This window comes from Thamnophis sirtalis, unplaced genomic scaffold (genome assembly GCF_051295495.1).
Source record: "Thamnophis sirtalis isolate CommonGarterSnake01/CBP01778 unplaced genomic scaffold, rThaSir2_p1.2 scaffold_3, whole genome shotgun sequence".
Taxonomy (NCBI): Eukaryota; Metazoa; Chordata; class Lepidosauria; order Squamata; family Natricidae; genus Thamnophis; species Thamnophis sirtalis.
The window spans coordinates 32,484,487-32,555,680 of NW_028261383.1; the positions used below are offsets into that span (position 1 = coordinate 32,484,487).

The 71,194-nt window shown below is 44.7% G+C and overlaps 3 protein-coding genes across 4 annotated transcripts in view; all 3 read right to left on the minus strand.

Moving 5' to 3' along the window:
- Positions 1-1,776: 1,776 nt before the first annotated feature.
- Positions 1,777-9,177, minus strand: LOC148047862 (C-type lectin domain family 2 member B-like). The gene is made up of 5 exons (XM_087708176.1): positions 9,117-9,177; positions 6,444-6,554; positions 4,409-4,596; positions 4,141-4,238; positions 1,777-1,987 (listed from the first exon to the last, which is right to left on the minus strand). The coding sequence occupies exons 1-5, from the start codon at positions 9,175-9,177 to the stop codon at positions 1,864-1,866; spliced, it is 582 nt and encodes a 193-aa protein (XP_087564302.1). The 3' UTR covers positions 1,777-1,863.
- A 14,990-nt stretch (positions 9,178-24,167) lies between these two features.
- On the minus strand, positions 24,168-37,030 carry LOC148047863 (uncharacterized). 2 transcript variants are annotated; one of them, XM_087708548.1, is made up of 7 exons: positions 36,913-37,030; positions 34,616-34,729; positions 32,027-32,107; positions 30,831-30,953; positions 29,446-29,633; positions 26,008-26,105; positions 24,168-24,586 (listed from the first exon to the last, which is right to left on the minus strand). In XM_087708548.1, exons 2-7 carry the CDS (start codon positions 34,707-34,709, stop codon positions 24,334-24,336), a joined length of 837 nt encoding a protein of 278 aa, XP_087564674.1. In that variant the 5' UTR covers positions 34,710-34,729; positions 36,913-37,030; the 3' UTR covers positions 24,168-24,333. The 2 variants fall into 2 exon arrangements, with proteins under 2 accessions (XP_087564674.1, XP_087564675.1); XM_087708549.1 differs by lacking the exon at positions 36,913-37,030 and having other exon boundaries at positions 34,616-35,255.
- A 26,638-nt stretch (positions 37,031-63,668) lies between these two features.
- The window catches only part of LOC148047864 (C-type lectin domain family 2 member L-like), a 10,060-nt gene continuing 2,534 nt past the window's right edge, over positions 63,669-71,194 (minus strand). The window contains exons 3-7 of the mRNA XM_087708177.1: positions 69,982-70,072; positions 67,104-67,208; positions 66,352-66,524; positions 65,097-65,194; positions 63,669-64,190 (exon numbers count right to left, since the gene is read on the minus strand). Coding sequence (XP_087564303.1) covers positions 64,082-64,190; positions 65,097-65,194; positions 66,352-66,524; positions 67,104-67,208; positions 69,982-70,072 — 576 coding nt within the window. The 3' untranslated portion in view covers positions 63,669-64,081. The remainder of the gene's footprint in view (positions 64,191-65,096; positions 65,195-66,351; positions 66,525-67,103; positions 67,209-69,981; positions 70,073-71,194) is intronic.

Consider the following 71,194-nt stretch of genomic DNA (forward strand, 5'->3'; position numbering starts at 1 on the left):
TGTCAACAATACCCAAAAAAATACAAACCCAAAATACCTCTTCCCCTCTCCATACACCTCTTTCTTCCACCCCTCTCCAACTTTCTATCTTCCCTTCATCATCCTCCTCTACCCTACTTCCCCTCCCCCTCTACCACTCCTCTCTCCCGATCCACTCCCTCCCTTCCTTCTCACCCTCCCTCCCACCCTCTCTCCCGTCCCTCTCTACCCGTCTTTCTTCTATCCCACTCCTCCTCCCCTTGGTGTATTTCCACTATATGTCAGTGTACTTAACTTATCCTACTTTTACAGAGAAATTATAGAAAAACAGTATACATGTGAAGTCATATTACATTGAAACCTAACCTAGTATACGGGATCCAGAACCCACCACGGATTACTACCATAAGCAGAAGAGCCTCTAACTTTAATTTTCTTTCTTCTAGACCAATGGTTTCCAACCTTTTTTTGGCCATGCCCCACCTAAGCCTCTTTAAAATTCTGATACCCCTCCGGTGACATATAATTCTTACTTTACTCAAAACGTGAACGCTACTCATGCGGAGGAAGCCTAAAAAAGCCATTAACTTGGTTTCAACAAGATTCAAATTGCCCCAGTGGTGGGTTGCATCCGGTACGCCCTGGTACGGGCATACCGGATCCTGCCCGGAGCACTGGGTACCGTTCCGGTAGGGTGCTCCGGAGGGCTCACCTGCTTGCCCGAGCTCCTTACCTTAGCCAAGGTGGCACAGTGGTTAGGGTGCAGTACTGCGGGCCACTTCAGCTGACTGTTATCTGCAGTTCAGCGGTTCTAATCTCACTGGCTCAAGGTTGACTCAGCCTTCCATCCTTCCAAGGTGGGTGAAATGAGGACCCAGACTGTGGGGGCAATATGCTGACTCTGTAAAGCGCTTAGAGAGGGCTGAAAGCCCTATGAAGTGGTATATAAGTCTAACTGCTGTTGCTATTGCTATTACCTGTGCTTTAAGCTTTTGGTGCTTCCGCGCATGTGCATGGCACATGCAGTGCCTGTGCGATGCTCCACCGAGCAGCTGGAGCATTGCGTAGGCTTGGAGAAGTGCCATTTGATGCTACAACGCATGCGTGCACCACACACACATGCGCACGTGCCACGCACATGCATGTGGGTGAGTCAGGGGCTGTTCCAACCGTACCGGTACCGTACCGGTTGGAACAGAATCCGGACCCCACCACTGAATTTCCCCTATTAAAAATCAAATTGCCCTCCTGTGGGGTGTGGGCCCCACATTGAGAACCACTCTTCTAGACACAGCCTCTTCTCTCCTCTCTCCCCTCCCTCTTTCTCTCTTCCAATGCCCCTGCAGCTTCCTGATGCAAAACAGGAAGTGAGATTGCTAGTAAAAAGTAAAGTGCAAAGCAACAGATTCGCATTAGCAGTAAAACAGTCTCTCTTCAAGTGAATTACTCTCTTCAAGTGAGTCAGTCACCTCAGCAATCATCAAGAGTAACAGCTAAGTAATCTGAGCTTCTGTGTAGAAGCTCCCCACAAGAAACACAGCTCCAAGGTTTTGACCACAACTTGGCACTGACTTCATGGCCCTGTTATGATCAGGAGACAGAAACACGTGATCTTCATTGAGTCTGGGAGGGAATAGAAAGCCTGGGACTTTCTCAGTTCTGAAGTTAACTGAAAATAGTTCCTGCCCCCCCCTCTCTCTCCCCCCCTCAAAAATGCCTCCCCCGGTCGACTGGCTGGCACGCACATGCGCACAACAGCTAGCATGCCAGCAAATATGGCTCCATATGTCACCTGTGGCACGCATGCCATAGATTCGCCATCAAAGGTCCTTAGAATATCAGTGAACTCGGGGAGCAGCAGCAGGGGGGAGATAGATTTCTCTTTCAGGATCCCTTAGGATCATTTTTTTTGCAAATGTAGCGGTGTTTAGTGCTGCATCTCCCAGAACTGGCTGTGGCATCGTCATTCAGAAACGCACAGTCTGCCCCTTTTCCCATGACTTTCAACCTGCAATACAGTAGAAGCAGAAATTAGGCAGTGCAGAGTATTTCCCACAGAGCAGCACCAAAGGAGTTCCAAGTTTACAGTTCATCTAGCTCAGAGTTCCCCAAACTTTCTGGGTTAGCGGCCCAGAGCGGGTTAAGGAGGATATTTTGTGGGACAGCCAGATGGAGGTATATGTGCGTGCATACGCACCCGTGACATTTGCAGCAAAACTCGCACAAGTGGGGCCACAAGCACCCACAAAGAGGCTCACACGAGTGGGGCTGTGACCACCCACGATGACGCTTATGCGAGGGACTGCAAGCACCCGCAACAACTCTCGGATGAGGGGGGCTGCAAGCACCCGCAACAAGGCTCACAAGCGCCCACAATGAAAGCCTCGTTGCAGGTACTTGTGGCCCCACTTGGGAGCCTTGTTGTTGCACAAGTGGGGCTGTGAGTGCCGACAATGCTCATATTAGTGTTCCGAGCACATACGTAGATGCGCATGCCCTGGCCACCCACTCACATGGCCTGGTGGCGATTAAGCCATGGGCCGGTAGAGGGCTGCGACCCACAGTTTGGGGACCACTGATCTAGCTGAGCCTTGCCTTCACAAATATGAGAATTCATGAATTCATCTATTGGGAAGAGTTCATTGTACAGTATATCTTAGATGATTAGGGGACTGGAGGCTAAAACATATAAAGAACAGTTGTGGGAATTGGGTATGTCTAGTTTAATGAAAAGAAGGACTAGGGGAAACATGACAGAAGTCTTCCAATATCTCAGGGGTTGCCACAAAGAAGAGGGAGTCAAGCTATTCTCCAAAGCACCAGAAGGCAAGACAACTATTCAAGACAACTGGAACTATTAATCAGTGGAACAACTTGCCTCCAGAAGTTGTAAATGCTGCAACACTGGAAGTTTTTAAGAAAAGATTGGATAACCATTTGTCTCAAATATTATAGGGTCTCCTGTTTGAGCAGGGGATTGGACTAGAAGACCTTCAAGGTCCCTTCCAACTCTGTTACTCTATTATTCCAGTGAGCTCAGCATTCTGGACTCTAAGTGGAATTCTGAACATGGTATTTACACAGGTAGTCCTCAACTTACAACCACAATTGGGACTAGAATTTCCATTGCTAAGCAAGGCAATTGTTAAGCGCATTGATCCTGATTTTATGACCTTTGTTGCCACAAGCGGATCACTGCAGTTGTTAAGCGAATCATATGGTGGAATCGGCTTCCCTCATCTATTTGGCTTGTTGGAAACCCATCAGGAAGGTCCCAAATGGTAATCACGGGACCCCAGGATGCTGCAACATCTGTTAACTGGTTCGCCAGGAGACCCAGGGACCCCACAGCGATATGGAGCTTATCCACTGGTTCGTTTGATTGCTGTCTCTTTGGGTTGGGGATTTATTGAGTTTTGTATTTGCATTGGGGTTTTATTTCTGTAAGCAGCCCAGTGTCAGTATGAGTTGGGCAGCCATATAAATTTTTCCAAATAAATAGATTGGTAAATAAATAAAAATTATGAATAAATAGATGGTAGTTGCCAATTGACCAAAGTTTGATCATGGAGATACCATGATGGCTGTATTTGCAAGGGCCACTCATACAATCAATTATTTCAGTTCCGTTGCAAGCTTAAATGGCAGTGGTGGGATTCACATTTTTTTTACTACCAGTTCTGTTGGTGTGTCGTGGGTTGGTGAGCATGGCAGGGCAAGGATACCACAAAATCCCCATTCCCTCCCCACCCCACTAACCTGTTTTCCAGCTCGGTTCTCTTGTGCAGGGCAATAGAAGAAGACCCAGCCAATCAGCTGGGACTCGGGAGGCAGTGAATAGATGGGGGTGGAGTCAGCCAGAGGTGGTATTTGCCAGTTCTCCTAACTACTCAAAATTTCTGCTACTGGTTCTCCAGAACTGGTCAGAACTGGCTGAATACCACGTCTGTTGAACGGTCACTAAATGAATGGCCATAAGTTGAGAACTATCCATATTGCATTTTGAGTTATATTAGTAGGGCCAAAACATTTTAGAGGGCAACTCCTGAATGCTGGCAGCCAGGAGGCTCTTTCTAGGCTCGGTCCTGAGCTGCACACAGCCTCAGTGGAGGCATTTTACTTTTAGCCCCTGCCAACTGAAAGGGAAAGAGGAAGTCTCACGTTGCATTTTCTCCATCTAGCCACTTCCAAGGCTGATCTGGTTCTCTCCTGAGGCCGATCCAAAAGACATGGTCTCTTATGAGCATCGTCACAAAATCCTTTAAAAACAAAGGTTATACATATTGGAACCTTGGATATCTTTTGAACAGTAATCTAACCGTAATAAAACATAGCTAGATGCTCCTGTAGATAATGGCAAAATGAGAGACCTGCATCTTGTTAACCGCCTCCCCTTTTATTTATGGTAGCCAAAACCATCATTACTCACCATTTCATTGTCTGTAATTTTGGCCAGGGAAGCATTGTGCAAAATACAGACATTCCTGCTCTCCATCCAGTTCTTTTCCTCCCTTGAAAGATTGTAGCAGTGTCCCTGATGTGCAATCCAATCAGGTGGACATGTAACAGGTAAACATTTTATCACATCCTTTTGGTGATTTGATGGCACTGATCTTCCTAGAACAGAGAAAAAAATGGAAAGAATAGACATTCATTTATCCAATTCCATTGCTGTAGGTGGGATAGACCCACCCTGATGAATTATAACCTCCTAGTGAGTTCTAAAGAAAACCCAGTCTGGATAAGAAGCCCCATGTTCTAGCACAGCAGTCTCAAACTTTCTGGCTTTGTGGACTGGGAGGGAGGGGGGAATGCCTCCACGCAAGTGGTGGGCAAATCTGTGCAGCTTCATTTTCACAAGTGGCAGGCACATGCACACACTTCTCACACAAATGTAGCTGCACATGCTTGCTTGCCTGCTCCTTGCACAAGTGGAGCCGTGCGCATACGCCCAACCACTGCTTCTGCGGCCCAGTTTTGAATGCGCCACAGCCCAGGGGTTGGGAACCCCTGCTCTAGCAGTTGTAATTGTTGTGGCCCAACAGCGACCAGCGGAGCTAGAAGCAGATTCGGACAGTGAGGAGGTTGGGGAAGAACGTGGGTCAATCCTGGAGTCTGGGGAAGGCTTTGATGAGGCCAGAGCCATATGCAAATTATCAGCTGCCTCCAGAGTTAGACATCAGTGAGGCAGACAAACAGCTGGTGTACGCATTCAGAGGATTCCCAGATGAAGGGAACAGCTGAAGAACAAGGGTCGACTTGGGAGTAAGGCTACTGGTGGACAATGAATGGCCCCTCCCAGGGGAAATAAAAGAGGAGACAAAAGGGGGGGTGGAGTTTGCAGGAGATAAGAGCCAAGGTGGCGCAGTGGTTAAATGCAGCACTGCAGGCTGACTGCTAGATCAGCAGTTCAGCGGTTCAAATCTCACCGGCTCAGGGTTGACTCAGCCTTCCATCCTTCCGAGGTGGGTAAAATGAGGACCCGGATTGTTGTTGGGGGCAATATGCTGACTCTGTAAACCGCTTAGAGAGGGCTGAAAGCCCTATGAAGCGGTATATAAGTCTACTGTTATTGCTATTGCTATAATTACTTTATTTTTCAGAGTATAAGATGCACCTTTTCCCCCCAAAAAAGAGGCTGAAAATATGGGTGTGTCTTATACACTGAATACAGCATTTTTTACCACCTGAAATCCCACCCCTTCACCAAAACGACCATACATAGCTGTAGGAGGCTTTCAGAGAGCTCCTGGGAGCTAGGGAGGGCAGAAATGAGCAAAAAATGGGCCAGGTTTGCACAGTGTAAAAACTTTTTCTAAAATTTGTGTCTTCAAAACCTTGTTGTGTCTTATATTCCTGTGCGTCTTATACTCTGAAAAACACGGTAGTTCGCTTAATTGGTTTGTGACTCTCTGAGACTCCTTGCCAGGTTTTGCAGAAATCAGCCTGTCATCTCTCCAAGCCAGATGAGATCTGTGACTGTAAATCCTCCCTTGAAAGATTTTGCTGGATGTGAATGAGCAGAATTCACAGTAAATTAATAAAAGGGTTTTTTTTGTTGGGACCAGGAGTTTGCTTCATTCTCTCGGGAAGCCTAGATCAGAACAGTAATGGCCTTTGTCCTGTAATCCTCAGATTATTAATCTGGACCTGAGTAGTTATTTGCATGCTGGATTTGCATCCAAGAAACCAGATGCAAATCCATTTATTCAGCCATGAATCTTTTTGTGGGATTTTCCACCAATTTGGTCAAGTTACAAAACTCATTGATACTTTCAAGCAAACACAGATATTTTTTCCCCAAACAAAGGAATTGAAGTTTCCTTACTAGAGAAAGTGCAGTGTCTAAAACTCAGTACAAGGCCAACTCTATGTTCCTGACCTAACTGCAGAGGTCATTCGGCTTCATGAAGTCACGCAAAGAAACTTTTCATGAGGGCAATATTAAGATCTGGATTCCTTACCCTGAAAATAAACCAGACAGATAATGAAGATGAAGATGATGTGGGAAATGACAGATACAATTATTACATTTCTGTGTTGATCGCAAGCCGATTGGAATGTCTCGAATCTCACTATATGACAAAAAGAAGAGAAACAAGATATATCAGCATTCATATGCTACACCAAAAGGAAGCTAGAAAGGAAATCTGGAAATTCTTAGTTTTCCTTGAGCTGAAATCTCCAAATAAATATTATACACTTTTCTAAATTGCTATGGTTTTCTTGCTTTTTGTTTTGCTTTTTTTAAAAAAAAATCCACACCTAATACCCGTATTTTTCAGAGTATAAGTCACTTCCGGTTTGCTCGTAGGGTCATTTTTCGTCCTCCGAAGCCTTCGGAAGGCCCCTGAAGGTTCCGGAGGGGTTAAACTGCCTCTACGAGCAAACCAGAAGTCCGTTCCTGAACTTCCGGTTTGCCCATAGGGCCGGTTTTTTTGCGCTCCGGAGGCTTCAGGGAAGCTCCTGAAGCCTCTGGAGAGCCCCCGGGGGGGGGAAGAGGCTGTTTTCACCCTCCCCAGGCTCCTATAAAACTTCTGGAGCCTGGGGAGGGCGAAAAAACCATGCAAACAATGGGGGTCGTGCCTGTCATGTGTGCGTGCACACTGGGGGGTTGCATATTGCATTATGGGTGCCGCACGCCCACGTACATCCCCCCTGCTCTCCCCGCGCTTATGGCACACGAGTCAAAAAAAGTTCGCCATTGCTGTCCTAAAGGCTATGTACAGCCATTTTGGTGAAGGGGTGGGGCTTCTGGGGCCAAAAAAATGCTGTATCAAGTGTATAAGACACACCCAGATTTTCTGCCTCTTTTTTTGAGGGGGAAAAAGGTGTGTCTTGTACTCTGAAAATTAGGGTAGTTCTCCTCTTGAGTCAACCAAAATGTCACTCTCATCACTCAAGTCTGATTAAAATAAATTGAGGTACAGTCCAATGTTTTCATTGAGGGGGGAAAAAAAAGGCTTAGGAGTTCCTGACCTCAATCTTTTCCTAAAGAACTGGAACCGATTATCTCCTCCTCCTGTCTTTGGAGGGATTCCCACATGGGCTGATAACTTCAGTTGAGGGGTGAATATCTCTTGCAGGATCCAATCTGGGTCAGTCACTGGGACCAGAGGTTTTGTCTTCCAAGCTTTCGGACTTATGCTGGAGCCCATCCTCAGGGAACTTTAGCCTTTTCTGCTAGAGACACATTCCCTGTGGTTGGGCTTCAGAACAAATCCAAAAGTTCGGAAGATAAAACCTCTGGTCCTGGGTATCCTGGGACACAAATATTCCTCCTTCATGGTGGATACCTCTACCATTTATAGACCATGTTGTGGGCACTGTCTCAAAATGGCTGAAAAGGCACCTCCCCTTTCCTAAAGGCCTGCCATGATGATGTGGCCAATCACAAAACAGAAGTATGAGGTTCCTCTCTCCACCTCCTCAGTCTATTCTTTCACACCATCTTGACTTCATTTTTTGTGGGAAATTGGGCTTGAAAATTTTTTAGGTGTAGACACCCTACTACCGTCCGTCCGTCCTTCCTTCCTTCCTTCCTTCCTTCCTTCCTTCCTTCCTTCCTTCCTTCCTTCCCTCCCTCCCTCCCTCCCATGCTTTTCCTTCCTTTCTTCCTATCTACCTGCCTACCTACCTACCTACAGTACCTACCCACCTACGGTCCCTGGAACAAATCCATTTTCCCTCTTCTCCTTTCTGCAGCATCCTGGACAAGGAACATGCCCAGACAGATCCACGCTGAAATCTATATTGCTGACTTACCTCTCTCTCATTCTGAAACTTAATGTACATTTGATGTAAACCACTTGTTAAAACTTACTAGAATTTTTATTCCCACTCTCTGTGATCACATTTGCTCCCTGGTTCCCTGCCTCATGAAACAAAATTCAACTGGCAAGGGCCAGGAAGAGGGCTTTGTCCCCACCCAATTGCAAGGTGGCCCCTATCCTCCGGCCCAAATGTTGGGATATAATAAAATAACTCCTCTCACCTCCGAAACGATGCGCTAAGGGCGAGAGACAGTGGCGCTGCTGGCTTCATGTCTCGGGTCTTAACCACTACAACCAAAGTGGCTGCCTTGTTCTTAATAATGCGGGATACAGTACATATAATCGATTAAAAGCACACAACCACAAAGCGTTCTTACTTTTCCGTAGTAACGGAGCAGGTGGGTTCTCCGTTGCACTGGAAAGCTCTTCAATGGAAACGCAGGAAGAGCCGGGACTGCTTTCCCTGGTCCAGTCCGAATGCTTTGAAAGAAAATGCATAATACCGGCTCCGTCTACCGCTCGCTCAATCCGCAAAGTGACGCGCTTCTTCGTTTTACTACGAAGCTCTCCTCCTCCTCCTCCTCTTGCTGATTGGCTGGAAAGGTAAGAACACTGATATCCCCGAGCGAGTGCCAGTGAGTCATGGTCCTCTTTGGTCTAAGAAATGTAGAGAAGGTGCACTGGTTCTGTAAATTAAGCCCTCTTGCTTGACTGAGAGGAGGGGAATACACTTAAGCCCTGGTTAGTTAAATCTTCATTCTAGGATTTCCTAAGTTACAGCGAAACAGCATCATGAGTCACACTGAGCTGTCGCGGATAATATTCCACAATTTATCCCCATTTAGGATTACATTTCTGATTTACCAAAGAAATAACCGTCCTTAGCTAAAGAGTCGCTGAAGACTTCTTGTTGTACTCTCTCCATAGGGGTTTGCTTTGCATATACAGTAAATATTATTTTGGCTTAAATTGTTTTGGATATAGTTGTTGGGATAAAGAGATCTGGCGAGGGATGAGGTAGTAAAGAAATGATTCATTAAAATTATAAGTTCCTGCCTGGGTCTTCGCTATAGTTCTTTTTTTTCCTGCTGAATGTATGACTCAGGGATGGGATATGAACCTAATTTCTAGACAGTAATTCAGGTGTTGTGTTTCTCCTGTGAGTGTGAGGGTTGGTGTTTGTGGGTGTTGTTACATGGAAAGTTGTTTCAATTAACCTAGCCTTCAGATTCTCTGATAGGCTCTCCTCCTTCTTAGCTTTTGAAGATTGAAGGATCAGATGATGGAATGTATGTACAGATGAGGCCCTGTCTGTATCAGAGGAAGGGTCATATGTGGAGATAAGACCCAGTTGTGGATGGAATGGACAGGAGGGTGCGGAATATGAATTCTGATAAAACATTTTCTCTTGTCTTCATTTCTTTGCCTTGGCAACTAAGAGCTTTACTCCTTTCCTGTCTCTCTCATTGAGGAAGGAGAGTGGGGCTGCTGGAGGGAGGGGGCTGCCTCAGATTAAACTGTTTGTTCTTTTATTCTGTTTGCAACAGGAAGGGGGAGCTGCACATTAACAGCGAGACAGAAGTTAGCATCTTAAAACCACTGAACAGGATATTAGGAACAAGGATAGCTCATTTCTAAGAAAAAACCCCAAACCCACATAGCAGGCACATTTACAAGATACCATGGCCTGGGATGAAAAAAAAGTGGTGTGACAGTTAGTTATTTAACATAACAAGCGTAAGGATTTGGGGGGGGGGGGCTGAAATCCAAATAACCAATCAATATTATCTGTTATGCATGCATTATTAGGGGAAGGGCAAAGGGTTTAATGTGACCATCCCTTGACTATAAAAACTGCTGTAAGATCCTAATCTTGGCCCTTGGTTAGCTTTTCAAACCAGGGTCCTTATATCTTGGTACCAAAATAAAAGTATAATTCTGTATCACACCTTGTGTCCGGTGACTTATCGGCTTCAACACCAAGCAAGAGCCTAGTTTTGGGGACAAGAAGATCAATTCGGATTCTGAATTGAATCCAACTCTTTTGACATAAAGTGGATAAGGGAATGTCCTCGACTTCTAGCCATTCATTTAGTGACCTTTCAAAATTCCAACGGTACTGAAAATAGTGAGTTATGACCGCTTTTCACACTTACCACCATTGCATGGTCGTAAAAGTGTGATTAAAATTTGGATGGTTGGCAAGTGATTAATATTTACAACAGTTGCTTTACTAAACTCCGTTACGTGGCAATAGGGATTCGAACTGCCGAACTACTGAGCTTTCTGAAACCCATAACCAAATCTTTTGTATTTTGAACAGGAAAGACAATCATTGCTCTGATTAAGATCTGAACATGGTCACTTTGATATAAATCTGATCAGCAACCATTTAAGGTTACAAAGTTCTCAGGATGTTACTTACGACCATTGTACTATTGGAAGAAATGTCCTTCTGGGTTTAGTTCCAAGTGGGGAAAAAGACACTGGAAACATGGAGGCTGCTTGGAAAGATGGTTTTAATAGTGGACAGGACCAGATGGCTTGAGCTCCTGAATAGAAAAGGGGGATCACATGCTTCCAGATGTTGGGTGAAGGAGAAAAGAGAGAGTGAGATGTTGAAAGTTCCTGGCTTTATGCCCTCTCTGGCCTTTGACCTTGATTTTGTATTCTGATTGGTTGTCAGACTCCTATGGGTCCATGCGGGGGGCAACTCTGTAGGCTGTCTTGAGTCCAAGTTTGAGCATTGCTTCATCCCAGGTGTCCTGTGGTGAGATGGGTAAAGGGCTAATACTATCATACCTTAATCCCATCGCCCTGGAGCTGAAGGGGGAGATCTTTGTTATGTAGAATAGACTGGCTCAGGAATTTTAATGGCCCATTGACAAAGGTGGGGGCTATTAAGAGTGAGTCTGTTTCCTGCCTAAAAACATGTTTCTCCATTTCTTATCCAGGGAAATATAATATTCAGCCTTTTCAATATTTCCCAGGATATTTCATTTTTCTAGGAGAGGGGTGGGTTTCAACTTCCTACAGTAAAAAATACCTCTGTCCACACACGCAATAATCACAGCAGCTTGCATTTCCAACTGGTTGCCAAATGCCCAGTGATCATGTGATTGCCATTGTAATCTCCTCTGCCGGTTTCCCCAGACAATCAGAGAGAAGGTGACAGGGAAGGTTGCAAGTGGAGAGGAGAGAGGAAACCCTTGTGGGAGGGGGGCCTCTAGGAACAGAGCTCCAAAAGAGACTCCAGGTGTGGCTTTTTCTTTTTGGAGATTATTTTGGCTGCTTAGTGACCTAGCTTTGGTGGGGGTGCTTCTTGTTTGAGTGAAGACTAAGAAGCAGAATTTGATTTTCTGAGATGAAACACAATGAACAGGGAATCAGCTGAAGAGGTAGTTCTCATTGGATCAATATACCTGCCTACTGAATCATTATTTATTTCTTGAACAAATTTGTACAGCTACCAAACTCACACATAGGTGACTCTGGGCGCTTACAACATAAATCTCTCACACACACACACACCTATTTGGAAGTGTTGACTGTACAGTACAGCTACATGCCAGGAACTCAACACTCTGGACTCAGTTCAAGTGGAGTTCTGACCGTGCTTCTCGTACAGGAAGTCCCTGACTCGCAACCACAATTTGGACTGGAATTTCCGTTGCTAAGCAAATGAGTTGTTAAGAGAGTTGTGGTTTTTTGCCACGGTTGTTGTGAATCACTGAAGCTGTTAAATGATTTTAAGAGTATCCAGATGTCCTTGTGGACTTTGCTTCTTGGGAAGGTTGAAAATGGCAACCCCATGACCCCAGGATGCTGCAGTCATTGTAACTATTTAGCCAGCAGATGTGGCGACCTAGAAGGGCGACACAGAAGCTATCAACTGGTTGGTTTCATTTTTGAGGTAGAGGTTTATTGGGTTTAGTATTGTTGTTTTAATTCTGTAAACTGCCCAGAGTCACCATGAGGGGTGGCCACATATTTTTTTCCAAATAAATAAATACATACCAATTTCCAAGAACCCAAATTTTGATCAGATGATCATGGGGATTTGGTGGTGGTTTTAATTGCAAGGATCAATCATAAGTCATTTTTTTCACTTCCATTTTCACTCGGAACAGTCAGTAAATGAATGGCTGTAAGTAGAGGAAGACCCATAAGGCATTTTGAGTTACATTAGTACAGCCAAACATTTTTAGAGGGCAACGACTGAATGCTGGCAGCCAGGAGGCTCTTTCTAAAATCAATCTGCGTGATCAGTGGCGGTATTTTCCTTTCAGCTGTTGCCAATTGACAGGAAAAGAGGAAGACTCACGTTGCATTTTCTCCATCTAGCCATTTCCAGGGCTGATTTGGTACTCTCTTGAGGCTGATCCAAAATACATGTTCTCTTGTGAACATCCTCACAATAGCCTTAAAAAATTGTGTATGTTACAATGTTGCATTGTTAGATTCCCAGCTGAATTTCTGCATGACCCGTCAAAACCGCGGTGCACAAAAGCGCGATCGACGAAAGCGCGCATTTGATGTCATCACAGTGCGACGAAAAAAATTAAAAATTGAAATAAAAATTAAATTAAAGCAAGCCGATTCACATAAAGGTAAGGGTTAGGTTTAGGGTTAGGGTTAGGGTTAGGTTAAGGGTTAGGGTTAGGTTTAGAGCGTTAGGGTTACGTTTAGCGTTAGGTTAAGGGTTAGCGTTAGGTTTAGCGTTACGTTAACGGTTAGGTTTAGGATTAGATTTAGGGTTAGGTTTAGGGTTAGGTTTGGGGGGGTTAGGGTAAGGTTTTCGCTTTATTTTTACATTTTTCGATCACAGCGTGATGTTTTCGTCGCGCTGTGATGACGTCAAATGCGCGCTTTCGTCGACTGCGATTTTGTCGTCCGCGGTTTTGTGGTGGAACCGAATTTCTGAACTTACAACATACGCTGAAAGGACCAAAACTATATTTAAAACAGTAATCTAACTCTAATGAAGTTAGTAGTTCCTTAAGTGAGGGGCAAAATGACAGAACCTTATTATGTTTTTTCAAAGTAAATATTAAACCTTTAGTAGAAAGTAAAACTCTGATTATCCTAGAATGGTTGTCTACATTGGCATTGTCTACAGTTTTACTTTGGGGTTCCTGATTCTATCTCTGCCTCTGAAATTCACATCTTTAAAGCATTTGGGGATAGTTATCGGATGATTCCAAGTTTCTAAGCAGGAGAAAATGAAAGAAGCAGATGACAGTGATTTATTTCAAGGATGTTTGAACCAATAATTTTTGGGTTTTAAATTTTCTGTATCAAAAGATTTTGCTTTATGAAACTCAGTTTTGAACCTGGACACAATTCAAAGGATTTTGAAGCTTTTGTTCAGAAAAGCATCTAAGGAGAGTTGTTTTAGTAATATCAGGAGAAAATCCTTTATCTTTTTCATGTTGTAGAAGAACGAGCACCATCAATGAAGTAACATTACTACTAGGAACTGATTTATCCTGGACAAAAACAGTTTCACTGCTCACCATTTCCTCCTGTGTAATTTTGGCCAGGGAAGCATCATGTGAGATACAGAAGTTCTGGCTCTCCTTCCAGTTCTTTTCCTCTCCTGAAAATTTGTAGCAATATCCCTGGTGTCCAATCCAATCAGGTGGACATTTAATGGCACTAAGGTTCCTAGAACAGAGAAAGATGGAAAGAATAGACACTAATGTATACAGTTCTGTTCTTATGGGTAGAATGAGACCACCCTGCTGAATTAGAACCATTTCTCTGAAATGGTATAAGATCATGATGGTGAACCTATGGCACGCTTGCCACAGGTGTCACGTGGAGCCATTTCTGAGGGCACGTGAGGCGTTGCCCTGTCAGCTGCAGCATGCACGCGCCTGCTGGCCAGCTGATTTTTGGCCTTGATTTTTGGCCTTTTCTTTGCCCTCCGGAAGCTTCCCCGATGCCTCCGGAGGGCGAAAAACAGCCCATCACACGAACCAGAAGTTTGGGAACAGACTTCCAGTTTGCACATTGGACTATTTTTTGCCTTCCTAAGGCTTCAGTGAAGCCTCTTGAAGCCTCCGGAAGGCAAAAAACCACCCAATGTGCAAATCGGAAATTCGGGAATGGACTTTTGGTTTGTGCATTGGGCTGTTTTTCGCCCTCCCCAGGCTCTTAGAAAGCCTCTGGATCCTGAGGAGGGCAAAAAACAGACTATTTCCAGCCTCTGGAAGGCCTCCAGGGGGGCATTGGAGGCCATTTTCACCCTCCCCAGCCTACAAGAAAGCCATGTGCGCATGTGCGGGGCAGTGGGATGGTGGTGGTCATGCACGCATGTGCAGTGTGCGTGGGAGCATGGCATTGGGGGGCATTAAATTATGGGGGTGGACATAAAAGTGAGCACAATAGCTTGTATGTGTGCTTTTGGCATCCAAAGAGAAAAAGTTTTGCCATCACTGGTATAGGGTCTCCTGCTTGAGCAGGGGGCTGGACTAGAAGACCTCTAAGGCCGTTTCCAACTCTGTCGTTCTGTTGTGCTGTCTTTTCCCCCTTATTTACTATATAAACAGGCTGAGCATTGCAGCTGGAGGTGGCAATCAAAGAGAAGGTGGGATTTTTTGTTCATTAATACAGTATGTAGGATCTTGGTTTCCTGAAACAAATGTTTACCTGAATTGTCTTCCACCTTTGGCCAATTTCATCCTGCTTGTGTTCTTTGGTGTTGACCTTGTGTGATGAATCCAGTTTTGGGAAATATCTCCCCCTCCCTCCCTTCCTCCCCCCTCCCTCCGTTTGTGTGTGTGTGTGTTTAAAAGATTTCCATATCCTGAGAGAAATTCTGATAGAGTGCGTGTGTGTGCGTGTGTGTGTTAGCGTGTATGTGTCTATAAATTGTTTTTCCATATCTTGAGGAGAATTCCGAGGGTTTTGACTGAGTTACTGAGGTTTCCTAGCTTTTTAACCCTTTCACCCAAAGACTTGGCTGAAAGGCTCATGTGGTTCTTTGTTTGTGGCCTGGGGTTTCCTGCCGTCAAGACACAGCCAAGATTATATAGCCTGTGGTCTGGCTAGATATCATGGAGGCGTTTCCCACCCAACTGTGCAAACAATTCCATTCCATTGCTTATAACAGCACTCGGTTTCCAAGCATGTTTCATGGGTATCAGACGTGGGTTGCTGCTGGCATTACTGCTGGTTCAGCACGCAAAATATTTTCCCTCACCCCATGATGAGTTATTAATAGACTGTTATACATCTTAAAACCCCTTTTATTGCTCGTTTATTACTCGGTTACTTTTATTACACCTCCACTAGGCTGTTCCCCATTGAGGCCCTAAAGTGACTGGCTAGAATCAGGTCTTTAGGCCCTTATGAAAGGATAGGAGGGTTGAGGCCAGCCTCAGTGTTCAATTGAAATTGATTGCTGTCCAGGGCTGTGAGTGGGTGACCGTAAACTGAACCTGGAAGTGCGTGTAACAGCATTATTTATTTATTAACAAATTTGTTAGCTGCCCATCTTACCACAGGGCCATGATGACAAACCTAGGGCATCCCTGCCACAGGTGGCACGCAGAGCCATTTCTGCAGGCACGCGAGCCGTCGCCCAGCTCAGCTCCACCGCGCCTGTGCGTACGCCTCCCACCAGTCAGCTCATTTTCGGATCTCTGCCATGCATGCGGGAGACACATGTGCATGCACAGGGGGTCACGTGCATTTGTGGGGGAAGGCCTCTGGAGCCTGGGGAGGCAAAAAACGGGACATCTGGAAGTATTGGAAGTCCAGAAATGGGCCTGTTTCCGACCTCCAGAGGAGCTCAGGGGAGTCTGTTTTCGTCCATCTCCCTGGGGGCTCGAGGAAAGCCTCCAGAGCCTGGGGAGGGCGAAAACACGCCTCCGCCATGGTTTTTTTTTTGTGCGAGCATATGTGAGGGTCAGGCACACATGTGCACGGGGGCGCATTTCTTTGTGGGTGTGGGCACTCACACGCACGCTATCTCACATGTGTGCACAATTTTGGCACGCGAGGACAAAAAGGTTACCCATCTCTGCCACAGGGTAACTCTGGATGCCTTACACAGTTACATCTAAGCTAAAACATAAAAAAGTTAAAATCAAACATTTGGGGTTGGGGAGGGCAAGGGGAGTGTGGGGGAGGGAGGTGGGAACTTTTATTACTCGAGCAGCTCCCTCCACTTGGCTGTTCCCCCATTAAGGCCCCAGACTTACAGGCAGAACCAGATATTTAGGCCCTTATGAAAGAATAGAGGGTTGAATGAGGTCAACTTCACATTGGGGTGGGGTTGGGGGAGATGTTCCACCAGCTAGAAAAATCAGGGTTCATGGTGTGGGAAGTTAAAAGCCACCCTCCTCCTAGAAAAAATGAAGTATCCTGGGAAATATTGAAAAGGCAGAATATTATATTTCCCTGGATAAGAAAGAGAGAAACATGTTTTAGGCAGGAAACAGATTCACTTTTAACAGCGCCATTCTATTCTACATAACAAAGATCTCCCCCTTCGGCTCCAGGATGATGGGATTAAGACATGATAGTATTAGCCCTTTACCCATCTCACCAAAGGGCACCTGGGAAGAAGCAGTGCTCAACCAAACTTTGACTCAAAGCACAACCTAAAGAGTTGCCCCTGCATGGCCCCATGGGAGTCTGACAACCAATCAGAATACAAGATCAGGTTCAAAGGCCAGAGGGGGCATAAAATCAGGGACTTTCAGCATCTCGCTCTCTCTTTTCTTCTTCACCCAACATCTTAAAGCATGTGATCCCCCTTTTCGGTTCAGGAGCTCAAACCATGTGATCCTGACCACCATTAAACCATCTTTCCAAACAGCCTCCATGTTTCCAGTGTCTTTTTCCCCACTTGGAACTGAACCCAGAAGGACATTTCATCCAACAATGGGAAATGCAGCATGCCTCCTCTTCTGGCACGAATGGTACGAGCCAATCCCAGTAGAGTGAGATGGTCCCTCAAGTAACCTGGACCCATGTCATGAAGGACTTTAAAAGTGACACTTTGAATTGCACCCGGAAGCAGAATGGTAACCCATGCAGCTCGTGCAGCAATGGTGTTACAGGAGCCATTATTGGGGGGCCCAAAACTATCTGTGCCACCACACTCTGCACTTTTTTGACAAAAAACGGCCCCGTTTTCACAAAAAAAAGGGGGGGGGTTGGGAGGTTTGCAGAGTGCAAACATTTTTTTAAAATTTGCCTCTTCAAAATCTTGGTGCATCTTATACTCTGGTGTGTCTTATACTCCAAAAAATACGGTGCTTCTTTTGTCCAGTTTCTATTTTTGGGAGATAATCCTCTCAAGGGCAAGGCAGAGTTCCTGTGACTATGTTATTTCTCTTTTTCATTTCCTTCAGGCAAACTTTGGGCTGGTTTGTTGATTTAGCTTTGTTATATTTTTACAAGTGTGAATTGCTTTTGGCTGAATGCCCAGACATCATTAAGCTTATTAAGAGTTTTCTTATCTTAGAGTTAAGCTTATAAAAAGTGTTGTTTTATTATACTGTTGTGTTTGCTTGCTTTTCTGGTGTTATGGGAATAAAAATAAATACCTGGTAGGCAGAATTTTTTTCCCTATTTTGCTCCCCAAAAACTAAGGTGCCTCTTATACTCCAGTGCGTCTCATAATCTGAAAAATACGGTATATATCTCCCATACTCCATATATTCCCCTCTTCCATTTTCCCACAGTAGAAATTGTGGCATGCCTGAAGGCCCAATGTAAAAGATAGCTTCCAGGTCTGACATCTTCATCATTACCATCATTTATAATACTATATGGTTTTGATCACCAGAAAATAATTTGGCCATGACAAGGGGGGGGGGATAGAGGGACTGGGAGGGGGGGAACGGCAGTAAGTTTCACTTTCAGATCTCACGACTCAAGCCCAAAAAACCATAACTGGTGCATCAATTGAATTCAATTCAATCCTTTATTGTCAGAGTACATGTGCACAATGAGATTGGCTGAGCCTCCGTTTGTGCAAAAAAAACCCCAACACAACTCATATTGGGAAAAAATCCCTAGCCTAGCAAATCCTACTAACAAAACACCCAGTCCTATTGCATCATGTGAACTTATTGCAGGTCACACCAGACCCGATGTAGTTATTTTTCATTCAGGAGTCAGGCAGCCCACGGATAAAAACTGTTCTTCAGCCTGTTTGGGTGGCTGCCTAGGCTTCTATATCTCCTTCCAGGTGGTAGGAGAGGGCTGACCAGGTTGTGAGTCATCCCTGAGGATTTTCCTCTCTCTCCTAAGGCAGCGAGCCCTAGCGATGTCGATGTCGTCTAATGGTATCAGGGGAAAGGCCACAATGTTGTGTGCTGTGCTCACTGCTCACCACCCTCTGAAATATCTTTCTATCCGCGGTTGACAAGCCAACATACCACACCGTAATGCAATGAGTGACAATGTTTTCTTTCTTTTTTTTTTTAATACAAATAATATATTTATGAACAAAGCGTTGTCTGGGTTTTCCCCTTTTACATTGTCAGGCGTGCTTCATTCAATATCCAAGAAAGACATGAAATAAACACAGCTAAAGTGAAGCAAGATCTGAAGCAAAAAAGCACAAATGTGTACATATCAAACGTTTACCCAAGACCCTCCCCTCCCCACAGTTACCCCAACCCAATGTCCAATCTGCAACTCCCAAAGGTGTCATGTGGGGTGCATCTTCAAGTGGCTTCATCCAGCTGGTATGAGACGGTTGACCTTAACCAAACACAAGCCGTCATCACAAGCAGAAGATTGCGAGAACAAAACTCCCTTCATGATAATTCCTCCAGTGCCTAGTAAATCCCCCCCCCCCAAATACCATGAGCCCTGACCCTCCCTATTACTATGGCAGCCGATAGCAAGCAAGCAAAGAAGAGGCTGACATTCATCCTCTTTTATACATAATCCATTTTACATCATAATTCTATTTCCAATTTCAACTCTATTATTCTCTTCTCATTTTTCCCTTAAAATTTATTTTCTTCTTGTTATATAAACAATATCAAAGTTATACCAAATTATCATTTCATGATTCCTCTTTTCATATATATTTACCCTAATGAAACCATCTAATTATTCCTTTTTCTTCTATTCTTGTTCTTCAATTAAGCCCTTTTTTACTCTCTTCTATTTCCTGGTCTGAGTGCTCCATCTAAATTTCTAGTCTATCCTTGCCTTCCAAAGTTTCACACATATTTTTAACATCTCAAATAGTTATAGTTCATCATACCAATTTAACAAATTAACAGTTTTTTCATCATAGTTCTGTTTCCATTTCCAACCCCATTTATTCTCTTTCCATTTTAAATTTATTTTCTCCTTAGTACCTAAATATCACCAATTTCTCTTTAAGCTTAAACCAGATTGTCCTTTCCTCTTTCATATATTAACCTATTTTGCTATAAACAACATACATCCTCAATTTCAATTTTTACATAGAAAACATTTAGCTAACAATTATATTATTCTTTCCTATTTCCCTCTTAAACTTAGTTTTCTTAATATATAAATATCACCAATTTCCCTTTCAAGATTGAACCAAATTATCTTTTCTTTCATGTTAGTCTATTTTTATAAGCAATATACATCCTCAATTTCAATTTTTACACAAAGAATGTTTTGCTTAACTAAGATTATTATAATTCCCTTATATCTTAGTTACCTACATATCATTAGCAATATTGATACAATTCCCTTTAGCCTACTAATATATCCCTCCCCCCCCCTCCTCTTCTAGGCATTTTCTCTGGATCTCTCACAGATTCTATTCCTTCCAATTTTCTTCTTTGCTCCAATTCTCCTAGTTTCTTCTTTTCCTTTTTCTTATTTTTGTAATTCTTATTCCTTTTCTTCCAAGGCCTTTCTCTCCTTCGTGCTTTTATTGGTCTAGTAATTTACCCCAGGGTTTCCCCCTTTCACTTTTCCCTTCTTCACTATTCAATTGTTTCTTTTGGGGGGGGGGGGGCTTCCCCTTTGCTTATTTTTTTGTATCACTGTAAATCCCAGTAAAATCATCTATTTTTTTTATTTTCAGTTCCAACAGCATCTTCTCTCTCTTCATTTAAACTCTCTTCTTCCACCTTGTCTTCTTGGCCTGCATTTAAATCCTCTTTTACCCCATTCTATTTGCCGCCTAGTGTCCTGGTCTGCATTTCTGAACTTTTTTACAGTTTCACACACATTTTTTTAACATCTCAAATAATTCCTCATACATCCAGAGCTCCATAATGTCAGTAACTAATTTAACAATTTTTTTGTGTGTTTAAATGTTTTATTCATTTTCATTTTCAATTTTGTACATTCACTTATATACTGGATATTTACAATAATAATAATAAGAAAAGAAAAACCCCAACCTAAACACAACTCATAAACCCAACCTATCACTTTCATACACCCCTTCTTCTCCCCCTCCAACTTTCCTTTCTCCCTCCAACGATCACCCCTCCTACTTCCCTTTCCCCTCCTGCCTTCCTTCCTCACCCTCCTTCCCCTCTCATCCTCCTTACATTCCCCTCTTCCTCCCTCCTTACTTCTCCCTCTTCCTTTCCTCTACTTCTCACTATGGTGCATTTCTCTATTCCTTAATCTATTCAGTTACGCTAAAAAGAAAAAAGAAAGGAAAAAAATAAAAAGAAAAAAAAAGAGAAAAATAAAAAGAAAAGATAAGGATCAACAGTATACAAGTGTATTCTTCTTATTCTATATATTGAAACTATATCTCCACCCACCCACCCACCCCCAATGAACCCCCCTCCCTAACCCCCTCCGACTTCCCAGGTCCCACACCCGGCACAGTTCAGTACCATTCACCTTCAAAATATCTTATTAACAATAATAATGAAAATAAAATAAAAAGAACACTCCAAAAAAGAAAAAAAAAACGAAAAAGTAAATAAAAAAAATTTAAAAATCTTTTGCATTATGCTCAGCCTCCCATCATTCTTAAAATTTAAACAGTGTGAATCATTCCATTTATATTTTGTCCTCGTCCCTTACTTCTTTGATATTTACCCCCATCTTCCTGTAGACTCTCCAGATAGCCTTTCTTAACCTTATATTCAAATATTAGTTTATACAAAAATCAATTTATCTTCAAATACAGAGCAGTCTAATCATACTTTCGCTACTCATCTTCCTACCCTTCGTTTCACATCTCCATTCCTCCCAAGCCCAAATTGCATAAGATTAGGATCTCGCTCTTCACTTTAAAATCCTGAGCTTTTTATGTTATACTTCAAGCATGTAAATCCGTAAAATGTGTGCCCAAAATCCATACCAGTTCGTTCAATCCCAAGATCCCTTCATCAATATCCCGCTCCACCTTCCTTTCTGCCCCACTCCTCCCAACTCCATTCATCCCAAACCGCAATTCAAATAAATCTTAGCCCCCGCTTTCCTCACAGAAAACACTTCATGCGCAGTTTGGGTTGAGATTCAAATAAGTCTTGTAAAAGTCCCGTATAATATCTGTCTAGAATAAGCAATGCTTCTTTCCATTCCTCATCAGTACACAGCTTTACCATTTCATACCAAACAGAAATCCTAAAGTTTTAATCAGTCCAAAAGCTTAGAAAGTATTTTAAAGACATCGCTGGATCTATATTCTTTACTTTTCTGCCCTTTCGGAAAGAGAAGGCTACCCTCTCCCTTATAACCACGTGTCCCGCTGCTTTGAAAATATGACTAAATCCTCAGTTTCCGCTCTTCTGCCTCTCCAGTAGGGGGGGAACAACTCCCTCCTTCTTGTAACCAAGTGACTTGCTGCTTGTCTTTCCTTCACCTTGTCCTTCCGCATTTCCGAGTGAGTCAAGAAGCCCCGCCTTCAGAGTTTTATAATAAAAGTCCCGAGCTTCCGAAACAGAATTAATACGAAATCTTTGATTTTCAAATGTAACTGTGATTCCAACTGGAGCTTCCCATTTATACTGTATTTGACGATTTCTAAGTTCTTGGGTTAAGAAAGTATAGCCTCTCCTTGCTTGCAGCATCTGGAGCGGGATCTCTTTAAAGACAAACAAATCATGGCCATCGATTCGGAGCCTGTTATTGTAAAACTTTTGAGTGATCGCATTTCTGGATTCTCTTGTGAAAAAGTATATAATTATGTCTCTTGGAAGCTGTCGTTGCTCTGCTACACGCGAATTCTGGCGATAGATTTTTCGAATATTCCAATCAAAATTGAGTCCCGGACCTCCCACCGCTTGGCTGAAAGCTTCTACAAACGTCTGTTTCAAGTTCTCTCCTTTCTTTTCGGGCAGTCCTCTGACTCTTATTGCAGACGCCTTTCTGTTATAATTTATCATTGTAAGTTGTGTTTGAGTATTTCTAATCTCTTGTTGTAATGCTTGGATATTAGAAGTCAAATTAAAATTAGCCTCCTCCAAAGTTTCCAGTTTAGTCTCCATTTCTTCGATATAATCTGTGAAAGTAGACGTAACTTCAAACATATCCGCCTTTATTTGGGCAATTTTAGTCTGTATTTTGTCGCATAAATCCAGCACAAATTCTTTAATTTCTTGTTTAAAGTCATTAATTATTTGAAAGAAAAGCTCCTGTGTCAAGGAATCTCCAGTAGGTGGTGTAGGAGACAAAGGCAGCGATTTACTAACAAGTTCTTTAAGCACATGCGGGGGGGATTTTTTTGCCTGCTTAGACCTGGGAGACATTATAGATAAAAGCTGAGAATAAACAGATAAACAGTGTCTTCACCTGATCAGTTCTCAATAAATTATTTGTAGATTTTGCTTGTTAATGAGTAGCAGTCTCCGGGGAGATAAAGCCGGTTAATTACGTCATCAATCACCAACACAGTAAAAACGCCATTTTGTATCCCAATTGCACAAAGAAGTTTCAAAGGAAAAACTAGGCTGGTATTTAGATAGTTATAAAAAAAAAAACATCACAGGAGTGAGACCCGCTCGTTAGCCTTAAGTTGCTTTAAACAATTTATCATTGTCCTGAGTGGGGGGGTCGCCTGTCTAGGGCTGCAAAAAGGCAGCTGCGAGGAACTGGCTGGAGATAAGAGCTCATTTACGCTGGATCTCTTCTCCGTTCGCAGCCCAAAAAAAAAGAAAGGGGGCTGTGAACTACGAATAAATCCTAGCACCTGAGCTTCTGCCTGCCCCTTTCTGCCAGAAAGGGGTGATATCTATTGATCTTAATTAGATATACAGACCAGAACTCTGAGAGGGGCTCCGTTGAGCTCCTTCGGCGACAGGCTCCTCCCACAGGAAGCCCACTAATTTAACAATTTTTAAAGATTTTTTTAAAAAAATTGTATCGTATTTAATTAAAATTTAAAGTCCGTGCAATCCTTCTTTTTTTATTCCCTTTAAGTCCCAAATTCTAAAATCTAGTTTTAATGTTAATCCAGTCCAGCCGGACTTGAGGATTTTTTTTTTTTTTAGCAATAGCAGTAGACTTATATACCGCTTCATAGGCCTTTCAGGCCTCTCTAAGCGGTTTACAGAGAGTCAGCATATTGCCCCCAACAATCTGGGTCCTCATTTTACCCACCTCGGAAGGATGGAAGGCTGAGTCAACCCTGAGCCGGTGAGATTTGAACCGCTGACCTGCTGATCTAGCAGTAGCCTGCAGTGCTGCATTTAACCACTGCGCCACCTTGGCTCTTTTTCTTCCACAGCACCAGTCAAAGCCAAACACTGTTGTAAAAACAAACACTCAGTTCTCACTACTACAACGTATCTTTCTCTGTCCAATTTTACAACCATTTTTACAGTAGCCACCACAATTGTTAAGTGAATCACCCAGTTAAGTGAATCCAGCTTCCCAAAGGGGTGTTTTTTGTGGGTTTTTTTGTTACTATAAAATCTAACACATACTATAAATCCCCCCTCCCCCCTCCCCCCTAACACCCCACCTCCCTTCCCCCCGCCCCGACTTCCCAGAATATAGGTTTTTAACAAATACAGTCTAAAATATATTAAGCAAATATACAAAGCAAATATACAAAGGAAATATACAAAGCAAATATACAAAGGAAATATACAAAGGAAATATACAAAGGAAATAAAAAAAAGAAGTTAATAACATCTCTGCATTAAACTCAGCTTCTTCCTGTTGCACTAACTTTAGAGTTTAGATTATTCCTAATCTTAAGCATAGGGTATCTGTAATTTCTTAGTCCCGTATTTGTTTTGTATATAGTCAATCCATTTTTTTCCAGTCTCGTTTGTGACCCAGTCTTAGGGGTATTTTTTTTGCATATGTAGTAGTGCTTAGTGATGCATCTCATTGACATGGCTGTGAGATCTCTGGCCAAAAATGCACAATCGCCTCCATTTCCCACGATTTCCATCCTGTAATAGAAGCAGAAATTAGGGGGTGGAGATAATCTCCTGAATTTACATTTCGTCTAGCTGAGCCTTGCCTGGCCTTTTTCAAGGTGGCTAACATCTAAGAAAATGGCATTATGATCAACAGGTACCAAGGCTCAGTTGGAGCAGTAAAGCCAACAAATTAATGATTTTTTAGCGAACTGAGAGACAGCAGAGTTGGAAACCCTTGTTTATGAACTATACCAAGGGTGTCAAACTCGATTTCATTCAGGGCCGCATCAGGTTTTGTCTGACCTCGGAGGGCCTGGTGGCGCGGTGGTGGGTGTGGCTGTGGTGGGCGTTTGACACAGGCTCAAGATGCATTTTTTCCTTTCTTTCTTTCCATAGTTTTTTACTATAATCATTTTCCTATCTCTTCTACCAGATACTATGGGCAAACATTTATTACTTATTTTTCATACTCCACTAAACTTTTTATTTCTAAATTTAACCCCATTGTTTAATAACAAATTGCTTTCCCAGGCGGAAAAGCTATTTATACTATTGTATTTTTATTATTCAACTTATAATAAAAATACAATAGCATAAATAACATGGTAATACAAGAGCTAACGCAGAGGTAAATTTCCAGGATAGTAAATAAAAATGTCTTGTCAATTATAGATTGTTGATTGTAGATGAAAGGGACCTACAGTATGTAAAATCTGGCATTAAACTGTAGTATTAATGTAGGATGTTGCTTGTTTTCTCTCCAGATCATGCACTTACTTTGAAGCCAAATAATTGTAATCCAGTCCAATCCAGTCTTCCCCCAGCACTCTGCCAGCCGAAAATGGGCTGCACGGAAGCCACACGAGGCCTGTTTTTAACCCTCCCTGACCTCCAGAAGCACTCTGGCCAAAAATGGACTGGATGGAAGCCCCGTGAGGCCTCCACGCAGCCCGTTTTTGGCCGCCAGAGTGCTGCAGGAGGCCATGGAGGCCATAAAACAGGTCATGGGCCTTGAGTTTAACACCCCAGAACAATACTTTGGCATTCCCAAAATGTCCTGCAGCTTCTTCTATCTTCAGTCCTCAATCAGAATAAATAAATAAAAATAATAAATACACGTGGGTTGCCATGTGACCAAATTTTGACCATATGATCAAGGGGGATGCTGTGATGGCTGTAACTGTGACGTTTGCTCATACAGACACACACATACACAATTTCAGTTCTGTTGTAACTTTGAATGATCGCTAAATGAATGGCTATAAAGTGGAGGACTCCTCGTAATACATTTTTAACTACATTAGTAGAGCCAAATCTTTTTAGAGGGCAACATCTGAATACTGGTAGCCAGGAGGCTCTTTCTAGGCTCAGTCTTGAGCTGCACACAGCCTCAGTGGAGGCATTTTACTTTCAGCTCTTGCCAACTGAAAGGAAAAGAAGAAGAGACTCACGTTGCATTTTCTCCATCTACCCACTTCCAGGGTTGGTTCGGTTCTCTCCTGAGGCCGATCCAAAAGCCGTGTTCTATTGCCAACATCTTTATGGTATGCTTTAAAAAATGGTACATGTTAGAAAATTGTCATTCTCAGCTGAATTCTGAGCTTATAAGGCTGAGAAGAGTAAAATGGTTTTTTTAACCCTAATAAAACACAGCTGTGGTTCCTTTAGTGAGAGGAAAAATGGAGATCCTTGTTAATTTTTTTGAAGTAATTTTTAAACCTTTTGTAGGTGGTTAAAAAAACTGATTTTTTTCTAGAATGGATCTTGACAATGTTTACCATTTTACTTTTGGCTTTCTGATTCTATCTCTGCCTCTGAGATTCACATTTTTAAGCATTTGAGGATGATTATTAGATGTTTCCAAGTTTCTATGCAGGAAAAAATGAAACAAGCAGATGACTGACTTATTTATTAATGAACAATAGAGAGAGAGAGCAATATTTTTGATTTTTTAAATTTTCTATTGTCAACACAGTTTGCTTTGTGAAATCAGCATTCTTTGGAACCTGGAGGAGGTTTAAGAGCTCCTAAAGCTTTTGTTCAGAAAGGCATCATTATTTTTACTAATATTAGGAGAAAATCCTTTAACTTTTTCACATTTGATTTGATTTGATTTGATTAGTATTTGTAGGCCGCCCTTTTCCCTGAGGGGACTCAGGGCGGCTCACATAAAATCGGGGAAGGGGAATACAGACATTCAGATAGAGACATATAATAAAATAGTAAACAACATACATTCATCATTCGGGAGGGGTAACTATCCTTGTCCCCAGGCCTGACGGGCGAGCCAGTTCTTAAGGGCTGTGCGGAAGGCCTGGACGGTGGAGAGGGTGCGAATCTCTACGGGGAGCTCGTTCCAAAGGGTCGGGGCTACTACTGAGAAGGCCCTCCTCCTTGTAGTTGCCAGCCGACATTGGCTGGCCGATGGAATGCGGAGGAGGCCTAATCTATGTGATCTTATTGGTCGCAGGGATGTAATTGGCAGAAGGCGGTCTCTCAAGTATCCAGATCCACTGCCATGTAGGGCTTTATGGGTGACTAATAGCACCTTGAAGCGCATCCGGAGATCAACAGGTAGCCAGCGCAGCTCGCGGAGGATAGGTGTTATGCGGGTGAACCGAGGTGCACCCACAATCACTCGCGCGGCCGCGTTCTGTACTAGCTGAAGTCGCCGGATGCTCTTCAAGGGCAGCCCCATGTAGAGCACATTGCAGTATTCCAGCCTAGAGGTCACAAGGGCCCGGGTGACTGTTGTGAGAGCCTCCCGATTCAGGTAGGGTCGCAACTGGCGCACCAGGCGAACCTGGGCGAATGCCCCCCTGGTCACAGCCATTAAATGGTGGTCAAACGATAGCTGTGGATCCAGGAGGACTCCTAAGTTGCGAACCCTCTCTGAGGGGTATAAAATTTGACCCCCCAGCCTGAGTGATGGAATATTGATCGAATCTTTGGGAGGGAAACACAACAGCCACTCGGTCTTTTCTGGGTTGAGCACAAGCTTGTTAACCCTCATCCAGTCCATAACAGCTTCAAGGCCTCGGTTCATCACGTCTGCCGCTTCATTGAGTTGGCACGGGGCGGACAGATACAATTGAGTATCGTCCGCATATTGATGGTATCTAATCCCGTGCCTGCGAATGATCTCTCCCAGCGGTTTCATGTAGATGTTGAATAGTAAGGGGGATAAGACCGAGCCCTGAGGCACCCCATAAGTTAGGGGCCTAGGGGACGATCTCTGCCCCCCCACTAACACCGACTACGACCTGTCCGAGAGGTAGGAGGAGAACCACCGCAACACGGTGCCTCCCACTCCCACCTCCCGCAGTCGTCGCAGAAGGATACCATGGTCGATGGTATCGAAAGCCGCTGAGAGGTCAAGGAGGACCAGGATGGAGGAGTGTCCTCCATCTCTGGCTCTCCAGAGATCATCGATCAATGCGACCAAAGCGGTTTCTGTGCTGTACATTGTAAAAAAAGCATGCACCATCAATGATGAATGATGTATATTTTAGGAATTGATTTATCCTGGACAAAACTAGTTACATTACAGGTAGTCCTCAAGTTACAAATGTAATGGAGCCTGTCCATTCCATTCGTAACCCAAGGATTCATGGGAGTGAATCTCGTACCTTGAACAGGATCACTCCCTCCTTTTGCCAACACCTTTGCTAATCGAATGTGAGGCTTGTTAAGTGCACATGAGGTATTTCAGGGTGGGAAAGCCCATGAGGGGTTTACTGATGGAACAGACCACCTGGCTAAGACGACCCACTCTTCCTGACCCACTCATGCTTCCCATAATTGATTCCCCCACCACCACCTGCCACACCAGGTCACCTTGTGAAGATCTAGCAAGCAGTCTCTTCTCCAGCCTCTCAGCAACTTGTGCCCCTCTGCAGTTCTGTTCGGGCCTCCTCAGGCCTCCCCTGGGCAGTTGCAGGCCGAAATGAGGTTCTGGGTGTCAGATCCAGCCCTCCCTCCATTTGGTCTGCCATTTTGGCCAGCAAAGTGCCAGGCAAGGCCTCTTGACACCCAAATAGGACCTTTGAGGGGTGGATCCACCCCTCAGAAGCCCTATTTTAGCCGACAACATGCAGGATGGAGTTTGGAGTTGGAGTTTATTCAATTTGTAGGCCGCCCTATTCCCCGAAGGGACTCAGGGCGGCTGAACAAAAGCCAAGGGAGGGGAAATTACAAAAAGTGAGACAAAACAATCAGACAATACGAACAACTTAAAAGCACAACAGACACAGCAAATTCGAATAGTGGGGGGGGGGAACTCAACCCTAGGCTTGCTGGGACAGCCAGGTCTTCACGGCCATCCGGAAGGCCCGAAGGGTGGAGAGGGTCCGAATCTCCACGGGGAGCTCGTTCCAAAGGGCCGGAGCAGCCACAGAGAAGGCCCTCCTCCGAGTAGTCGCCAGCCAACATTGGTCGGCAGATGGAATACGGAGGAGGCCTAATCTGTGGGATCGAATGGGTCTGTGGGAGGTAATCGGCAGAAGGCGGTCTCTCAAGTACCCAGGTCCAATACCACGTAGGGCTTTATAAGTAATAACTAGCACCCTGAAGCATATCCGGAGACCAATAGGTAGCCAGTGCAGCTCGTGGAGGATAGGTGTGACGTGGGTGTACTGGGGTGCACCCACAATCGCTCGCGCGGCTGCATTCTGGACCAGCTGGAGTCTCCGAACACTCTTCAAGGGCTGCCCCATGTAGAGCGCAGGATGGATGATGCACAGCCTCTGCATTTGTTCCTAAGGGTAAATTGCCATGGTGCTGCAAGATTTGGAGTTTTAGGACTTGTTTGCAAACCCTAGGGGGCGCTTATCGCATAACTTCGAACATTCGCCAAGGGAACGCTCCTAACGAGGATTACTTGTACTCACCATTTCCTCCTCTGTAATTTTGGCCAGGGAAGAATTCTGCAAATTACAGGACTTCTGGCTTTCAAACCAGTTTTTTTCCTCTTCTGACACTTTGTAGCAGTATCCTTGATGTGCAAACCAGTCAAGTGGACATGTAAGAGATAGATATTTTATGGCATCCTTTTGGTAGTTTAATGGCACTGGTGTTCCTGGAACAAAAACAGGTGGAAACAATAGAAACTAACTTGTCCAGTCTTATAAGTAGGATGGGACCATCCTGCTAAATTGGAACCTGTTACTTGATTTTAAACAAAATCCAGTCAGGATAAGGAGACTCATGTTCTAGCTGTTGTGACAACCTCCATTCTATGATCCCCAGATTAATAGAGATTGTGGACTGAGCAGTGATTTGCATGGTGGACTTGAATCCCAGAAAACACATGTAAATCCACTTACACAGCCATGAATCTCTTTTGTGAGATTTTCCACTCATTTGGTCAACCTATTTGACATTTGGTCCATTTTTTTCACAATTATTGCTTTTGGCAGTAAATCACTAAATAAATAAATGTAGCAATAGCAATAGCAGTACACTTATATACCGCTTCATAGGGCTTTCAGCCCTCTCTAAGCGGTTTACAGAGAGTCAGCATATTGCCCCCAACAATCTGGGTCCTCATTTTACCCACCTCGGAAGGATGGAAGGCTGAGTCAACCCTGAGCCGGTGAGATTTGAACCGCTGAACTGCTGATCTAGCAGTAGCCTGCAGTGCTGCATTTAACCACTGCGCCACCTCGGCTCTTTTTGTATGTTATTTCTTATTTTGTTTTTTGAGATTTGCCTTTGTAATTATGGTCACCTGGCAAAGAAAAGACTCAAATGTTTTCTATTTATAATTTATTTCCCTGCTAAGCCCCTTAAACCATTATTTCTGCTCTTCTCACTAGTGCCAAATGAGTATTTTCCCCTTCTGGCTATCTCACTCTGGATTCATCTCACTAAATAAGATTCTTGATACTTTCAATCAAACACTGAGACTTTTTCCGAACAAAGGAACTGAAGTTTTCCTAGACCAGATGAAGTAGACTGCAGTGACTAAAAAGCAGGGCAAGGCCAATTCTATGTTTCTAACCCATCTGCAGAAGTCATTCAGCTTCATGAACTCATGGAGAAGCTTTTAAGGTCTGTATTCTTTACTCTGGTAATAAATGAGATGTAGGAGATGACCAGGCTGAGCCCGAGGAAGGGGTCAAACACATAATCAGCCTTGAGTCCCTTCACACCCACAAGAGATCTAAGTCCAGACCCCCTTGAACGCCTTTGACTTTTATCTACCGCCAATTTGGTTTGGCCATTAGTGGTTCAGATTCTTGTAGACAGCTTAAGATTGCAGTAAATTTTATACCTGTTTGAACTGCCTGGATATTTTGATTTTTCATGATGCGTGACACAAGGATAAGAATGATGATCAGGAGGATGACAATGACAATGCCCATTCCAATGACTGCCTTTTTGTATTTAGAGGAAGCTGACAAAAAAAGAAGAGAAACAAAATTCATCAGCCCTACCTGCTACATCAAAGGAAGGTAGAAATAAATCTGGATACTGATAAGCAGAACTCCCTAAATAAAATAGTATACACATTTCTAAGTTGCTTTTCTTGTTTTTTGCCTTTTAATTTCCAAAGTCAATCTTGCATCAAAATGTCAGTCTGATTCTGCTGAAAATAAATTGAACTACTGTGTTCTAATTGAGCAAATAAAACTGCTTAGGAGTTCTTATAATCTTATCTTATTGTATTTTATCTTATCTTTTTTCCTCCCCTTTCTAAGACTTGCTGTATCTCCTTGGTGTCCATCATGGATCTGGAGGCCTTCTTGTATTTCATCTTATCTTTCTTCCTCCCCTTTCTAAGAAGACTTGCTGGATCTCCTTGGTGTCCATCATGGCCTTCTTGTAAATAAAGTTGATCCTCCAGACTATATTGAATTCCATCTGGTTCAGTTAAAAGAAGATTGAAATATGAAACAAAATAGGATCTGGTGAAGCAGAATTGAGCCTGCGGCAGATCCTGTCAGCCAAAGAGTGTTGACTGGCAGGAACTAGAAAGTGGGCTTTCTCTATTGTAGCCCCTGCCTTGTGGGCTATTCTCCCTTGGAGATTAGAATGGCCCCAACTCTGTTGGCTTTTCACAAGGCATTAAAAAGATGTCTAGGTTCCTGGACCTGGAGTTCTGAATGGGGTACACACCCAGGCAGATCCATACTAAAAATCTGTATTCTTGTATGTTCAAAGCTGACTTCCCGCTCTCTCATCCTATCACTTACTATACATTTTATGTCAATGACTTGTTACCACTTACTAGGACTAGTCCCTCTCTCTCATTTGCTTCTTTATTTCATTGCATTTATTTTAAGGCTGTCCCCTGCAACAGACTCTGAATGCCTGCTCTCTGTCTTGTGAAAGATTAACATTCAGCAGTTCTTCAAAATTCAATTGGGGACAGAGTATGTGTTTTGTATTGCTCCGTAGAGATAGCTTGGAGAATTCAATCCCTCATTTGGGTGAATGGCTTCCACATCTCGATATTGTTATTACTACCTGGTTTTTCCTCGTGTCCTCCTGCATTTCCATTGGGAGAAGGGTGCTGCTGCTTTTGTTCCTCATTTATATTCTGCATTTCTAAAATTGTATTAGAAATTGGAATTAGAAATGTGGCTGTCACAAGAAGGAAAGCCAAGATGCTTACACAAGATGGAAAATTACTGCTAATTTTTAGATATGACAAAGCCTTTTAAAAAGTGTACAGCAGAAAATAATTTGTCATGCAAAGGTTTTTTTTATGGCAGTTAATAAATTGGGCAACTTTTTATTAGAGAAGGAGGGAAAATCAACATTCCATTATCTACATTTTGTTAAAAGGATTGAATTCATTTGAGAATCTGTTGATCTTGGCTGGTCTTCAAAAGCTAAGAAGGATGAGAGCCTAATAGAGAATGTAAAGGGTAGAATGAGTGATTGAAAAGCTTTCCATTTAGCAACACCCACAAACATCAATCGATGCACAACACAAAAAAAACATGTGTCTAAATGACATAAAAAATTAGATTCAGATTCCTTTCCCAAGTTATAAGTTCAGCAGAAAAAAACTATAGCAGAGACACAGCTATACGTCAACACTTATTTCTTTTTCATTCACTTCAGTGACTCATATGCTGTCTCCTCTATTAAGCTTGTCTATTCTCCTAAAATCCTCTTCTTAGACCCTTAGAGATAAAATAGCATAACATATATTATTACTATTAATTACTATGCATGTCACCTGTCAATGTTTAAAGGAAAACTGGGAGAAGTAGTTTCTACCCGTTGCCCTGAAAATAAGACCTATCCAGAAAATAAGCCCTAGCATACTTTCTATGTCTGCACCTAATATAAGCCCTACACCCAGCCACCCCAAAATAATCCCTACTTAGGAGCCTGTACAGTTGCCCGGCCGCCCATTCTGTCTGGTTGCTCGTGGTGCTGTAGGAACAAGGTGAGGTGGGATGGTGGTGGAGCCACCCCAAGCATTCCACATCAGCTTACCTCAGGACCTCATAGCCAGGCCATCCACGCTGTGATACCTGCCTTGCAGCAGCAGCACCAAGAACCGTGACCAGCAGGAGCCCACTTGGCCACCAGCCCACTTCTTCTAATTGCTCATGGTTGCATGGAGCAGGAGGCTGAGTGGCATGATGGTGCCGCAGCTGCAAGGCGAGATGAGACAGGTGTCGGAGCATGGGTAGCCTGGCGGTGGGGGTCCTCAGGTAAGCCAGTGCTCCATCCACCCTGCTTCGCAGCGGCGGTGCTAGCACACCACAAGCAAGCAGAAGAATGCGCCTCACATACAAGGGGGGAAATAAGACACACACACACACAAATAAGCCCAAGTGTTTATTTGGGGACTCAAAAGAAAATAAGACCCTGTCTTATTTTCATGGAAACATGGTACTAATACAACTAATATCCACTAAAATGGCTGAAGTTTTTGCTAGCGCTACAAATGAAGACGTATTCCAACACTTTCACTCTTTGACCAGTGTGTGAAAATTGTGACCAAGCCATTTTTTAATTAGTAATGCATAGCCCTTTTCTGCAATGTTATCCCTTTAGGTTCTGCCAACTCTTTATGTAAAGGAGTGTAAACTGAGACTACACAGGTAATCCTTCACTTACAATCTTTAACTATTACAGCCACTGCACACCGACACAGACATATACAGGACCATATAATCAAAATTACTGCTTCCCTTTTCTCTCTATGTAATACAGCCCAGGTTCGATTCCCAGTAAGGGTATGGCTAGCTGATGAGAGCCAAATAGCTTGAAATACATCTATACTAGTCTCCCTTTATTTATGCTGATAAATTCAAATTCAGTGAGATAATTGGAGTTAATTGGTATGATATACGTATATAATTGAATGAAAGCTGTAATGTATTGGGTTTTGGGTTTAAAATGAAGGGTCATCTTTTTTCTCCTGTATATATAATACTTGAGTACTTTTTAAAGTTAGTAAAATATCAAAACTAAAAAATGTTTTCTCCCTTTAGGGTTAAAAAAATGAAATAATATAGAGGATTTTCTTAATATAAATTATGATAAAGATTCATGAGCTAACATATTACTCTGCACAGCAAAGAGAAGCAGAGATGGTCAAACTGATTCTTTTATCCAAAGAAGAGAATATATCTAACCTTGTTTCTATTCTGAAATTGCTTTTGGATTTTGTGCTTGCAATGAAAAAAAATGAAACTTTGAATTTGTTAACTAGTTAGGCTTATTGTTATAGATATGGCTTGTTCATACTTTTGTGTAAAAGCAAAAAGTTGTGGTTGTATTATCTTTTCCTGTGTTCAAGAGAGTCGGAAGTTGGTGCCTTTTTCTTTTTTTCCACTCCCTTTATACTATATTTCTTTTCTTTTCCCTCCCTCTCTTCTTAGATTTTTTTTCAACTACTTTTTATATTTTCTTTGTATTTTATATTTTGAAAGCCAATACAAAATCATATATGATAAAATTCATCACGACGTTTTGGAAATCCAACTGGGCATGGCAATTTGGATTACTCTGTGTGGACATTTCTGTAGCTTGAACATTTCAATCCTTCATTTTGAGAGATTGGCTTCCAGAGTTTGATGTTATTATTACCTGTTTCTTCTATCTCTACACAACTGTATCCTTTGCTGGGACGATCATATCCATTGCTAGGATGGGCCTGCTCAACACGATTACCACCTGCCATTGTTCCTGGGTTTGTATGACCTGGAATTACAAACAACGGGGCTATCAGCAGAAGGAAGATCAAGAAGCTTACAGAAGATGGCAAACCGCTACTAATTTCAAGGGACCTCTTTTTAGATATAGGACACAGCCTTTTAAGAAGAGTGCAGCACAAAATAATTTGTCATGCAAAGTTTTTAGTGCCATGAATAAATTGGGCAACTTTTTAACAGAGGAATAAAAATCAACATTCTGTTTTCCACTTTCTGTCAAAAGGGTTGAATTGAATGGAGAATCAGAGTTGGCTATCTTGAAAAGCTAAGACCCCTTCATGCATCACTGCCTTGTCGTGGTGAAGGGATCTGTGCAGCTGATTGAAACTATGAGGTAAACTGGACATAACAGAATAACAGAGTTGGAAGGAACCTTGGAAGTCTTCTAGTCCAATCCCCTGCAAAGGTAGGAAACACTACCCAGAGGTGGGTTCCTACCAGTTCGCACCTATTCGGTAGAACCGGTTGTCAAATCTCCCAAACCGGTTAGAAGAGGTTCCACCAGTGGACCTGGAAAGCAGGCCACACCTACAGAAATAAAATTATATATATGCAACCTACAGAAGAGGTTCCAAAATTTTTTGAAACCCACCACTGGAGGAGAGAGATACACACACACCAGTGATGTGCGGTGAGGTTTATGGCTGGTGAGGCACTGAGGTGTCTCTCTCTCTCTCACACACACACACACACACAGAGGAAGATGTCACACAAGGGCCCTTCAAAGACTAAACATTTTTTTTTACTGGTGGGGAATTAAAACTCCCCTTTTCCTCAATGGGAAATCATATTCGGACAAAGAAAATTATTAAAAATATCCTTTCCTTTCTGAAGCCTGGCTCTTTCTCTGCACCTATATTGGGAGAGGGGGAATAGGGGAAATGCAAGTGGGGAGGCCAGCTTGCCCCCTTCTTGTGTCCCACCACCCCTTCCTAACGGGACAAGAAGGTGGAGGGCTGGTCTTGCAAACAGGGATCAGCGCATTTGCCGCCTCCCCCTCCCGCGGGAGGAGCTCTGCAGCGGGACAGATAAACGGAGGGGGAGATCGCCCCTTCCTCCTCCGCGCTCCCAAACCCCGTCTTCCCTGGCCTGCACCCTTGCGCCCAGGCTCCTTTGGGTTCGGGGGTAATCCGAATGGGGGGAGCGGGGGATCCCCGGGGTGGAGGCCTCCCGGTGCAACGGTCTTCCGCAGCTCCGGAGCGAACCTTCGCCTTCCCCGCCCAGGATTGTAAGGCTGGAGGCCTCGGCAGCAGCCATCCCCACCCCCAGCCGGCCAACCTTCGCCCATTCCATCAGCGGCGGGACCCACGCAGTTCCTCTCCTCCCCGGTGCCGTACGGTGGGCGTGCGAGCGCTGAATGGCCGGCCGGCTCGGAAGGCTTTAGAGTGCCGGCAGGGCTGAATGTTTCGCTGAATGGCAGCCGAGCTCTAAAGTGCCGGCTTGGCTTCTGGGCCAAACTTCCAGAGATGGAGCACTGGCCATTTTTGGAGGTTTTGTTCCATTGATTAATTGTTCTAACTGTCAGGAAACTGTCCTTCATTCTTTATAGCAATAGCAGTTAGACTTATATACCGCTTCATAGGGCTTTCAGCCCTCTCTAAGCGGTTTACAGAGTCAGCATATCGCCCCCAACAATCCGGGTCCTCATTTTACCCACCTCGGAAGGATGGAAGGCTGAGTCAACCCTGAGCCGGTGAGATTTGAACAGCCGAACTGCAGAACTGCAGTCAGCTGAAGTAGCCTGCAGTGCTGCATTTAACCACTGCGCCACCTCGGCTCTTATTCTAAGTTGCTTCTAGGCACTTTTCGGGGCCACCCGAGAGTTCTGACGAAACAGTCCCCTGGATTAGGAAATGGCAACCCACTCCAGTTTCCTTGGCCAGAAAACCCCCACGGGCACTATCCAAAGTCTGAATTTATGACAAGCGAAGTCAACGAGGAAGCCAGATGCACTTAACGCAACACACGCACCATTCCAGAAGCCCGACGCCTCGCCGCTTACCTGGCTGCCCCTCCCCCGCAGAAGCCGGCCGCTCCGACCTTGCCCAATTCCAGAAGACGCGCTCCTTGCCGCTTCACACACACACACACCCCGCGCGCGGCAGAAGCTGGTCACCTCACCGCTCGCCCCCCTCCCCGCGCGCGCCTGAAGCCGGGCACCCCGCCGTTTACCTGCCCCTCGCCCAACTCCAGAACCCGTGCTCCTCGCCGCTCCACACACACAGAAGCCGGCCGCTCAGACCTCGCCCAACTCCAGAACTCGTGCTCCTCGCCGCTCCACACACACAGAAGCCGGCCGCTCAGACCTCGCCGAACTCCAGAACTCGTGCTCCTCGCCGCTCCACACACACAGAAGCCGGCCGCTCAGACCTCGCCCAACTCCAGAACCTCGCCGCTCGGACACACAGAGACCGCGCGCTGCAGAAGCTGATCAACTCACTGATGGCCTCTCCGCGCGCGCCGTCGCTCGCCCCGCCCCGCCCCGCCCCCTCTCCGCACCCCGCGCTGGCCCGAGGAACTCAATTCTGCCAGAGCCCAGAATTTTATGGCAGAAAAGAGGGGGGGGGTTCAAAAGCCCTGGAGAAAAAGAGCAAAACTCTTATGTTTGCTTCAGAAGCAGATGCAGAGGCCAACCCTACAGGAAGTGATCTACTCCATGCAAACCCTCACAGTGGAAGGAAGGAAGGGAGAGAGAGTGAAATATCAAACTTCTGTGTGTGAGAGAGGCAGAGAGAGCACACCGCCTCCATCCTGGTATATGGTAATTTTCGCATGTTGGATCTCTCTCCCTCTCCCTCTCTCTCTCTCTTTCTCTCACACACACACACACATAGTCCTTTGTTTGGCAACTCTGCACAGACACATGGGTTGCAAAGCTAAAGCTGAAGGATTCGGATAGAGCATTTGGGGGATGTACGTCTGCATGATTGCCAGGAAAAGGAGGGGGGGATTTTGCTCCTTATCCTGTTCTGAGTCTGTGCTAAGCTTCAGAACAGGGTGAGAGGAAGGAAAATCCCCTCTCCATCCAGCATTTTCAAGCTGTTTGCAAAAACGGTCCATTCTGAGCCTTCAATGTTGCAATCCTGGAATATGCTGAAGGCTTGAAATGGAGCTTTTTTGCAAACCGCTTGAAAATGGGGATTTCGCCTCTTATCCTGTTATCAGTCTGTGCTGAGCTTCAGAACGGGGTGAGAGGCATGAAAATCCCCCTCCCCATTGTTCAAAAAAACGCCCCATTCCGACCTCTTAGCTTGAATATGCAGGTGAGAAGCAACTTCCCATAGGCATGGAAATCCAAACACCTGGGACATCTGAAGAAGCCCTGCAAGATTTCCTGCTGAAGTGCAGGAAATCTCCACACACACGTGCGTGCACACACACGTGCGTGCACACACACACACACACTTACTTGCAGATCGCCCTTTCAAAGAGGAGTTTCACCAGGATGAAGAGATGGCTGAAGGCAGCATTTGTCTGAAACTCCTATTTGAAAGGAGGATCTGCAAGGGGGGTGGGGAGATTTCCTGCACTTTGGCAGGGCATCTCCTCAGAGGGCTTCTTCCGATGTCCCAGGTGTGTGAATTTCCATGCCTTCCTTTCCTGTTCCGTGGACAGAAATGCCTGCGGTGACTGTCACCATTAGGTAAGGAGGGTGTGAGGCATGTGGGTTATGTTGCTTGGCCTCTGGCTTCTTTTGCAGCCATAATTGGCTGCAAAAGTGACCAGGCTTACTAGAGGCAGAGGCCTGAGCAGCACACAACTGTTTCATGAATGGAGCAGCTCAGCTAATCCAATTAAGGGGCCGAGAAGTCCTGTGGTGATGGGGAAGGGAAGAGTGCCAGGCTGCTAGGAGCTCTCCAATGTTTTTGAACTTGGCTAGTAAATGAGCAAATACCAAACTAATGCCAGTGGAAATCCCAAAACTAATGCCATACTTAATTTAACCGCAGATGTGGACTGCAGCCTAGAAAGTAAAAGACGCTTGCTCCTGGGGAAGAAAGATAGGGCAAGTCTAGACAGCATACTAAAAAGCAGAGACATCACCCTGCCAACCAAAGTGTGTATAGTCAAGGCTATCGTTTTCCCAGTTGAAATGTATGGCTGTGAAGATTGGACCATAAGAAAGGCTGAGCACCAAAGAATGGAGGCCTTTGAACTATTGTGCTGGAGAAGACTCCTGCGAGTCCCTTGGACTGCAAAGCCATCAAACTAGTCAGTCCTAGAGGAGATCAACTCTCTGCTCTTTAGAAGGCCAGAGCCTGAAGATGAAACTCAAGTACTTTGGCCACCTAATGAGAAGGAAGGACTCACTGGAGAAGAGCCTAATGCTGGGAAAGACTGAGGGCAAAAGAAGAAGGGGACGACAGATAATGAGGTGGCTGGATGGAGTCACCGAAGCAGTGGGCATGAGCTTAAATGGACTCCAGAGGATGGTAGAGGACAGGAAGGCCTGGAGGAACGTTGTCCATGGGGTCGCGATGGGTCAGACACGACTTTGCAACTAACAACAACAACAACTTAATTTCAGAACTTGGTTTAGGCTCAAAAGTTAGGTAAGCTTGAACGACACTGTATGGTTTCTGAAGATGGTGTGATTCTACTGGGTCTGAAATCACAATTTATTCCCTAAACATGGGCAAAGGTGGTGTTATTCTATTCCATTCGACCTTAAGTCAGGTGCTCAACCCCTACCCAGAAGGACACCATGCATTGCTAGGAGTGTTTTTAATCTGTGATTCTATGAGATTATCTCTCAATTATCCTAAAGGAATGTCCAGTAGACTTCTGTGCGTTGGGCCAAGAAAGCCTTTTAGCACATGTGTCCTTGACTATAAATTGTCTTACAATGGGAATTATGGAACAGTTGCTGTTACACCATACCTTTTTGTTCATGCAGGCTGGAAAAAAAAATTTTCTAGCAATTTCAGGGCTCTCTTCTTTTATACATGACTGCTTGACATAAAACCCCCAACTTTAGCGGCCCAGCTTCCACCTAGTGGATTTATGTCTGCCCCAGTCCTTTCCTTTACCTCGTATTTATTTTCTTGTTTGATTGCTTTTGGATTTTTGCTGCAATTTATAGCATCAAAGGATATCCAACACATGTTCCAGCACAGTTTTTCACAACCTAAAGCACTTCAGATGCTGGGCTTCTCCTCCCATAATGATACTTGAAATGTGGTGTTTCTGGAGGACATTTGACTTATTTCATATTTCTAAAAGCAATAGTTAGACTTATATACCGCTTCATAGGGCTTTCAGCCCTCTCTAAGTGGTTTACAGAGTCAGCATATCGCCCCCACAGTCTGAGTCCTCATTTCACCCACCTCGGAAGGATGGAAGGCTGAGTCAACCTTGAGCCTGGTGGGATTTGAACAGCCGAACTGCTGAACTGCAGTCAGCTGAAGTAGCCTGCAGTGCTGCATTTAACCATTGCACCACCTCGGCTCTGCTGCTGCTGAAATTGCTGCTGCTGCTTCTGTCTCCTCTTCTCCTTTTCTTCCTCTCTTCTTTCTCCTTCTACTTCCTCCTCCCCACTCTCCCCTCCCCTACTCCTGCACCCCATTGCCATCTTCTCCTTCTCCCTCTTCCTCTTCTTCCTCTCTTTCCCCTTCTCCACCTTTCCTCTGTCTCCTCCTTTACAGTACCCAAGATGAAATTCAGTAAAGAGGTCTACTCTGTGAAAGAGAAGGACCTTTTCCCTACGTGTCCCTATTATCCATACTGGAAACGTAAGCTACAAATCTTCAGTCAGGTGCCATCCACAGAGTCAGACCGCAAGAGTCATGGAGGATTTTTAGGAAAGAGGATATGCTATCCAAACTTTATTAAGATGGAAAATATCATTAGAAATGAAGACATTTTATCAGAAAAGGGAGAATTAAAAAGGAAACAACAGTTAGAAGAACAAGGGATAGATATGGTTTGGTATACAAAGTTGCAAATACAATTGAGATATGAAAAAGATCAAAGCTTTGTGGTTTTTATTTGGAGTTGACAGAATTGGATGAAATACAGGAACAGAAGAGCAAATGATGAAAAATTATATAATTATTTACTTTGTGTTAAGTTAGAAGAAGAAGAAGTAAAAGAAACAATGATAGTATTGGCCAATTTTTTTGGATATACAATAGAACTTGAGAAGTGGCAGCAAATATGGGAAAGGAATTATAAGTTAACAATGGCAACAGCATATAAAGAGAATTTGTATAAAATGTTTTATAGATGGCATATGTCACCCAAAAGATTGGCAAAAATGTTTGAAGATAAATCACCCAAGTGTTGGAAGTGCCCCCAGCTGCTGAGATCATATTATCATATGTGGTGGACATGTGCAGAGGCAAAAATATATTGGGTAAAAATTTGCATGTGGCTGGAAAGGATGATACAGCAGCATATTGATATAAAGCCGCAACTGTTTTTGATGGCTATTTTACCAGAGAAATATAGTAAAGAAAATGTATATTTAATTATTCATATAATACTTGCAGCTAGAATGGTATTTGCACAAAATTGGAAAATGAAAAAAATTCCCTCAGAGGGAGAGGTAATTAAATTTATATTAGACTGAGCAGAAATGAACAGATTAACATTGGCAATTAAAGAGAAGGAAGAATCAGAGTATTATAAGATATGGGAATGCTTTTATCACTGGATAGAAAATGAATATAAACAAAAAGAAACAGAAAATTGAATAATCTGGAAAAGAATGTAGAATTATAGGGGAGGAGTTGAATTAAAAGGCAATTGAAATGTAAATGAAAAAGGTAAAATAAAAATAGATTTAAAATGATGTAACTTAAATAACAAATCTTCCAACCACAAATACAAAGATTGTACCCAGATGACACGCTGTAAGATTAATGATGCAATAGAAATGTAAATAAAAATAACTTTTAAAAAAGGAAAGAGGAATGCTGAAGAATTGCTCATAACATTTTTGAAAAGGGAGAAGTTAAATGAATACAGTGTACATTTGCAGAGCTGCGGTTTAGTTCCGGGGGGGGGGGGGGGTTGGAAGATTTGTTTGCAGTTTTATCCTGTGAAGGAGGTGAGTTCAGGGTATGTTTCCTACCTCAAAAAATGGAAGAAACTTTAATTAGGTATACAGGTAGTCCTTAATTTACAACAGTTCATTTAGTGACAGTTCAAACTTTGAAAAAGGTGACATGGCCATTTTTCACACGTTGCAGCATCTCCATGGTCACGAGCTTTATATTCGGATGCTTGACAACTGATTCATATTTATGACGGTTGCAGTGTCTCAGGGTCCTGTGAGCCCCTTTTGCGACCTTCTGACTAGCAAAGAAAATGGGGAAACCAGATTCAGTTAACCATGGTGTTACTAATTTAACAACTGTGGTGATTCAGTCAACAAACATGAGAAGAAAAGTCGTAAAATGGGGCAAAAGTCTGGGCTCAGGCTGTTGTCGCTAAATGCCAGGTCTGTGGTACATAAAGCTCCTCTCGTCCGGGACTTAATTTTAGACGAGAGGGCAGACCTGGCATGTATTACTGAAACCTGGCTGGGCCCAGAGGGAGGAGTCCCCCTGGTAGAACTGTGCCCAGAAGGATTTCAGGTGCTGCACCAGCCGAGAGCCCAGGGAAGGGGTGGGGGTGTGGCCGTCGTTATCCGGGAGTCGTTAGTTCCTCGTAGGGTCCCTGCTCCGGAGCTTGTCGGGTGTGAGTCTCTGCTGATAAAGTTGGACCTCAAGGGTCAAGTGGGTTTGCTGTTAACGTACCTGCCTCCCAACAGCGTTGCAGCAGCCCTCCCCTCGCTCCTCGAGTCGGTAGCCGAGCTGGCAATTGAGTTCCCTAGGTTGATGGTCCTGGGGGACTTTAATTTGCCATCGCTCGGTGAAAACTCTGATGGGGCGCAGGAGTTCATGGCTTCCATGACAGCCATGGGCTTGACCCAAGTAATTCGGGGCCCAACCCATTCGGCGGGTCACATGCTCGACCTCGTATTTCTCTCGGAGCAGTGGATTTGTGATCTTGGTCTGAGGGGTAATGACATCATACCCCTGTCATGGTCAGACCACTGCCTACTGAGGCTCGACTTCCGGAGACCAAACCCCCACGGTAGGGAGGAGGAACCGACCAGGTGGTTCCGCCCCAGGTGACTTATGGAACCATTAAGGTTCCAGACGGAGCTTGGGGTTATTCCTGATACTTTCGCCCACAGTCCGGTAGAGACTCTGGTTGCTGCTTGGCACTCAGCAGCATCGGAGGCCCTCGACCGGATTGCGCCACTACGGCCCCTCCGAGGCGGCGGATCCCGGAGACCTCCTTGGTTTACCGAGGAACTCCGGGAGATGAAGCGCCGGAGGAGATGCCTAGAGCACCGATGGAGGTCTGACAAGTCCGAATCGAACCGAGCAATGGTAACCACCTGCACCAAGGAATACACCAGGGCACTTAGGGCAGCGAAAAGATCTCACATAGCCACCTTGGTTGCGTCCGCTGAGTCCCGCCCAGCCGCCCTGTTTAGGATAACCCGCTCCCTATTAAATAAAAGGGAAGCGGGGGAACCCTTGCAGGGCAGAGCTGAGGATTATGCCCAATTCTTAGCGGACAAAATTGCTCGGTTTCGGTCGGACTTGGACTCCATCCCCGCAGTTCCAGCCGAGGCACAAGAGGATCAAGTAGGACACCTCTGGGTTGAGTTTCAGGATGTTACCCCCGGGGATGTGGACAAGGCCATGAGGGCTGTAAGTGCCTCCACCTGTGTACTGGATCCGTGTCCCTCATGGCTGGTTACTAACAGCAGTGAGGTGACACGAGGCTGGATCCAGGCGGTTGTGACCGCCTCTCTTCGGGAGGGGAACTTCCCCGCCGCACTGAAAGCGGCGGTGGTGAGACCCCTCCTAAAGAAGCCATCTTTGGATCCAGCTGTTCTTAATAACTATCGCCCAGTCTCCAACCTTCCCTTCCTTGGGAAGGTTGTTGAGAAGGTGGTGGCCTTCCAGCTCCAACGGTCCTTGGAGGAAGCAAACTATCTCGACCCCTTCCAGTCAGGCTTCAGACCCGGTTACAGCACAGAAACCGCTTTGGTCGCATTGACCGATGATCTCTGGAGGGCCAGAGATGGAGGACATTCCTCCATCCTGGTCCTCCTTGACCTCTCAGCGGCTTTCGATACCATCGACCATGGTATCCTTCTGCGACGACTGCGGGAGGTGGGAGTGGGAGGCACCGTGTTGCGGTGGTTCTCCTCCTACCTCTCGGACAGGTCGCAGTCGGTGTTAGTGGGGGGGCAGAGATCGTCCCCTAGGCCCCTAACTTATGGGGTGCCTCAGGGCTCGGTCCTATCCCCCCTACTATTCAACATCTACATGAAACCGCTGGGAGAGATCATCCGCAGGCACGGGATCAGATACCATCAATATGCGGACGATACTCAATTGTATCTGTCCGCCCCGTGCCAACTCAATGAAGCGGCAGACGTGATGAACCGAGGCCTTGAAGCCGTTATGGACTGGATGAGGGTTAACAAGCTTGTGCTCAACCCAGAAAAGACCGAGTGGCTGTTGTGTTTCCCTCCCAAAGATTCCACCAATATTCCATCTCTCAGGCTGGGGGGTCAAATTCTATACCCCTCAGAAAGGGTTCGCAACTTGGGAGTCCTCCTGGATCCACAGCTATCGTTTGACCACCACTTGACGGCTGTGACCAGGGGGGCATTTGCCCAGGTTCGCCTGGTGCGCCAGTTGCGACCCTACCTGAATCGGGAGGCTCTCACAACAGTCACCCGGGCCCTTGTGACCTCTAGGCTGGAATACTGCAATGTGCTCTACATGGGGCTGCCCTTGAAGAGCATCCGGCGACTTCAGCTAGTACAGAACGCGGCCGCGCGAGTGATTGTGGGTGCACCTCGGTTCACCCACATAACACCTATCCTCCGCGAGCTGCGCTGGCTACCTGTCGAGCTCCGGATGCGCTTCAAGGTGTTATTAGTCACCCATAAAGCCCTCCATGGTAGTGGATCTGGATACTTGAGAGACCGCCTTCTGCCAATTACCTCCCTGCGACCAATAAGATCACATAGATTAGGCCTCCTCCGTATTCCATCGGCCAGCCAATGCCGGCTGGCAACTACAAGGAGGAGGGCCTTCTCAGTAGTAGCCCCGACCCTTTGGAACGAGCTCCCCGTGGAGATTCGTACCCTCTCCACCGTCCAGGCCTTCCGCACAGCCCTTAAGAACTGGCTAGCCCGTCAGGCCTGGGGACAAGGATAGCCGCCCCTCCCGAATGATGAATGTATGTTGTTTACTATTTTATTATATGTTTTTATGTCAATGTCTGTATTTCCCCCTCCCTGGTTTTATGTGAGCCGCCCTGAGTCCCCTCAGGGAAAAGGGCGGCCTACAAATATTAATAAATCTCTAAATCTCTAAAAAGTCACTTAACAAATTTCTCACTCAGCAACATAAATGTTGGGCTCAATGGTGGTCATAAGTGAAAGACTACCTGTAGGCTAGCCTTGGATCGATCATTAGTGGAGCATGGGGAGATTCGTTGCATATTACAGAAAGCTGCCTGCATGAAGGCTTAGTTACACAACAATTGAAATTAACCACAATAGTTCCTTTCCTTAACAAGGGCCTTGAGCCTAGGTGGCGCAGTGGTTAAATACAGCACTGCAGGCTACTGCTAGATCAGCAGGTCAGCGGTTCAAATCTCACCGGCTCAGGGTTGACTCAGCCTTCCATCCTTCCGAGGTGGGTAAAATGAGGACCCAGATTGTTGGGGGCAATATGCTGACTCTCTGTAAACCACTTAGAGAGGCCTGAAAGGCCTATGAAGCGGTATATAAGTCTACTGCTATTGCTATTGCTATTGCTATTGAATTTGAAGGCAGCACTACCTCTGTCCACATTTGCCTTGAGTTTTGAGTCCCAACTTCAGCCTGGGTCTTTGCTCTGGGGACGGTTCCGCACAGAACAATGACTCATCAGCTTTTAAGCAACCTAAGTAACCTCTACCAACTCACTTCCTGCATTGTCAAAGAATAAAGTGGCTGAGCCAAAGGATGTGGCTATGCCTGGTGATCAAAGGAAATGATGATATAAAGAACAAATATTGCAAAGAAATAGAGGAAACAATAGTATGGGAAAGACTAGAGATTCTCCAAGAAAATTGGAGATGTTAAGGGAATTCAAAGATGGGCATGATGAAGAACAAAAATGGTAGGGAGCTAACAGAAGCAGATGAGATCAGGAAGGGGTGGCAAGAATATACAGAACTATGCAAGAAAGATCTTTATGACCATGGTAATCCTGATGGCGTGTCCTTGAGACAGACATCCTAGAGAGCAAAGTCAAGTGGGCCTTAGGAAGCATAGGCCACCCAATTTGGAAAAAATCAACAATGGCCACAGGATTGGAAAAGGTCAATTGACATTCCAATCCCAAAAAAAGGGCACTGCCAAAGAATGTTCAAACTGCAATTGCACGGATTTCACACGCTGGCAACGGTTATTCTCAAAATCCCACAAAATTCAGCAGCATATGAACTGAGAACTACCAGAAGTACACTCTGGGTTGCCACCAGCCAAAAGAACTAGAGATCAAATTGCCAACGTTTGCTGGATTGTGAAGAAAGCAAAGGAGTTCCAGAAAAAAAAAACATCTATTTCTGTTTCTAAAGCCTTTGATTGTGTAGATCACAACAAACAGTAGCAAGTTCTTAAAGAGGTGGGGATAGCATCTTATCTGTCTCCTGAGGAACCTGTATGCGGGTGATGGTACATTAGTTAGAACTGGACATGAAACACCAGATTGGATCAAAATAGGGAAAGCGGTATGACAAGGCTGTAGATAGTCACTCTGCTCATTTAACTTATATGCAGAGTACATCATGCGAAATACATGTAATCAGAATAAAACAGAATTGGAATCAACCTTGGAGGTCTTCTAAGTCCAACCCCCTGCTCAAGAAGGAGACTTATACCGTCTCAGATAAATGGTTATCCGGGCTCTTTTTAAAAGCCTGTAGTGGAGCACCCACAACATCTGAAGGCAAGCCATCCCACTGATTGTAGATTTGTAGATTTGTAGATTTATTGAACATTTATAGGCCGCCCTTTTCCCTGAGGGGACTCAGGGTGGCTTACAACAATGGGGGAAGGGAGTGCAAGACAAGACATAAAAGAAAAACGTGAGTAAAAAAAAATTAACCATAAAACACAACATTCACTCAACATTCGGGCGGGGTGAGAGTAAATCCTATCCCCAGGCCTGACGGGATAGCCAGATCTTGAGGGCTGTGCGGAAGGCCTGGACTGTGGTGAGGGTACGGATCTCCACGGGGAGGTTGTTCCATAGCGTCGGAGCTGCAACTGAGAAGGCTCTCCTCCGCGTAGTCGCCAGTCGGCACTGACTGGCGGATGGAATACGGAGGAGGCCTACCCTGTGCGATCTGATGGGACGCAGGGAGGTAATTGGCAGAAGGCGGTCTCTCAGATAGCCAGATCCACTACCATGGAGCGCTTTATAGGTGGTAAGTAGGACCTTGAAGTGCACCCGACGATCAACAGGTAGCCAGCACAGCTCACGGAGGATCGGTGTTATGTGGGCGAACCGTGGTGCGCCCATGATCACTCGCGCGGCCGCGTTCTGGACTAGCTGAAGTCGCCGGATGCTCTTCAAGGGCAGCCCCATGTAGAGCACATTGCAGTATTCCAGCCTAGAGATCACAAGGGCTCAAGTGACTGTTGTGAGGGCCTCCCGGTTCAGGTAGGGCCGCAACTGGCGCACCAGGCGAACCTGGGCAAATGCCCCCCTGGTCACAGCTGACAAATGATGGTCAAAACTCAGCTGTGGGTCCAGGAGGACCCCCAAGTTGCGGACCCTGTCTGAGGGGTATAAATTTTGCCCCCCCCCCCCAGCCTGATTGATGGAACGTTAGCCGAATTTTTGGGAGGAAAACACAACAGCCACTCGGTCTTTTCCGGGTTGAGCACCAGTTTGTTAGCTCTCATCCAGTCTTTAACAGCTTCAAGGCCCCGGTTCATCACGTCCACCGCTTCATTGAGTTGGCACGGGGCGGACAGATACAGCTGTGTATCGTCCGCATATTGGTGGTACTTAATCCCGTGCCTCCGAATGATCTCGCCCAGCGGTTTCATGTATATGTTGAATAGCAGGGGGGACAAGACCGAGCCCTGCGGCACCCCATAGGTTAGGGGCCTCGGGGACGATCTCTCCCTCCCCACCAACACCGACTGCGACCTGTCCGAGAGGCAGGAGGAGAACCACTGTAGAACAGTGCCGCCCACCCCCACCTCCCGCAGTCGTCGCAGAAGGATACCATGGTCGATGGTATCGAAAGCCGCTGAGAGGTCAAGGAGAACCAGGATGGACGCATGGCCTCCATCTCTGGCTCTCCAGAGATCATCGCTCAATGCGACCAAAGCGGTTTCTGTGCTGTAACCGGGCCTGAAGCCAGACTGGAAGGGGTCAAGATAGTTAGCTTCCTCGAAGGTACGCTGAAGCTGCAAGGCCACCACCTTCTCAACAACCTTCCCCACAAAGGGGAGGTTGGAGACTGGACGGTAGTTATTAAGAACTGCTGGATCCAAGGACGGTTTCTTCAGGAGGGGCCTCACCACTGCCGCCTTAAGAGCGGTGGGGAGGTGCCCCTCCCGAAGAGAGGCGGTAACAACCGCCTGGATCCAGCCTCGTGTCACCTCTCTGCTGTTGGCAACCAGCCAAGAGGGACACGGGTCCAGTAGGACAGGTGGAGGCGCTCACAGCTCGCATAGCCTTGTCCACATCCCCGGAGGCAACATCCTGGAACTCAACCCAGAGATGGTCTGCCAAGTCATTCCCTTGTGTCTCGGCTGGATCTGCAAGAGTGGAGTCCAGTTCCGATCGAAACCGAGCAACTTTGTCCGCCAAGAACTGAACATACTCCTCAGCCTTACCCTGCAGGGGGTTCCCCGTCTCCCTCCTATTTAGGAGGGAGCGGGTTATCCTAAACAGGGCGGCTGGGCGGGACTCGGCGGACACTACCAAGGAGGCAATGTGTGATCTTTTGGCAGTTCTCAATGCCCGAATATACTCCTTGGTGCAAGCTGTCAACAGTGCTCGGTTCGACACGGACCTATCGGACTTCCACAGGTGCTCTAGGTGTCTCCTCCGGCGCTTTATCTCGCGGAGCTCCTCGGTGAACCAAGGAGGCCTCCGCAAGCCGCTGACCCGGAGGGGCCGTAGTGGCGCAATCCGGTTCAGAGACCCTGATGCTGCCGAGTGCCAGGCCGCAGCAAGAGTCTCCGCCGAACTGTGGGCGAGAGCATCTGGAATAACCCCAAGCTCCGTCTGGAACCTAACAGGGTCCATCAGTCGCCTGGGGCGGAACCACCTGGTCGGTTCCTCCTCCCCACGGTGGGGGTTTGGCCTCCGGAAGTCTAGCCTCAGTAGGTAGTGGTCTGACCACGACAGGGGAATGATCTCATTTCCCCTCAGACCAAGATCATAACTCCACTGCTCCGAGAGGAATACGAGGTCGAGTGTGTGCCCCGCTGAGTGGGTAGGGCCTCGGATTACCTGGGTCAAGCCCATGGCTGTCATGGAAGCCATGAACTCCTGCGCTCCATCAGAGTGTTCACCGAGCGAAGGCAGATTGAAGTCCCCCAGAACCATTAGCCTAGGGAACTCAATTGCTAGCTCGGCTACTGACTCAAGGAGCGAGGGGAGGGCTGCTGCAACGCAGTTGGGAGGCAGGTACGTTAGCAGCAAACCCACTTGACCCTTGAGGTCCAACTTCACTAGTAGGGACTCACACCCGGCAAGCTCCGGAGCAGGGATCCTACGAGGAGCTAAAGACTCCCGGACTACAATAGCCACACCGCCACCCCTTCCCTGGGCTCTCGGCTGATGAAGCACCTGAAACCCGTCTGGGCACATCTCTACGAGGGGGACTCCTCCCTCCGTGCCCAGCCATGTCTCAGTAATACATGCCAGGTCTGCCCCCTCGTCTACAATCAAGTCCCGGACGAGGGGAGCCTTATGAATAACAGACCTGGCATTTAGCGACAGCAGCCTGAGACCAGGGTCCTGATTGCTCACGCCATCTGACCTTGGAGTGGGACTCATAGGGCCGGAAGGAGGGATCTCTGCGATATAGCGAACCCTCCTTCCCCGGTAATGGCCAGCCCTAAAGTCCCCGCCGTATCTGCCTCTCCCTGTTATGACCGCAATGCTAACTGTTACAAAATTTCTCCTTAGATCTAGGTTGGTTCTCTCCTTGATTAGTTTCCATCCATTGCTTCTTGTCCTGCCCTCAGGTGTTTTGGAGAATAGCTCCAGTCCCTCTTCTTTCCGTCACTCCCTTAGATATTGGAACATTGCTATCATGTCACACCTAATTCTTCTTTTCATTAAACTAGACGTATCCAGTTCCAGCAACCATTCTTCATATGTTTTAGCTTCCAGTCTCCTAATCATCTTTGTTGTTCTTCTCTGCACACTTTCTAGAGTCTCAACACCTTTTTTACATCATGGTGACCAAAACTGGATGCAGTATCCCAAGTGTGGCCTTATTAAGGCTTTATAAAGTGGAACTAACACTTCACGCGGACTTGATTCTATCCTTTATGCAGCCTAGGATTGTATTGGCTTTTTGGGTCGCTGCAGCACACTGCTTCCTCATATATAAGATATTGTCCCTTAGGTCTCCAAGATCCCTCTCACAGTTACTGCTACTGGACCAGGTTTCACCAAATCAATCGCATTTACAGTACCCAAGATGAAATTCAGTAAAGAGGTCTACTCTGTGAAAGAGAAGGACCTTTTCCCTACGTGTCCCTATTATCCATACTGGAAACGTAAGCTACAAATCTTCAGTCAGGTGCCATCCACAGAGTCAGACCGCAAGAGTCATGGAGGATTTTTAGGAAAGATGATATGCTATCCAAACTTTATTAAGATGGAAAATATCATTAGAAATAAAGACATTTTATCAGAAAAGGGAGAATTAAAAAGGAAACAACAGTTAGAAGAACAAGGGATAGATATGGTTTGGTATACAAAGTTGCAAATACAATTGAGATATGAAAAAGATCAAAGCTTTGTGGTTTTTATTTGGAGTTGACAGAATTGGATGAAATACAGGAACAGAAGAGCAAATGATTAAAAATTATATAATTATTTACTTTGTGTTAAGTTAGAAGAAGAAGAAGTAAAAGAAACAATGATAGTATTGGCCAATTTTTTTGGATATACAATAGAACTTGAGAAGTGGCAGCAAATATGGGAAAGGAATTATAAGTTAACAATGGCAACAGCATATAAAGAGAATTTGTATAAAATGTTTTATAGATGGCATATGTCACCCAAAAGATTGGCAAAAATGTTTGAAGATAAATCAACCAAGTGTTGGAAGTGCCCCCAGCTGCTGAGATCATATTATCATATGTGGTGGACATGTGCAGAGGCAAAAATATATTGGGTAAAAATTTGCATGTGGCTGGAAAGGATGATACAGCAGCATATTAATATAAAGCCGCAACTGTTTTTGATGGCTATTTTACCAGAGAAATATAGTAAAGAAAATGTATATTTAATTATTCATATAATACTTGCAGCTAGAATGGTATTTGCACAAAATTGGAAAATGAAAAAAATTCCCTCAGAGGGAGAGGTAATTAAATTTATATTAGACTGAGCAGAAATGAACAGATTAACATTGGCAATTAAAGAGAAGGAAGAATCAGAGTATTATAAGATATGGGAATGCTTTTATCACTGGATAGAAAATGAATATAAACAAAAAGAAACAGAAAATTGAATAATCTGGAAAAGAATGTAGAATTATAGGGGAGGAGTTGAATTAAAAGGCAATTGAAATGTAAATGAAAAAAGGTAAAATAAAAATAGATTTAAAATGATGTAAATAACAAATCTTCCAACTGCAAATACAAAGATTGTACCCAGATGGCACGCTGTAAGATTAATGATGTAATAGAAATGTAATGGTTATGGAAAAATAAATATAACTTTTAAAAAAGGAAAGAGGAAATGCTGAAGAATTGCTCACCACACTTTTGAAAGGGGAGAAGTTAAATGAATACAGTGTACATTGGCAAAGCTGCGGTTTAGTTCCCGGGGGTGTGTGTGTGTGTGGAAGATTTGTTTGGAGTTTTATCCTGTGAAGGAGGTGAGTTTAGGGTATGTTTCCTACCTCAAAAATGGAAGGAACTTTAATTAGGTATACAGGTAGTCCTCAACTTACAACAGTTCATTTAGTGACAGTTCAAACTTTGAAAAAAGTGACTTATGGCCATTTTTCACACGTTGCAGCATCTCCATGGTCACGAGCTTTATATTCGGATGCTTGACAACTGATTCATATTTATGACGGTTGCAGTGTCTCAGGGTCCTGTGAGCCCCTTTTGCGACCTTCTGACAAGCAGAGAAAATGGGGAAACCAGATTCAGTTAACCATGGTGTTACTAATTTAACAGCTGTGGTGATTCAGTCAACAAACATGAGAAGAAAAGTCGTAAAATGGGGCAAAAGTCACTTAACAAATTTCTCACTCAGCAACATAAATGTTGGGCTCAATGGTGGTCATAAGTGAAAGACTACCTGTAGGCTAGCCTTGGATCGATCATTAGTGGAGCATGGGGAGATTCGTTGCATATTACAGAAAGCTGCCTGCATGAAGGCTTAGTTACACAACAATTGAAATTAACCACAATAGTTCCTTTCCTTAACAAGGGCCTTGAATTTGAAGGCAGCACTACCTCTGTCCACATTTGCCTTGAGTTTTGAGTCCCAACTTCAGCCTGGGTCTTTGCTCTGGGGAAGGTTCCACACAGAACAATGACTCATCAGCTTTTAAGCAACCTAAGTAACCTCTACCAACTCACTTCCTGCATTGTCAAAGAATAAAGTGGCTGAGCCAAAGGATGTGGCTATGCCTGGTGATCAAAGGAAATGATGATATAAAGAACAAATATTGCAAAGAAATAGAGGAAACAATAGTATGGGAAAGACTAGAGATTCTCCAAGAAAATTGGAGATGTTAAGGGAATTCAAAGATGGGCATGATGAAGAACAAAAATGGTAGGGAGCTAACAGAAGCAGATGAGATCAGGAAGGGGTGGCAAGAATATACAGAACTATGCAAGAAAGATCTTTGTGACCATGGTAATCCTGATGGCGTGTCCTTGAGACAGACATCCTAGAGAGCAAAGTCAAGCGGGCCTTAAGAAGCATAGGCCACCCAATTTGGAAAAATCAACAATGGCCACAGGATTGGAAAAGGTCAATTGACATTCCAATCCCAAAAAAAGGGCAATGCCAAAGAATGTTCAAACTGCAATTGCACGGATTTCACACGCTGGCAACGGTTATTCTCAAAATCCTACAAAATTCAGCAGCACCAGAGCCAAGGTGGCGCAGTGGTTAAATGCAGCACTGCAGGCTACTGCTAGATCAGCAGTTCAGCGGTTCAAATCTCACCGGCTCAGGGTTGACTCAGCCTTCCATCCTTCCGAGGTGGGTAAAATGAGGACCCAGATTGTTGGGGGCAATATGCTAACTCTCTGTAAACCGCTTAGAGAGGCCTGAAAGGCCTATGAAGCGGTATATAAGTCTACTGCTATTGCATATGAACTGAGAACTACCAGAAGTAGCAATAGCAATAGCAATAGCAGTTAGACTTATATACCGCTTCATAGGGCTTTCAGCCCTCTCTAAGCGGTTTACAGAGTTAGCATATTGCCCCCAACAACAATCCGGGTCCTCATTTTACCCACCTCGGAAGAATGGAAGGCTGAGTCAACCTTGAGCCGGTGAGATTTGAACCGCCGAACTGCAGATAACAGTCAGCTGAAGTGGCTGCAGTACAGCACTCTAACCACTGCGCCAAGTACACTCTGGGTTGCCACCAGGCAAAAGAACTAGAGATCAAATTGCCAACGTTTGCTGGATTATGAAGAAAGCAAAGGAGTTCCAGAAAAAAAACCATCTATTTCTGTTTCTAAAGCCTTTGATTGTCTAGATCACAACAAACAGTAGCAAGTTCTTAAAGAGGTGGGAATAGCATCTTATCTGTCTCCTGAGGAACCTGTACGCGGGTGATGGTACATTAGTTAGAACTGGACATGAAACACCAGATTGGATCAAAATAGGGAAAGTGGTATGACAAGGCTGTAGATAGTCACTCTGCTCATTTAACTTATATGCAGAGTACATCATGCAAAATACATGCAATCAGAATAAAACAGAATTGGAATCAACCTTGGAGGTCTTCTAAGTCCAACCCCCTGCTCAAGAAGGAGACCTTATACCGTCTCAGATAAATGGTTATCCAGGCTCTTTTTAAAAGCCTGCAGTGATGCACCCACAACATCTGAAGGCAAGCCATCCCACTGATTGTTCTAACTGTTACGAAATTTCTCCTTAGATCTAGGTTGGTTCTCTCCTTGATTAGTTTCCATCCATTGCTTCTTGTCCTGCCCTCAGGTGGTTTGGAGAATAGCTCCACTCCCTCTTCTTTGCGTCACTCCCTTAAGATATTGGAACATTGCTATCATGTCACACCTAATCCTTCTTTTCATCAAACTAGACGTATCCAGTTCCAGCAATCATTCTTCATATGTTTCAGCTTCCAGACTCTTAATCATCTTTGTTGCTCTTCTCTGTACACTTTCTAGAGTCTCAACACCTTCTTTACATCATGGTGACCAATACTGGATTCAGTATCCCAAGTGTGGCCTTATTAAGGCTTTATAAAGTGGAACTAACACTTCACGCGGACTTGATTCTATCCTTCTGTTTATGCAGCCTAGGATTGTATTGGCTTTTTGGGTCTCTGCAGCACACTGCTTCCTCATATATAAGATATTGTCCCTTAGGTCTCCAAGATCCCTCTCACAGTTACTGCTACTGGACCAGGTTTCACCCAATCAACCACAAGCCGAAATTAAGATTGCCAGGAGAAAAATCAACAACCTCAGATATCCAGACAATAATGGCAGAAAGTGAAGAGGAACTAAGGAACCTTTTGATGAGGGTGAAAGAGGAGAATACAAACGTTGGTTTGAAGCTCAATATTAAACAACTAAGATCATGGCATCCAGTTCCATCACTTCCTAGCAAATAAAAGAGGAATAAATGGAAGCAATGACAAATTTTATTTTGGGGTGGGGGCTCCAGGTTTACTGCAGACAATGACTGCAGCCGTCAGACACATGCCCCTTGGGAGGAAAGCTATGACAAACACCTAAAAAACATATTAAAAAGCAGAGACATCACCTTGCCAACAAAGATCTGTATACTGTATAGTCAAATTTGAAGTTTTCCTAGTAGTAAGAGAAATACATATTTTGGCCATCTGATGAGAAGAGATAATTGACCGGGAAAAACCCTGAAGTGAAAATGAGGAGGTGGCAGAGGGTGAGATACTTACTGTAAATAATGTCATTGACACCATGAACATTAATTTGGGCAAACTCCAGGAGACCATATAGGATTGGGGTGGGGGTGGGGGGATGCCGCCATGCTATGTGGTCTATCAGGTCACAAAGAGTAACAGTCTGAGTAACAGTGCTCTGCTCAGGAACATTCTGACTGGCTTGTTTTTCGAAACTTCAACCAGGGGTTAGGCGGAGGAAACCTGCGTTTCAACTTGTTGTCCCTGCAGGCAGCAACAAGCAGCTCAGCTTTCCTGTTGTGCTTTGAGAGGCCCCCACCCAGTAGTAGCGGGAACCAGGCTTCTTTTTGTAGACGTCTTCTCTGGCATCACTCCAAGGCACAAGCCCAGAAAGCTCCATGCCAAAATCTATATTGTTGCATGCAAGAGACGCAGGTCTCCTGAATGGCTTGCAAGAAATTAAGTGCGGGTTCCTTTCTTAAATCTTAATAATTTCAGCAGGGAGGCGGGAGGGGGAGGGAATCTATAACGGAGATTGTAATGTCTACGTAATTTTTCTCTATACACCAAAAAACCTCGTTTTTTTATTTTAAAAAAACCACGACTATCTCCACTATCCACCGTTTATCCTAACCTCCCGAGTCCCTAAAGAAGTATGCCAACACGCATCTTGGACGGATGTGCGAAACATGTTGCAAAACCAGTTGAATGACATACGGCCCGTTTTAGCAATCTTATCCGCTGAAATCCCGCTGGACCCACAGAGAAACGCTTAGCCTGGATGGCTTATTAGAAAGCACGTGCAGAATCGTTTCCAAAACGAGAAGTCCACTTTCCCGAGGTTGCTAAGGCGCAACTATTCTCGGATTCCGCCCCCCCCCTGCCCCCTTCCCCGTCCCAAACACCAAGAAAGTTTGCTCAACGGGGCCAAAGCACCTGCCCTATGGGAGACCCAAAGGCGCAAAGCATCCCCTTCCCCTCAATCCCGAAATACCTGGGCAACTCCAGCTCAGCCAACCTCAGTGTTCTTTAACCTTTAGGCCAGCCGGCGAAGAATAAGGTGACCAGACGTCACGCTTTCAGCGTGACAGGCACGCTTTTCTCCAATTTGTCACGCATCCCACCACGTTCTTAAAAAGTCCCGATTTATTTTAGAATTTTTATTTTTACCAATGTAAAGAGGCTGCAAGGCCGTGGTAGATAGGGGCCGCCAGCGGGTCTTACTGATTTTCTAGGATACATACAAGTTGCCTACTACATCCTCCATATTCAGGGAGAGACACTCGCTCCCGCGCAGCACGATCATGCCGCAGGTTTTCAAAGCCACACTCTTGATTGGCTCGCAAACGTCACGAGAGATGGCTTCCGAAGGAGGACAAAAAGCGCTGTAGCTTTGCCTAAAGCAGTGTTTTTCAACCTTTTTTGTGCAAAGGCACACTTTTTTCATGAAAAAAATCACGAGGCACACCACCATTAGAAAATGTTTTAAAAAATTAACTCTGTGCCTCTATTGACTATATATAAAGTAATTCTCTTGAATCCTCTGCGATTGTTGCTATGGGTGCACGCATGGGACATCAGTGACGTCCCTGCGTGTGCTACCTCCCGGCGGTCCCCGCGTTTTTAAAGTAAACGCGGGGCTGCAGGGACTTAATAGAGGCATCCCTGTGTCCCGAAAGCAACTTTCGGGACACAGACAATGTTCCCTCTAATTTTTTTTTCAGTGTGAGCAGAAAAGTATAGTGTTTGAGCGGCATATTTTCATGCCTGAGCACCTGAATTTTTTTCACAGATGTCACCTAAGACAACAACGAAATCAGTATTATTTGAAACTCAAAGTTATGTTTATTCAAGGTACCCGCTTAATTAAAAGTGTTATATAATATCAGTATCACTTAACAACGGTCCTGCTTAGCAACCAAAATGTTGGCTCAGAAACTCTGGCATTGAAGCATGCAAGTCTTAAAGCTGTCAAGTTACAAGACTTTTTCACCCCTAACCCTTTAGAAAAAAAAATCCCAAGGGTCTTCAAACCTGACAGCTTTAAGCCTTGTGGACTTCAACTCCCAGAATTCCTCCTCCAGTCATGTTGGCTCAGGAACTCTGGCATTGAAGCATGCAAGTCTTAAAGCTGTCAAGTTACAAGACCTTTGCACACCCTTTAGGGAAAAAAAACCCCAGGGGTCTTCAAACCTGACAGCTTTAAGCCTTGTGGACTTCAACTCCCAGAATTCCTCCTCCAGTCATGTTGCAGCAACGTCATCTGCGTGGATCTGCTCTATCTTTGGTTTTTTTCACAGGGGGCAGGGCTGCCGCTAAAGATGCCAACGAGCCCCCGCCGCCACTAGAATAGCTGCTGCCGCCTCCTCCTCCTCCTCCTCCTCCAACAGCACCAACATATTTGCTGCCCAGCGCTGCAGCCGAGGTGAAGCCTCCAAAGCTCCCGCAGGCGCCCCCGCCCATGGCAGCGGCGGCGGTGCCTCCCCCTCCGCTCGGAGCACCTCAGCTGGGCTCTGGGTTACCCCTGCCGCCGCCTCCACCTCCGCGGTTTTTCAGAAGCCATGAGGCCTTTTTCCCTGCTCCCCCCCCTCCGCCGCCTTCCTACTAGCTCCCGCGGCCAAATGGCTCCTCAAAAGCACGGCGGAGGAGGAAGGGGGAGGGATAACACGGGGGCCAGCTCAGGTGCTCTGCGTGGAGCCTCCACACACAACCGGTGTGCTCCACAAACGTTCCTGCTCACTAGCTCAAAAGGGCCCTCGCTGTTTCTCCAGGCAGCCCTTGTCCCTCCGTCCAGCCGAAGGTCGCTCCTGGCCAGGCAGGCTCCCTGCAGCTGCTCAGAGGCTCGCTCTCCTCCTCGTAGCACCGTGAAATCCTTGGGTGGCTCCCAGCTCCTCTGCAATACAGCCAGTCCTTGACTTAGCCTCCACGCAGAGCAGAGGCTGATAAAGTTCTTTCCTTTTAAATCTGTCTGACTGTTGTCTTTGAACGAGCGAAGGAGGGGGGACAGAACAGAAACCCATAACCAAATCTTTTGTATTTTGAAAAAAGAAAGACAATGATTGCTCTAGTATCTGATCATGATCACTCTGATATAAATCTGATCAGCAACCATTTTAGGTTACAATGTCCTCAAGAACTCACTTTTGGCCATTGTAAAAACCTTCTAACCCCCCTCCCAATAATCACAGCAGCTTACATTTTCAACTGGTTGCCAAGACCCCTGAGATTCATCATTGTAATCTGTTCTGCCAGCTTCCCCAGAAAATCAGAGAAACTGATCAGAAACTGGCAGGGAAGGTCACAGGTGGAGAAGATGAAGGGGAAAGGAAACCCTTGGGGGGGGGGCTCTAGGAACAGAGCTCCAAAAGAGACTCCAGGTGTGGGTTTGTCTTTTTGGAGACTATTTTGGCAGCTTAGCCACTGACCTTTGTGGGGCCACATCTTGTTTGAGTAAAGGATAAGAAGCAGAATTTGATTTTCTGAGATGAAACACAATGAACAGGGAATCAGCTGAAGAGATATTTCAATATGCCTACCTACTGAATCATTATTTATCTATTGAACAAATTTATATAGCTGCCAAACTCGCACATAGGTGACTCTTGGAGGCTTACAACATAATCTCTCTCTCACACACACAGACACACAGACACCACAGCCACTTGATCTGCTCCATTTCCATTTGGGGTCATCAGTCCCACTGACAAAGCCATGCTTTTGGGGTCTTTTGGAAAAGCGGGGGGGGGGACTGTACCTCAGGGAAATGATGTTCCATGAAGAAGGGGCCACCACTGAAAAGGTCCTCTTAGGTGGTCCTCCACATGACAATCCCTAATCTGTGGAACCCAAAACATGCATTGCCTTCCTGCCCTCGGTTAACATAACAGGGGAGAGACGGTCCTTTAAATAAACTGGTCCCAAGCCAGAGGTGGGTTCCTACCAGTTCGCACATATTCGGTAGAACCGGTTCGTCAAATCTACCGAACTGGTTAGAAGAGGTTCCACCAGTGGACCCGGAAAGCAGGCCACACCTACAGAAGAGGTTCCAAAAAATTTTGAAACCCACCACTGGTCCTTGGATATGATTATTCTACACTATGATGCTCATATTTATAAAACTCAGTGCCTCTGTGAAAGGTAAGGATGACTACTGCGTTTGTGGTGCAATCAGAACATTGCGTGTGTTGAAGTTGTTTTAACGCAAACCAAAGATGCCTTTTAAAAAACAAGTTTACATCATATTCTTATGCATGCCAGTGTTGTGTGTGAGGTAATTTAAGGTGGTTCTGACAAGTGTCGTCGACATCTTCATATCCGGTCACATGGGCGGCAAGCCACTCCCATCCGGTCACATGAGCAGCAAGCCACTCCCACAAAGGAGGCCACACCTACACCACCACTGCCCCAAGCCATCTAGAGCTTTAAAGGTGATACATTCAACTGTGAAGAATTTATGCTATTTATTTCTGCAATAACTTCCCAAAATCAAAACCTGAAAGCTGAGAAAACCTGCTTCCACAGCCAAAAACTTGTAAATTTGTTTCAGATAGACCATGCCGGTCCATGGAGACTGTGTCACATATTGTCTTAAATATATTTCCTTTCCCCTTTTATTCATCATCTGCCATACTGAGACAAATGAAACCCAATAAACTTCTATAATCCAAGCAGAGTTTAAAAACTAGAACACATGAAGCTACCACCCCTCCTTTCTTTCCCACTTACATGTTTATTATCATCAATAAGAATGTTCCTCTCTCTTCCCTTCAAAACACATTCAGCTTTCTTGCTCATCATTTGGGACTTTTTTTTCATCCCATGAGTACTCTTACTTTTCCTGATTCTCTCTTATTGCTACAGAGCAGATGCTGGATGAGGTGGGTGGTGTGCTTTGGATGGGGGGAGTGGGGAGACGACTGAGGAAAAAGAGGAAAGGAGGCAGGGAGGGCTTTGACTTTCTCAGTGCCTTTCCCCTCCTCCTTTAACCTCCAAGCTTCCCCACTCCCGCAGCCTTCTCCTCCCGCAGCCTTCTCCTCCTCCCGTAGAGGGGAATAGATGGTATTTGCCGCCGTGGCACGACAAAACCGCGCTACGCAAAATAGCGGAGATTAAATCGCGTCACTAAAGTCGCGACGTCATCACCGCGCGTCATCACCGCGGGGACAACAGCACGGTGACAGAAGGGCGTTCTACATGCTTCGTTCTTTGCCTCCAAGGTAGCCCTCCTCCTCCAGCTGACAGCGGCAGCAGCAGCCTGCGGGAAGGGTCCAGCACAGCCACGGGGGACAGCAGGAAGCCCGCGGGGGGCCCGAGCAGGGCCGCCGACGGCGGAGGAGGACGCAACGGCGGCGGCGGCTGAGGCTCTCCCAGGGCCGGCGAAGCGGGCTTGCCCGGCAGAGGCAGGCCGCCCTCTTCTTCCTCAACAACATCTCCTTGGATGGGCGGCCGCCGCCACCGGGCAACCTGCTTCGCCGGCCCCGGGAAAGCCTCAGCCGCCGCCTGCCCGCCCGCCCTGCCTCTTCCTCCGGGGGAGGCGCCGGCGGTGGAGGCCGCCCGTCCAAGGAGATGTTGTTGAGGAAGAAGAGGGCAGCCTGCCTCCGCCGGGCAAGCCCGCTTCGCCAGCCCGGGAGAGCCTCAGCCGCCGCCGCTGCCGCGTCCTCCTCCACTTCCTGCTGCCCCCTGCGGCTGAGCTGGACCCTTCCCACGGGCTGCTGCTGCTGGGCAGCCCGCTTTGCCCCGTGCCCGCTGCCACTGTCAGCTGGAGGAGGAGGGCTACCTTTGGAGGCAAAGAACGAAGCATGTAGAACGCCCTTCTGTCACCGCGCTGTTATCGCGGCGGTAGGGTCGTTTTTTTCTTAGCGCTTCGGACGCTGCGGATTTGCCTCCGCACTTATGTCGGCGCGGATAAGGACATCGCGGTTTTGTGGTGGAACCATTTGCCGCTACTTGCAAGGGAGACTTCTTTAAAAGCAGCCTCACCGCCACTCGATGACAATCGCTGCGAGAGCTGTCAGTCAGCATGGAACGCCCCTCGTCTGCCAAAGGCGGCTCCCCAAACTAAGGAAAGCTGAAAAGCCTCGCTGCTGCCCGATAAGAACTGCGGTGATTGCTGTCAACCGCGACGAGCATTCAAAACGCAGCTCCCAAAATCAAAGTGATCTCCCTCCGTAGGAACAGCACTTTCCGAAAGGTTCCGAGAAGAAAGAAAAGGGCAAGTGACTTCGGCAGCTGAGCCGTTCGGTCGTTCGGGCATGCTTAACAAAAAGATAGAAAGGCAGCCTGGCTGTCAAAAGGAAGTAATGCACCCGCTTGGTGTGGGCTTTATCAGGCGGTGTCCTGGGAAGTTTAGGAGCCAAGCGGAGAGGGCGAGAGAGATAGAGAGGGTGGAGTGGGTGGTTGTTGGGTTTCCTTCGCCGGATTTCTTCTGCAAGACCATCAGGCAACATGTGTTGGGTTGGGCAGAACGCGTCGTTTCTCCAGAGCTCTGCCAACCTTTGGGGGCAGGTTTCCTCTCCCACTTCTCCCACCTGGAAGTAGTGGAGGGTGACCGAGGGACTGCGCCCACCTGAACTCCTTGCCCAAGTCGCTGCAGCCATCCAACACATAGGCTGAAGGAGACCCGGCTGCAAAACGTGACACATTTAAACACGTGCAAAAAAACAACAACAAACACAACCCTCTCCTTTCTTCTCACCCATGCCCACTGTTCCCTCTACCGCGCAGCAGTTTCCAACTGCCGCGCAGTGTCGTTTGCTGGAAACAGACTGCAGTCTGCAGAGCAGCCGCACAATCGCGATTGAAACCCCCTCCAGCTAAACAGGAGTCTTGTGGTGCAGCAAGACAGCAAAGTGACTAGGTTGAGGGCTTGTGGTGGTTCGGGCTTCCTGGAGCAACTATTTAGTCATAGTCATAGTCATAGTCACTTTATTTGTATGCCGCCCTTTTCCCTGGGGGGACTCAGGGCGGCTCACAGTTCAAAAGGGGGTGGGGGAGGACAAACAATTTACAACATAAAGACACTACATCATTTAAGAACACAACATTCATACAATTCGAGTGGGGTTAGAGTCTTTAACCCCAGGCCAGCCGGGACAGCCAGATTTTAAGGCCGGCGCAGAACATTGCCCACAGCTGCCTTCGCACATTGCCCACAGCTGCCTTCGCACAAGTTTAAGAGGGCTAAATTTGCCTCGTTGGGTGGGTGGGGGGAGGGATTGGCCGAAACTCGCTGAAAAAAAGTTTCACGTCTTTCTCACCCGTGTGATTAATTCAGCCTCTGAGATAAACGTATGGTGTGAAAGCAGCTGGCTTCCCTTCCTCTCCATTATCCGTGCCTCGATCAACACATAAAAGCCCACAAGGGGTGGGGGTGGGGGCTGGTCGCGAACCAAGAACGAGCTAACTAAGCCGAGTGTGGGTTGCTCGAGGCTACCCACCTGAGGCTCGCATTGGCAAATCCAGGGCGGTGCGGCAGCGATCCTAAGCCATCCCAAGGTGGCGCAGTGGTTAAATGCAGCACTGCAGGCTACTGCTAGATCAGCAGGTCAGCGGTTCAAATCTCACCGGCTCAGGGTTGACTCAGCCTTCCATCCTTCCGAGGTGGGTAAAATGAGGACCCAGATTGTTGGGGGCAATATGCTGACTCTCTGTAAACCGCTTAGAGAGGCCTGAAAGGCCTATGAAGCGGTATATAAGTCTACTGCTATTGCTATATTGCTATTGCTATTAAACTGCCACCTAGAGCAACTGTGCCACAGAATCCAAATGCAAGAAGCAGGGTCTGTTTTCTCTTGCATCTCTCTCTTTCAAAGAAAGGCTTCCTTGTTCTACCTCTCCTGGCTGCAATCTCAGCTATCTTTGAGTCTCCCCCTGGCCAAGTGACATCACATGATATTTGATAACTCATTGAGATTTTCAAAGTCATTGAGAATAGCTTTTAAGCTAATTAAACTTCCTATCTGTCAGTTTATCTGTGCAATTTTGTTGGATATTTTGGGTCACTAGTTACTATCACTAGTTATATGCAGAATTGTCTCCCAGAGCTCAGTAGTAATAGGTTACTGAAACCACCTGTATAGAGAGGAACAAATTGCCACAATTTTTTAAACAATCAGCAAGCATTGTTGAACAGACAGGCAATAAATCCTTGAGTTTACAAATTAATGATGGAAGAAAACAGATGTGAATGAGACTTTATGCATTGGGATTTTAATCATTTTACTCATTTAAAATAGCAAATTGCATATAATACATTAAAATGAAGTATATCAAGTGAAATTCATTAAAATGAAGTATATCAAACATTTACTATTTTAATATTACCAGTATTAAGTGCCATTTATATATTCATTTCAAAGCACTTTTTTATTTAATCCAAAATGAATTTGAAAAGATAATTGTAGTGAGTTTGCTTTTGAACAAATGTTTCTAAGTATTTGTTTACAATTTTATTAGTTTGATTTGATATAACACCTATTTCGTTGTTGTCTTGGGTGACATCTGTGGAAAAAAAATCAGGTGCTCAGGCATGAAAATGTGCCACTCAAACACTATACTTTTCCGCCCACACTGAAAAAAAATTAGAGGGAACATTGCCCATGCCCCCCCCACACACACAAATTACCCCTACCTTTCAGATTTGGTGAACTTCCGAAAAGCCTGCTGTCTCTCATCATGAGAGTACTTTGGAGGGGAGGGCTTATTTTAGGGGGGGACTTATTTTAATCCATGTGCTGAAAAGCCCGATTGGGCTTAGTATCGAGACCTGTCGTATTTTCGGGAAAACATGGTACAAGCTTTACGCTTGCATATTTCCTGTGGATAAGCATTTTATGTTCTTGCTAGACAGAGCCCACAATAACAGTCTTCCTGATTTACTTTCAAGTGTGTGCCATCACCTTGCTTTATTTCAGAAGAAAGCCCATCACACATGACTCTTTCGCAGAATGTGCTTGGATCAATTTTTTTTGCAGATGTAGCGGTGTTTAGTAGTGCATCTCCCTGAGCTGGCTGTGGTGTCATCATCCAAATACGCACAGTCTCCTCCATTTCCCATGACTTCCAACCTGCAACAGAAGCAGAAAGTCGGCAGTGGGGAGTAATTCTCACCTAGCAGTACCAAAAGGGTTTACAGTTCATCTAGCTGAGCCTTACCTTCTCAAAGGTGACTCTGCAGATTCTTCCCCAATTGACCTATTTGGAAGTGTTGACTGTATCTACATGCCAGGAGCTCAACACTCTGGACTCAGTTCAAGTGGAGTTCTGACTGTGCTTCTTGTACAGGAAGTCCCTGACTCGCAACCACAATTTGGACTGAAATTTCCATTGCTAAGCAAAGGAGTTGTTAAGAGAGTTGTGCTTTTTGCCACGGCTGTTAAGTGAATCACTGAAGCTGTTATATGAATCAAATGATTTTAAGAGTATCCAGATGTCCTTGTGGACCTTGCTTCTTGGAAAGGTTGCAAATGGCAACCACATGACCCCAGGATGCTGCAGCCATTGTAACTATTTTGCCAGCAGACCTCAGGGTGATATTGAAGTCATCAACTGGTTGGTTTTTGTCACTAGGGAGATAGAGGTTTAGTATTGTTGTTTTATTTCTGTAAACTGCACAGATTCACCATGAGGGGTGGCCACATAAGTCTTCCTAATAATTAAATGCATGCTGATTGCCAAGCACCTAAATTTTGATCAGGTGGTCATGGGGATGCCGTGATGGTTTTAATTGCAAGGATCAATTATAAGTCATTTTTTTCACTTGCACTGTAACTCTGAACAACTAGTAAATGAATGGCTATAAGTCGATGAGTCCTTGTAATATGTTTTTAACTACATTAGTAGGGCCAAATCTTTTGAGAGGACAACGCCTGAATACTGGCAGCATGCAGGCTCTTTCTAAGATCAATCTGACTGGTCACTGGAGGCATTTTACTTTCAGCTCTTGGCATTGAAAGGGGAGGAGGAAGACTCACGTTGAATTTTCTCCATCTAGCCACTTCCAGGGCTGATCTGGTTCTCTCTTGAGGCCGATCCAAAATACCTGGTATCTTGTGAACATCCTCACAATAGCCTTTAAAAAGTTGTGCAGGTTAGAATGTTGCATTGTTAAGATTCCCAGCTGAATTTCTGAACTTACATAGGATGAAAGGACCAAAACTATCTTTAAAACAATAATCTAACACTAATGAACATAGCTAGTAGTTCCTTTAGTGGGGGTCAATATGGCAGACCCTTATGCTATTTCAAAGAAAACATTAAAACTTTAGTAGAAGGCGAAACTCTGATTATTCTAGAATGGTTGTTGGCATTGCCTACAGTTTTACTTTTGGATTCCTGATTCTATGTTAACCAGTGACATGCAGTCAGGAGAGGCAGGGAAGACAGGGCCTCACCACTGTCATCATGAAAAGAAAAACAAAAGGAAAAGGAAAAAGGCTGAGGTAGTTGCTGCCAGAGTCACAGTGGATGACTCTGCTTAGTGCTTAACTGTTTAAAAAAGCCTCTTTAAAAAGTGCCCTCTGCAGGAGGAAGCGAGAGAACCACGTGCCTCATTTAGTCTATCTTTATGATCACTTGAGCAGAGTTAAGCAAGGGTTAAAAGCCGAAAAATTCCTTATGTAGATAAGGCACGTGGTTCTCTCGCCTCCTCCTGTAGAGGGCACTTTTTTAGAGGCTTTTTTTAAACAGTTAAGCAGAGTCATCCATTGGAGGCTCAGGCAGCAGCTAACCCAGCCTGACTTCAGCAGCTCTTGCCATTTTCTTTTTACATTTTTTACATTTTCATCATGGCAGGCAAGAGCAGAATTGAAATCCTCTGTGAAACAGCTGGAAAAAGTATGTGGGTTGGAGGGAGGGGGGAGGAATTCAAAATTATTGTAACTTGTAAGTAATTGTAATTTGTATTATTGTAAGAAATTTCTGTGTATGCGTGTGTTTTACCCGCCTTTGCTGGAGCGTGGGCTGGCACTTTATTTTTTATTTTTTAAAGCCCTGCCACCGCCGCCGCCGTAGAGCGGAGCGCACCAGGACTTCAGGGGCGGCTTTCAGAAAGCTGCGCCAGGGCTTTGGCGCGGCTTTCCAAACGCCCCGCTGAAGCCCCGGCGCTGGCAGATATAGGGCAGCAGACATAGGGCAGCTTTTGCCCACTTGCCTCACCGGCCATAAACCTCACCACACGTCACTAATGTTAACAGATCTTGCTTTGTGAAACTGGCAGATTTTGCTCACCATTTCTTCTTTTGTAATTTTGGCCAGGGAAGCATCATGTGAGACACAGAAGTTCTGGCTCTCCTTCCAGTTCTTTTCCTCTCCTGAAAACCTGTAGCAGTATCCTTGGTGTCCAATCCAGTCAGGTGGACATTTAATGGTATCCTGTTGATGGTTTAATGGCACTAAGGTTCCTAGAACAGAGAAAGATGGAAAGAATAGACACTAACTTCTCCAGTTCTGTTCTTATGGGTAGAATGAGATCACCTTGCTGAATTAGAACCTGATAGTGAGTTCTAAAAAAGCCCAATCTGGTTCAAAAAGCCCCATGTCCTAGCAGTTGTAACAGCATCTGTCTTGCAATCATCAGATTGATAGAGATTGTGGACCTGAGCAGTGATTTGCCTGCTGGATTTGAATCCAAGAAACCAGATGCAAATCCACTTAGTCAGCCATGAATCCTTTTTTTTTTTTTTGCCATTTTCCATTAATTTGGTTAATCTGTCTCACATTTGACCCACCTACTTCACTTTTAGAGCTTCTGGCAGGAAATCACTAAATAAAGAAATGCATGTGTATTGATTTTACTTCTCAAACACCAAGATTTCTTCCAAACATAGGAACTGAATGAAGTCGATAACAGTACTTAAAACCTGGGGCAAGGCCAACTCTGTTTGTTTGTTTGTGATCTAACTGCAGAGGCCATTCAGCTTCATGAAGTCATGTTAGAAGAAAGTTTTCAGGGGAAAAGTATTTGGGTCCATATTTCTTACCCAGGAAAAACAGGACAGGGCCTAAGATGAGGAGACAAATGACAGTTCCAGTTACTGCCTTTTTCCAGGAAGCTGTCAAAAATCTCTGTCTTGAGTTGACACGAGCTGTACAGAAAAAAAAGAAGAGAAGAAGATTCATCAGCACTCACCTGGAACGTACTGCAAAATCTGGATACTGATGGTTCTCCTTGAGTTGAAATCCCTAAATAAAATATTATATACAGTTCTAAGTTGGTAAGGTTTTCTTGATTTTTGTTTTTTTAATTTCAAAACCCAATATTTCTCCTCTTCAGTCAACTAAAATGTCAGTCTTAATCTGACGAAAAGAAACTGAGCTACAATCTTCTCATTGAGCAAATAACATTATTTAGGAGTTTTTGCCTCTAATCCTCCCTTCCTCCCTCTTCCTCTGTGTCTTTGGTGGATCTGAAGGCATTCTTGTAAATAAAGGTGATGCTCCAGACTATATCTGTATTTCATCTGCTTCAGTAAAAAGCTTGTAATTTTGGAAGAAATATCCCTCTTGTTCAGTTCCAATCAGGGAGAAAAGCACTGGAGACAAAATGGAGGCTGGCGGCTGATGGGAAAGAGGGTCCATTTATTGATGAATATTTCTGGTTCTGGTGTAGCTGACCACATGGAGATGAGAGTGAGGGATTTTTATACAGTCTCTTGGTCTTTGCACTTGAGTTTCCTGTTCCTGTGCAAGAATATGAGCCAAGGTGGCGCAGTGGTTAAATGCAGCACTGCAGGCTACTGCTAGATCAGCAGTTCAGCGGTTCAAATCTCACCGGCTCAGGGTTGACTCAGCCTTCCATCCCTCCGAGGTGGGTAAAATGAGGACCCAGATTGTTGGGGGCAATATGCTGACTCTCTGTAAACCGCTTAGAGAGGGCTGAAAGCCCTATGAAGCGGTATATAAGTCTACTGCTATTGCTAAGAAAAAAAATGTATTATTTTTTAAATTATATTTTTATTGTTTTTACATTTAAAACAGTGCAGCACCACGAAGTCGTTACAATTACATTATATACAGATAACCTCATCCAATAACTATTAGCCTACTTAATACATTATCTATCCTTCTATCCAATCACATTATTTACAGTTTCTTCCAGTCTTGTCACGTTGTCTTATACCAATAATAAAATCTGTTCCAAACTTCATAATATCCCAACTCCCCTTTATTTTTTAGTTCGAGGGTGAGCCTATTTGCTTCAGTACAGGCCAACATTTTCCTAAATATATCAAACTGTTTTGTTTCACTTTCTTTATAGACCGTGCCAGTTTTGCTTTTTCAAACATAACCAATTTAATCAATTCCGTACTTTCTTTTATACTTCTATTTTGCTGTTTCTTTTGAAGTTCACTTTCTAGATTTCTGTATCTTTCTTTCAGCTCTCTTGTTTTTTTGGTTCTCAATTTTTTTTCTTCATAGCTGTAGCTGATATCGTAACCCCTCTTATAAATGCCTTAGTTGTATCCTATAAGTTTTGTATGGATGTGTCTCCTGGTCAGTTTTCTTTGAAGAAAAATCTCAGTTCTTGTTTGACTCTTTTAATATATTCCTGATCTTTAAGAATTGTTCTATTGAATGACCAACGATAACTGCCCTTTTGTTTTTTCCAGGTAATACTCATGGGATTGAGGTCAGGCCCTAGAATGGGTTCTATATCTATCTCCACTTCCGAAATTAACTCCATCGACATCCAGACCATGTCTATCCTTGACCAGGATTCATGTATGTTCGAGTAGAAAGTATATAGCACTCTCTCTGGACATCTTTCTTGCCATACATCATAAATATTTAATTTTTTGGCTATTTGGAAGAATGACCTGGCAAAGTTCTCCTAACTTCTTTTTTCTTCTTTCCACTTTTATAATCCCATTTCTGGACAACTACAGCATTGAAATCTCCCATTAAGCAAACCTTTTTGTTTCTCATCTCTCAGATAATGCTATGTAATCTATGATAAAAAAAATTCCTGACCTTCATTAGGTGCATATATTACAACCAGTAATAGCTTTTTTTGAATTAACATTATTTCTACAATTAATATTCTCCCATCCTCATATGATAGATTGGTTTAGTCTGGATTGTGTCTTTAACATATAACGCTATTCCTCTTTTCTTTTGATCAGCTAATGCCATGTAAAGTTTACCCAATCTAGGATATTCGAAGGTCTGGATCTGTCGTTTAGTTATATGGACCTCTTGCAATGCAATTATATCATAATTCAGATGTTTTAATTTATTTAAGGTTGTTTTTCTTTTCAGGGGCGAATTTAGACTATTGATATTCAGTGATAGGATCTTGACTTCTCCTGATATGATTCTATATGTATTTAGGTAGTGTGCTTCTTGTTGCCCTTATGTCTCTCGCTTCTTTTGGTTCTTCCCCTTTTTTCTGTAAAACAGCTTCTTTCTCCTTTCTTGTCTCTGATAGCTCCTTTTCTCATCTTAGCTGTGCCCTGAGTCCTTGAATCCTTGTTTCTAACAGTTCTCCTTTGTCTTCCTCATCCTCCTAACCAACAAGTTGATTGTAGCATTCTTCTGCTTGTTCCACCCTACCTGTTCTGAATCTTTTATCTCTCCAAGTTACCAATATGCCCTCCAGCATCAACCATCTGTAATTAATTTCATATTTATTTACCACTGATGTTAGAAATTGATAGGGCCTTCTTAGTTCTCTGATTCTCCTCGGTACCGGTTTTAGGACTGTTAGTTGTCATTGATTGTATACTATCGGGTCCTCCCTTGTTCTATTCAGCACCTCATCGCGTATTTATTTTTTAACAAACTTTACATGAAATTCCCTCCGGAGATCGTTCTTTTTTGTGTAGTTCATCTGGATTCTATATGTCTCATCAGTCTCACTCGCCATCTCATCCTTTTCTATTCCCAAAGCCTTTGCCATGAGATCTGCCATTATATCCAGTGGATCCTCTCCTTTTTCTTCTTTTATGTTCTGAAACCATAGAAATTGGGCTGCTTTCTCAGATTCTAACGTGAGAACCGCTAGCTCAAGTTCTTTGTTCGCCGGGATCAACTTAGAACTTAGCTCCTCCATTCTTTTCTTTTCCTTCTCCGTCTTTCCTTCTATTCTATTAACTGGATAATTATCTTAGCTGTTGTTTATATTTATTTTCTGGATGTTTTATTGTTTTAATGGTTCTATAACTTTAGAATTATAAACCACCCAGAATCATTTGATTGAGTAATGGCAGCTATAGGAATTAAAGACATAAATAAAATTGATGGAGTACCAGAAAAGCTTCATGAATCTCTGCACAAAGAATGGGATAAAACTGGGTTGGCATTCAAATGCTTAAGATAAACTGCACACAGTCCAGGGAACAAAGCCATTTTCTTCTTCTCCTTTCTGGAACATCTTGGACAAGGAATGTCTCCAGAGAGTTCATAGTAAAATCTGTATTTTTTGGCATATTCGGAGCAGACTTCCTGCTCTCACCTGTAACCCACTCTCTACAATACATTTATTGTAAATGACATCTTAGAGCTTACTAGGATGACTCCCCAGGTCTATAATCGCATTTGCTTCTTTATTTCTGACCAGTGAAACATTAAAATTCAGCAGGAGTTTTTCAAAGTTTTCCTATAAACTTACCATAAGCGGCTCACTCAAGTGCTATGACCTCTACCCGTGGAAGGAGGATTGGCTGAAAGGTTCTGAACTGTGGGGAAGATATGTGATCTATGACCTGCCTGGCAGAAATTACATTTGTAAGTTTCATAAGCATTATATGTTTTACACGTATTATAAGTTTTCAAAGTTTTTCATGTAATGCAAACAAAAGCAATGGAATAAAATCCAAGCAGTGTCTTAAACTTTAAAAGAGCTGATTTTAACAAGAGAGAGCCTAAGAAAAATTCCATGGATGAAAATCCTAAAGGGGAAAACAACTTAAGAAGTGTGGGAAACTGAAAAATATGATCATAAAAACCCAGTCCAACACAGTACCACTTAAAAACAAATATAAGAAATACAAGAAGAAATAGCATGGTTGCAGAAAGATCTCTCCTATAAACTGAAATACAAAAAGAACAAGTATGGAAATGGAAAGAGATA

Coding starts and splice junctions, on each gene's coding strand:
- LOC148047862 (XM_087708176.1), bottom strand. CDS start 9,177: ATGGAGAGAGTACAACAAGAAGTCTTCAGCGACTCTTTAGCTAAGGAC. Junction 4,597..6,443: donor CTGTCTGGTTTATTTTCAGG/GTAAGGAATCCA, acceptor TCTCTGTTCTAG/GAAGATCAGTGCCATCAAAT. Junction 1,988..4,140: donor CTAGATGGAGAAAATGCAAC/GTGAGACTTCCT, acceptor ACTGTATTGCAG/GTTGAAAGTCATGGGAAAAG.
- LOC148047863 (XM_087708548.1), bottom strand. CDS start 34,709: ATGGCAGGTGGTAATCGTGTTGAGCAGGCCCATCCTAGCAATGGATAT. Junction 32,108..34,615: donor TGTAGAGATAGAAGAAACAG/GTAATAATAACA, acceptor ATACAATTTTAG/AAATGCAGAATATAAATGAG. Junction 30,954..32,026: donor AGGACACGAGGAAAAACCAG/GTAGTAATAACA, acceptor TTTTTTTGTCAG/CTTCCTCTAAATACAAAAAG.